This window comes from Mus caroli, unplaced genomic scaffold (genome assembly GCF_978045245.1).
Source record: "Mus caroli unplaced genomic scaffold, Mus_caroli_1 scaffold_16, whole genome shotgun sequence".
Taxonomy (NCBI): domain Eukaryota; kingdom Metazoa; phylum Chordata; class Mammalia; order Rodentia; family Muridae; genus Mus; species Mus caroli.
This window is the reverse complement of record NW_028227271.1, coordinates 21,509,799-21,581,620: the sequence shown is the minus strand read 5'-3', so window position 1 is coordinate 21,581,620 and position 71,822 is coordinate 21,509,799. Positions and strand designations below refer to the sequence as shown.

Sequence of the window (71,822 nt, the reverse complement as noted above, 5' to 3'; positions counted from 1 at the left end):
AGTATCCTTTCTTCCCAATGGTGGCCAAAAACTTGGCCCGTTACTCAGTTATCACGTTCTTTGCAAGGTTTAGGTTATCAGTCCTGTCCCACTATTAGTTCCCGTTCTTTGAGCTGGACAGCTCCTGAAGGTCAAACAGGACGATTCACTCCCTATGTTTTACCACTCCCAGTAAATCTCTGGGGGAGAGACATCTTACAGGCACTAGGATTGACCTTGACTAATGAATACTCGCCACAAGCTGTTCAAATAATGAAGAAAATGGGCTATAAAGAAGGAAGGGGATTAGGGAAAGGAGAGCAGGGTAAACTTGAACCTATCCCTCAAAAAGGTAATAATGGGAGACAAGGTTTGGGTTTTTTCTAGGGGCCGTTGAGGGCTCCATGCCCATACCATGGCTTACAGAGGAAGTTGTATGGGTTCCTCAATGGCCTCTCTCCTCTGAAAAGTTAGAAGCAGCTACAAAACTAATTTCTGAACAGCTACGCTTGGGTCATTTAGAGCCCTCTACCTCACCCTGGAATACACCTATTTTCGTAATTAAGAAAAAATCTGGCAAATGGCGCTTATTACATGATCTTAGAGCTATTAATGCACAAATGCGTCTATTTGGACCAGTTCAGCGAGGGCTACCATTGCTTTCTGCCTTACCCAAAAATTGGGAAATTATAATTATAGATATTAAAGATTGCTTTTTCTCTATACCTTTATGCCCTCAAGATAGGCAAAGATTTGCATTTACCATCCCAGCCATTAATCATTTAGAACCGGATCAAAGATACCAATGGAAGGTCCTACCTCAGGGGATGGCGAATAGTCCCACCATGTGTCAACTGTATGTGCAATTGGCACTTAAGTCAGTTAGAGAGCATTTTCCATCATTACAGGTGATAATTTATATGGATGACATTCTGATTTGCCATAAAAATTCACAGTTATTGCAAGATGCATACCCTATATTAATAAAAACGTTAGGGCAATGGGGATTGCAGGTGGCCACTGAAAAGGTGCAAGTTGCTCGAATGGGAGCCTTCCTAGGGTCACTCATTTATCCTGACAAAATTGTTCCTCAAAAATTAGAGATTTGCAAAGATCAACTACATACCTTGAATGATTTCCAAAAATTGCGAGGAGATATTAATTGGCTAAGACCATTTTTGAAAATTCCATCAGCAGAATTAAAGCCCTTATTTGACATATTAGAGGGAGATACCCACATCTCCTCCCACAGAGCACTTACCCCAGCTGCATGTCAAGCTTTACAAACGATAGAAAAGGCCTTACAAGATGCTCAATTACAACGCATTGAGGAGTCAAAATCATTTGAATTGTGCATATTAAAAACTGCACAGTTACCAACAGCAGTCTTATGGCAAAAAGGACCCTTATTGTGGGTCCATCCTAATGCTTCCCCTGCAAAAATCATTGAGTGGTATCCTAATGCAATTGCTCAACTTGCACTTAGGGGGATAAAAGCAGCTATTACTTATTTTGGGAAAGAACCTCATATGCTAATCGTACCTTATACTTCTGCTCAAGTTCAAACCCTGGCAGCAACAACTAACGATTGGGCAGTCTTGGTTGCCTCTTATTCAGGACAAATTGATAATCATTATCCAAAACATCCAATTTTACAATTTGCCTTAAGCCAAGCCATAGTGTTTCCAGTAATAACAGCCAAACACCCACTTCCGGATGGGGTAGTAGTGTATACAGATGGATCCAAATCTGGCATAGGTGCATATGTAGTAAATGGCCAAGTAACATCTAAACAATATAATGAGACATCACCCCAGATTGTAGAGTGTTTGGTAGTTCTAGAAGTCCTTGAAACTTTTCCGGGACCGCTCAATATTGTATCTGACTCTTCATATGTGGTCAATGCAGTTAATATGCTTGAAGTTGCTGGCTTAATTAGACCCTCTAGCAAGCTTGCTCACATTTTTCAGCAAATTCAGTCAGCCTTGTTACATAGAAGACATCTTGTGTATATTACTCATGTTAGGGCTCATTCTGGTCTTCCTGGCCCCATGTCTCATGGAAATGACTTGGCAGACAAAGCTACTAGAATCATGGCTGCTGCTCTGTCCTCACAGTCAGAGGCTGCAAGGGAGTTTCATAAACGCTTCCACGTGACGGCTGAAACATTACGCCGCCGTTTCACTTTAACTAGGAAAGAAGCTCGTGACATTGTCACCCAATGTCAAAACTGTTGTCAATTTCTGCCTACTCCTCATGTAGGGGTAAACCCCCGAGGCATCAGACCATTACAGGTCTGGCAAATGGATGTCACTCATATTTCCTCCTTTGGAAGAAATCAATATTTACATGTTTCCATTGACACCTGCTCTGGTGTTATGTTTGCTACACCTTTAACCGGTGAGAAAGCCTCTCATGTTATACAGCACTGTTTAGAAGCATGGAGTGCTTGGGGCAAGCCCACAATTCTTAAAACTGATAATGGGCCAGCATATACCTCTACTAAATTTCAGCAATTTTGTCATCAAATGGATGTCACTCACTTGACTGGCCTTCCTTATAATCCTCAAGGACAAGGCATTGTGGAACATGCTCACCATACACTTAAGTCTTTTCTTATAAAACAAAAAAGGGGGAGTTGATGAGACTCTGCCCTCAGTGCCAAGAGTAGCTGTATCTATGGCACTCTTTACACTCAATTTTTTGAATCTTGACGAGCAAGGTCGCTCTGCAGCTGATCGACATAGCTCAGACCCTGATAGACCAAAAGAAATGGTCAAATGGAAGGATGTCTTAACTGGTCTGTGGAAAGGCCCGGATCCTATTTTGATAAGATCCAGGGGAGCTGTTTGTGTTTTTCCACAGAGTGAAGACAACCCATTTTGGCTGCCGGAACGACTCACCCGCAAGATATTCATCAAGGATGGTGCAGAAGGTGCTGACCTCCCGAGGACTGCTCCTGATCCTGACAATGCTGAACTTGTCTCAGGTTCCTAGTATGAGGGGCGAACAGAGATGGGCCATTCTCTTGACTTTCCCTAAACCAATGCCAGTTCGCCATAATGCTATAGTTTTTCCAAAATTCTTTACTACTAATAAAACATTAGATTTGCCATATCTACCCTATGATCCCACCCGAGCACCATTAGGGGAAAATCGCTCTTTATTAGAACAGGGTTCTTTATGTTTTCAAATTAATGGACCAGGAAAATGTATCAACCTCACAGCTCGAGCTTTGGGGAAGTTTAATGAGCACCGAGGAGGTTGGGTAAGCACAACCCAAGATACTTCCAATGCAGATGTAACATTTACAAATCGGACCTTTTGGCAGGAGGCAATTTGGGTTAATGGTACATTTCTACCACCTAACTTTTCAGACAAAGAACGTCCCCACCAACCAAAAATAGCCCCTCATTGTAGCTTGGAAGATGAAGGGCTGATATTGCCTTGGTCTGATTGTCAATCCTCCATCACTCGTTGGGCAGATCAGAGTAAAACCTTTTCCTTTTCTCCCAACATGATAGATGACCCAGAGAAGGAATTTGTTATGAAAGAGGGACTTTTCATACAGGACTTTAGAATGCATCCCTTTCACAAGTGGGTGCTTTGTGGAGTCAATGGCAGTTGTACAGAACTCAATCCTTTGATCTTTATCCAGGGAGGAACAGTTGGAAAGGCTTCTTTTAATGGCATCTCAAGATTTGCTCAGTATTGGGGAATACATGCTGCCTCCCAGGATTCTTATGGATATACTAATACCAGTGTAGAGATCACTGGGTTCAATAAAACTTTGGTAAACCAGATTAATTATCCATCTACCCCAGTCTGTGTTTACCCCCCTTTCTTGTTTATTCTTTCAAATGATTCATTTGAAGTCTGTTCCAATGATTCTTGTTGGATTTCTCAATGTTGGGACATAACAAAGAACACCCGTGCCATGGTAGCACGGATCCCACGTTGGATCCCGGTTCCGGTGGAAACACCCTCCACCTTATCTCTGTTTCGACAAAAAAGAGATTTTGGAATTACTGCTGCCATGATCATAGCAATTTCAGCCAGTGCAGCTGCTGCTACAGCTGCAGGGTATGCTATGGTTAGTACGGTTCAATCAGGCACAAAATTAAATCAGCTTTCAGCAGATCTGGCTGATGCCATCACTGTCCAAACTTCTGCTAGTACCAAGTTAAAGGGAGGGCTGATGATATTGAATCAGCGCCTTGACTTGGCAGAAGAACAGATAGGAGTTCTATACCAGATGGCCCAGTTGGGTTGTGAAAGAAAACTGGAAGCTCTGTGTATTACCAGTGTCCAATATGAAAATTTTACTTATGCAGCTAATCTGTCTAGACAGCTTTCCTTGTATCTTGCAGGAAATTGGTCCAAGGGATTCGATGAGACTCTTGAGGCCCTGAGGGTGGCAGTTTTAAAGATCAACTCAACGCGAGTGGACCTGTCATTGACAGAGGGTCTCTCCTCCTGGATTTCATCTGCATTTTCTTATTTTAAGGAATGGGTGGGGGTGGGTTTATTTGGCGTTGCCACCTGCTGTGGACTTGTGTTCATGCTCTGGTTGGTTTGCAAGCTCAGAACCCAACAAACACGTGACAAGGTTGTGATAGCTCAAGCACTTGCTGCCATTGAGCAAGGTGCCTCCCCCGAAATCTGGCTATCTATGCTCAAAATTTAGTTGACATTGGTGGCTGGCCTCTTTTGTAGAGTTCGCCCTAGGTCATTTAGTAGTTACTGTCACATAGCACTGCGGTATCCAGGGACGGGCAACTTTCCTCATGCACAGATCATCCTAAGACACAGGGCCCAGTGGCGATAGGGTTACCCTATGACAGGAAAGGCTGTGACATTGGAGGAACGACCTAAGACAGGAGCCACAGCGGATGGGCATAATTACACAGACCTAGTCCAGCCTCAATTTAATAAAATAAAAAGGGGGAGATGTGGAAAGCCGTGCAGCGTGCAGCGTGCAGCGAGCAATCGCTGTGGAGAGCCGTGCGCGTGCCGCGAGCAATCACCATTATAAGATGGCGCTGGCCTCCGCTGTGACAAACTAGTAAACAAGCCTTGTGCACAAGTGCGAGAGTGAACTCACTCCTAGTCACTGCCCATTCTCAGGGTGTAATAGTGGTGTGATGAGCGAGCAACGAATCAAGAGCTGTCACGCCACATCAGGTGCTGAAACGTCATGGCTGAGTGCTATATAAGGGACTCCATTTTCTGGGGTCGAGATCTTCCAGAGAAGTAAGCAATAAAGCTTTGCTGCAGAAGATTCCGGTTGTCCTGAGTGTGTTCTTGCCGGCGGGGACAAAAGCTCGGGATATCTGTCCATTGATGAAAGTGGTGTGTTGAAGTCTCCCACTATTATTGTGTGAGATGCAATGTTTGCTTTTAGCTTTACTAGAGTTTCTTTAATGAATGTGGATGCCCTTGCATTTGGAGCATAGATATTCAGAATTGAGAGTTCATCTTGGAAGATTTTACCTTTGATTAGTATTAAATGCCCCTCCTTGTCTTTTTTGATAACTTTGGGTTGGAAGTCAATTTTATTCAATATTAGAATGGCTACTCCAGCTTGTTTCTTCAGACCATTTGCTTGGAAAATTTTTTTCCAGCCTTTTACTCTGAGGTAGTGTCTGTCTTTGTCCCTGAGGTGGGTTTCCTGTAAGCAGCAAAATGTTGGGTCCTGTTTGTGTAGCCAGTCTGTTAGTCTATGTCTTTTTATTGGGGAATTGAGTCTATTAATATTAAGAGATATTAAGGAAAAGTAATTGTTACTTCCTGTAATTTTTGTTGTTATAGTTGGGATTCGGTTCTTGCGGCTATCTTCTTTTAAGTTTGTTGAAGAATTACTTTCTTGGTTTTACCAGGGCATAATTTTCCTCCTTATGTTGGAGTTTTCCCTTTATTATCCTTTGAAGGGCTGGATTTATGAAAAGATATTGTGTGAATTTGGTTTTGTCATGGAACACTTTGGTTTCTCCATCAATGGTAATTGAGAGTTTTACTGGGTATAGTAGCCTGGGCTGGCAATTGTGGTCTCTTAGGGTCTTTATAACATCTGTCCAGGATCTTCTGGCTTTCATAGTCTCTGGTGAGAAGTCTGGTGTAATTCTAATAGGTTTGCCTTTATATATTACTTCACCTTTTTCCCTTACTGCTTTTAATATTCTATCTTTATTTAGTGCATTTGTTGTTCTGATTATTATGTGTCAGGAGGAATTTCTTTTCTGGTCTAGTCTATTTGGAGTTCTGTAGGCTTCTTGTATTCATGGGCATCTTTCTCTTTAGGTTAGGGAAGTTTTCTTCTATAATTTTGTTGAAGATATTTACTGGCCCTTTAAGTTGAAAGTCTTCATTCTCATCTATGCCTATTATCCTCAGGTTTGGTCTTCTCATTGTGTCCTGGATTTCCTGGATGTTTTGAGTTAGGATCTTTTTACATTTTGCGTTTTCTTTGATTGTTGTGCCCATGCTTTCTATGGAATCTTCTGTACCTGAGTTTCTCTCTTCCATCTCTTGTATTCTGTTGCTGATGCTTGTATCTATGGTCCCTGATTTCTTTCCTAGGATCTCTATCTCCAGAGTTGTCTCCCTTTGTGATTTCTTTATTGTTTCTACTTCCATTTTTAGGTCCTGCATGGTTTTTTTTTCAATTCTTTCACCTGTTTGGTAGTGTTTTCCTGTAACTCTTTAAGAGATTTTTGTGTTTCCTCTTTAAGGGTTTCTAGCTGTTTACCTATGCTCTCCTGTATTTCTTTAAGGGAGTTATTTATTTCCTTCTTAAAGTCCTCCATCATCATTATGAGAAGTGACTTTAGATCCATATCTTGCTATTCTGGTGTGATGGTGTATCCAGGACTTGCTGTGGTGGGAGAGTTTGGTTCTGATGATGCCAAGTAACCTTGGTTTCTGTTGCTTCTGTTCTTAAGCTTGCCTCCTGCCATCTGATTATCTCAAGTGCTTGCTGCCCTCAATATATCTGATTGGAGCCTGTCCTTCCTATAATCCTGATTGATTCAGGACTCCTCAGAGTCCAGCTTTCTCTGTGATCCTATGATCCCGGAATCCTATGAATCTGAGATTCTGGGTGTGTCAGAGTTCTTAGCAGTCAAGCTTCCTCTGAGACCCCGAGATCCTGGTGTGACCAAGCTCCTGGTATCCTGAAATCCTAAGATCCTGGGCATCTTACAGAGCCTGGAAATGGTGTCTCATCTGGGGATCGTGGGGCTGTCTGGTGTGTTCGAAACCAAGACACCAATCAGAAGGAACCCAAGCCGCTGGTCAAGCAGGGCTCCTATGTCCTTGCTCCTGCTGTCACAGGCCTGTCATGATTGGTTTGGAACAGATGTTGTGTTCCACTCACCAATTATCCTAAGATCCTGGGAGTGCTAGGACACCCGCAGCATGGAGAGTCCTCTGGGGACCTTAGGACTGTCCTCCAAGTTCGTGCCCAAGGTAGCCCAGAACTGGTGCCAACCAGAAGGTCCATCCTTGGATTTCTATTGCTGTGATTCAACACAACAGTGGGAGGAAGGGTTCATTTCATCTTAGAGTTTACGATGCCATCTTTTAGGGGTGTCAGGGCTGGGACCCAAGGCAGGAACCAATGCAGAGATCATGGAGGACTGTTGCTTACTGGCTTGTCATCCTTCTTTCTTATATCATTCAGGACTACCTGCTCAGGAGTGGCATCACCCACAGGACTCTGGGCCCTCCCACAATACCCATCAATCAAGAAAATGCACCACAGGCCAGTCTTCTAGGAGCATGTCCAATCTAGGCCCTCTCTACCCAGAGGACTTGAGCTTGTGTCCATCTGACAGGACTGCACATGTGGAGATAGCAGAGGTGGACTTATGACACTTAACAAGGGTGTTATAAAAGTGATCTGGGAGGAGTTGGGGGAGCAAAGGAATAGTCAAAATATATTGGATGGAAAAACTTTTTTTAGCCAGGTACTGGTGGTGCATGCCTTTACTTTCAGCACTTGGGAGGCAGAGGCTGGTGGATATTTGAGTTCGTGGCCAGCTTGGTCTAAAGAGTAAGATAGCCATGGCTACACAGAGAAATTCTGTTTCAAAAAAACCAAACAAATAATAAGAACAGAATCTTGGAGACCACCACATCATATCTCCAGGCAGGAGCTATGCTGACTCTGAGCCAAGGTGTTACATCTGTGCCAGAGACCCATGGAGATGTGGCTTGTGCCTGCAGTTTGTCATCAAGATGGTCACCACTGATTGGTCTTTATGGATGTCATTTGGTCAGCTGTCAGTCCTGAACAACTGTGCCTTCCGTCCTTTCTTTTCTTTCTATCTCTCTTTCCCTCCTGCTCTTGCTTAGTTTTTTTTTTCTTTTCCTCCCTGCCTTTGTTTGTGCTCATGAAACAGTGTCCCCTCATTATGTGTACTCCAGCAATCTGAAACCATGCTTTAGAGTCCACAACTTGCCACTCTCTACTCTCGGGTTCTCAAGTGCTGAAACTGGAGGCTGTACCTCTGTACCAGGCTAAGGTTACCTGCCACGGACCACCCCAGTTGGGTATGGGGGTCCGTGGAATGAGGGTCCTTGAAGTCTAGGTAGGGAAGGATTTGGCGGTGACAAACAAACACGGTTTGAATCTGGGTGTATTTTGCAGCTCTCAAGCAGGGGTTTTTATACATTAAAAAAAACAAATATTACAACTCTTAGAAGATGTGTTCAGTGAAGCAATCACAAATACCATCATTATCACTTGGCACAGTAAAGCACAAAAATCAAGCAAACATTACAACTATCAAAAGATGTACTCAGAGCCAGGCGTGGTGACACACGCCTTTAATCCCAGCACTTGGAAGGCAGAGACAGGAAGATTTCTGAGTTTGAGGCCAGCCTGGTCTACAAAGTGAGTTCCAGGACAGCCAGGGCTATACAGAGAAACCCTGTCCTGAAAAACAAAACAAAACAAAACAAAAAAACAAAAAACAAACAAAAAAAAAGGTGTACTGGGTGAATCACAAGCAGAAGAGGTAAGATCATGATTAATAGAAATCATCTAAGTAAAACGACTCTGAAAGGATATAATCGGTGGGGCAGCCATCCAAGGCTAGTGGCATATTTCCTAGAGCAGGTTAATAAATCTTTATAGTTAATTATTGTTTAATACCTAATGACTATTTTTAAATCAATCTTCAACGTGTAAATTTAAACTATTTTAATTCTTCTTATTTAAGGCTTTATTCACCATATACCAAAGCCCACCTTTGATGACATATGTGCAGCCATATGAAATTTTATTGTTAGGAAAGTTTTTACCTATCATAGCACTATTATGTAATTTTGTAAATGATTTATAAAGTAATGTGTTATTTTCCCCAGAGATAAGGTCATGTTAGTGACCCCATCTCAAGGGATGGTTTCTTACACATTAATCTCACTTAAGACCTTGGACTAGGCTACCAGGAACATGTCATAAATAAGAAAAGGAATAAAAGAAAATAAAACAGATAAATCGCCATGAGAACTACAGCTCAATATTTTGCTCTGGCCAAGAGTTCTATAACTAGTTCCAGGAGGCCTCCTCCTTTTGCAGTTTTTGCCTAAGTCTGTGGAACTTATCACACAGATTCTATTGGGACTGGTGTGGCAGTTACCCCTTTCTCTTAATACTCAAGATATCCATTAACGAAGGTTCAGGCAAGAGTGTGGTCGAGGACTGTTCTCTGAGGACTGAACACAGACAGGAATGAGATTTGAATGAGAAAAGAAGTGGCAGCCACAAAACTGGTTTATTGTGTGTTTGACTCTAAGCTAGTTTCTGGACTAGAATTTGTTGCCTGCTAACGTGTGAATGCACAGAGCTGATAGGGGGAGGGGCTAACCAGAAATGTAAAGATGCCATAGTCACTGGGCTGGGGCTGTCCAGCGGGCACTGAGAAGCTAAAGCGCTGCAGGAGGCAGGTGAAGAAGAGGAAGAGCTCCATGCGGGCCAGGGGCTCCCCCAGGCATGCTCTGCGGCCTGTGGGTCAGAAAGAGCTCAGTCAATCTGGGACCTGATTGGTGCTTTGTGGGACTGTGAAAGGCAGCCTGTTTTCTGGTCAGGTGAGACTTACTATGGAGACTCAGTAGAAACTCTACAAAGGACAGAACAGTGAGCCATTCTCCCAGACATAGGTGCCTGACACCATGGAGCCTCCAGCTCCATAATCCTGTGACTACCAGTCACTCCCCAAACTCCTTGTATTCTGGCTAGACCCCAACCCCACAGTATATAGCTATACTATATAGCTAACACAGCTATAGCCAGGTATGTTTCTTACCACAGCTACCCTGCAACTGCAAGATAGCCCAGCCCACTATAAAAGGGGCTGCTTGGCCCCTCCTCGTTCTCTTAAACTCCCACAGTCTCTTAATCTTATCTCTAGCTCTCCTTCAGCCCCTCCCTTCCAGTCTCTCTCCACTTGGCTATAGCTGGCCTCTCTCTTTCTACCTTCTCTCTTTCTCCCTGTTTTTCTACAATAAAGCTCTAAAACCATTGACCACCTCTGCTCATTGAGACTCACTGTGTTGGGGAAACAGAGTAGGCTTTCCTCTAAAGAGCCACATCTAACCTCCCACTGGAAGGCCTTCCTGCACTCCAGCCATGGCCGCCAGTCAACCCAAGGCGCCCACCAAGCTAGCAGCCTGAGCTAGTCAGGTCCTCTCATCCCTGCAGTAAACTGCCAAGGCTCTCCCCTTACCCTCCCTCTGACCCCCGGGCCAGAGTCCATCTGAGGGCCTGTTCTCAGCTCTTACACGACATACAGTGACATCTGGAATGTCTGAGACTGAGAACCTGTCGTCTCTGGCCTCCATGAGGCCCAGAGACCTTGGACTACTTCCTCTCTGCCCCCCTTGAACTGAGGTTCATAGCTTCCCACAGCCAGACGCTCACCCAGGCAGCATAGAGAGTGTAAGGCAGTCCCCCATGTCCAGTTCGGGTTCTCTCCCACCCCCTTTATTTCCCCAGGCCTGATGCCCGACAGTGCTCCACCCTCCAAGGCACCCTGGGGAGAGACAGAGAGCCAGGCACCCCAGAGGCACCTGCTGAGAATGGCATGAAGGCCTCAGGCTTCACAAAGTGGCCCTGGGCGTCCAGGAAGTGTTCAGGATGGAAGCGAAGGGGCTTCTCCCAGACAGTCTCATCCTTCAGCACGGAGGACAGGTTGGGGATGAGGGTCGTACCCTGGCAGAAGGCACATGGTGTGAGGTTGGACTGGGGTAGGGTTGTCTAGACTCTGATTACCAAGCTCACATGCATGGTCTCTACCTCACAGACTGGATCCTTTCATATAACCCTAGCCCTAGAGGCTTCTTACCTGTCATTAATCCTATGACATGGATATGTGATAAGTGACAGACATACACACCGTCACCTGTATTTGTAGGCAGTGGCTGTTACCACTTGACTTTTACCTTGCTCCATTTTCTAGCTGGGGATTCCAGTATATAGTTCCTGCTACTGTTTGTCTTCCCATACTTACCCAGGGGAAGTTGGTTCTGTGGCATGGAGAACTGGGTAGCCTAAATTCCCGTCCTATCTTAAGTGGACAGCTCAGACATTAGAGAGCTAGCAGCACTGACTAGAAATTGGAGGGTCCCAGGCCTACCTTAGGGATAAGGAAGCCCTGTACTTCAATATCATGAGAAGTCTTGTGTGGCAAGTTCATTGGGACAATGTCCCCAAAGCGCTGCACCTCATGAATGACAGCATTGGTGTAGGGCATGCGGGCCTGGTCTGCCATCTCTGGACGCCGCACCTGCCCTATGACCTCGTCGATTTCCTCTTGCACTCGGCCTGGAAAGACAACAACCACTTAGAAAAAGGAACACCAGAGGGGTGTCCTTTGTCCCTCTACTACCACTCTGTTAAGGGCTGAGCCCATGGGAGAAAGGTGGTCATCACCCTTGCTGGGTCTGGGTTAAACCAGTGCTGGGAGCCACAAGAGTCCCAAGTAAGCTTAAGGACGGTGCCTCTACCCTCCTCCTCCTCTCTTCCTAGCCCCATCAGTCTCACGCTGCACATCTGGATGCAGGATCATGAGCAGCAGGGCCCAGGTCAGAGTGATTGAAGTGGTCACAATCCCAGCACCAAACAGGTCAAGGACAACCAGATGTAGATTTGCTTCATTGAAGCTACTCTTAGGGTTCCCTTTTGCCTAGGACACAGAAAAGCAGTAGACTCAGTGGAGAGACTGGAAGGCCCCATAACACCCTCGTGATGACTCTAGGTGGTGACACTTCAGTGTCACTGGGTTATTCACAGCACAATGAACACCAGATCTCAGAGTCTCTCACTTTCTCCATTTCAGCCAGAAAGGCATCAGTCAGGTCACGAGGTGGCTGGTCAGGGTCCCAGGTCCTCTTGTTCTCAGTCACCAGCTTATTTACCAGGGTGAGAAATGTCTTTTTCCCAGGGAAGACTTTGTCAGCCAACCCTGGGATGTGCAGGATAATTGGGAATGTGTTCACAACCTGTAACAACCATAGAATATGGTAGGTTTTCCTGCTGCCTTTAATTTAATGAGTCTAGTAAATAATTAGTTATAATAATAATAATAATAATAATAATAACAATAACAATAAGTAAAAACTAACTTCAGTAATAATAGTTATTATTTCAATGTGTTTCCATGTGCAAATGATGTGAGCAATGCTATTGACACAACAAAGATGTTGAGGTCCGGGAAAACCATAGAGAGTCAGTTGCGTGGCTTCCAGGATTGTAACTCAAGCACCCTGCATGCCTGGCAAGCTCCTTTACCCTCTGACCATCTCTCTGGCTCCTGGGTACATAAGCTTAGTGTTGATCTCAGCCAGTCTTAGTTTCCAGCCTCTTCTATGATGGACACAGGCCCTATGTGTTCCCACCCATCACCTGACTCCTTCTTAGTCCCTGCCTTCAGCCTCTAGCAGCACCTTGGTGGAAATCCCATAGGCTTTGGTGACTTCCCTGTGAGCAGAAGCCCAGCTTCTCACCTTCTAGAGGGCCTAACCTTGGTCCCCTTCTCCCCTCCCATTGTTGCATGCTTGTCAAGCTTCAGGCTCCTATTCCTGTGGATGACACTTCTAGAGGTCTCCTTTCCAAATCTCCTGTCTACAGCCTCCTCTTGGAAGATGGAGAGCAGGGAAGTTGATCTGAAGGCTGCCCTGAGTTTCCTACCTCTGGAAACAAGCCAGTATTCTCTCCCATGTTTTCTTTCAATATTTTTAGCATCTTGATGAAGTCAGGGTCTCCATACTCAAAGCGACGGGCATAAATGAGAGACGCAATCACATTGCACACAGCTTTGTTCAGGAGTGTGTAAGGATCGAGGGGAGCCCCTGGGAGTGGAGATGCAAGTAAAATTCAGGATATTGTTGCTGTCTCCCTGTCCCCACTTGCAGTCCACACTCATCACCCACCAGCCTGGGCGGTGAAGGCATCACAGAGGTGGCCAGCTTCCTCCGTCACCCACTGCTCCAGCGATTTCTTGCCCAGGCCCAAGTTGCGCAGGGTCGACACAGAGAATCGCCTCTGTTCTTGCCATTCAGGCCCGTAAGGTGCAAAGACCACACCTGAAGGTGCATATGTGTGTAACCAAGGATACCTGTCTGTGTTGTCCTCTCCCCATTTCATTTTTCTTCTCCTCTTGGATCAGTGTCCCCCATAACCTCACCCTTCCCCCAATACATATCTCTACCACCCTCCAGCATGCTTAGGAGGCTCCACAATGGATTTCAGGGATTTTGTTTTTGAATTTCTTAACTTCAATACCACCTGAATCATGCCCTAATCTTCTTCTCAGTGTCCCCCAAATTGGCTCTGATGCCATCTCTGCCCCCACATTGCATTTTGCCTTTAGCTTTTTCCCCATAGCCTAGGTGTTGAAAGATGGGCATTTCAGGGCGGTCAGCTGTGTCCTCTCCACAGGTCACCAGCACTTCCCGCACGGCCTTCAGTCCGCTGATCACAACCACGGGCTTCCAGGCCTTCTGAAGGCTGAACACATCACCATAGCGGTTTTGAAGCTGAAGTAGAGGGACAGAAAACATAGGTCTCCAGAGAGCATGTAGCCAGGCTCACTTGCAAACATGGGCAAGGTGTTGAGTATGCATATGCAGGTTCCAGTGTGTATCTGTGTGTGAGCATGTATGTGGGCACACACATGCAAGTGTGGGCACATGTGTGTGAGCATGTTGATGTGCAACCACATGCATGTGTGTGAACATATATGTTCGAGTGCCAGAGCACATGTGTGTGCGTACTCACATTTGTGTGTGTGTGTTTCTTGCTTGGTATTGAACCCTGGTCCTCATGTATTCTGGGAAACTGCTTCCCAATGAGCTCCATCCCCAGCCTGATGATTCCTATCACTGTGACAGAAAACTGTCATGGGGTCCCTTAGAATCTCAACACACATGAATAAACTGGTTCCTCGAGATGGGCAGAAGGGTCAGAGAGCACATAGCAGCCAGAGATTCAGGCAGCCACAGCCTCTCTTTCCACTCATGTCCTGACTGATATGCTGGATTAGACCTTGCACTACAGCAAGACCTTGTCTTTGACAGGATCATAAGGGACTTGGGACCTCTATAACTGCTGTCCTGTCCAACCAGACTGAATCCTGTTGTCACATCCTGCTTTACCTCCTGGACTTTGATTCCCATAACTTTTGCCCTAGAATGTCCCAGTGGATGTCACCAAAAGTTTGCAAGCTTTTCCTGCTTCAAGGTCCAGATCCCATGGCTCGATCCCCCACTATGTGCTGCTAGGGACACCACAACCTGAGTTTCCATCCACCACTAAGTCACCCACCTTGTACAAGCTGTATGGCATGTTATCCAGGTCCACCTGCAGTAGGTTACCCAGCACAGGCCATGGCACAGGGCCTGGTGGGTAGCGAGAAGTCCAGCGCTGGCGCCGGTGCATCAGGTCCACCAATAATATGAAGATGACTGTGAATATGGCCACAGGCCACAGGCCAGTCCCAGTCAGCAGCTCCATGGCTGCCCCACTTCTGCTCAGGCTTCCCAGAGACCAATGACCAACACTCAATACAACACCTAGGATTAGGAAGCCCCAAGCTTGGGCCCTGCCACCTTATAAAGGAGTGCCAGGGTTGCCCTTTGCTCTCTGCCTCCATTACCGTTCCTGTGTTTTGTTTGGCTAAGTGTAGGGAGGGGCCAGAGATGTTCAGTCCCTCCCAAGAGTTGGGTATGATGGTTCTACTGGGCTGAGATTGGTAGGAAGCTGTCCAGTGGATCCCTGTTTCAAGACAGATGATCTGATCGTTGCATACAAAAGAAAAACCTTGTATGCCACACATGGTAAGGTTTAGGAGTTGAGAACATTGTCTCAGAGAGGAATGAGACTGCCAAGATCTGCATGGAGCACTTTGTTGGGAGAACATGAGGGGTGATTGGCATTCAGTCAATGGCTTCCGTGGGTCTGGGAGCAGTGGGAGGCTGTCTCCTGCAGTTGAGGGAAAGAGGCTGGAGCTCCTATGGGCGAGGGAAGGGCACTGGGGAAGGGGAGTGGAGAAGCATAGCTGGAGTACTTGCAATCTTTAGTACAGGTATGTAGTCATTCAGTTGATTAGGAATCAAGACATACTACACAGCATTTCTCAGACCCAAACTGAGGATGTGGAGATATGGTCTGAGAATCTTGGGGGGCCATTAAGTAGGTTCAGGAAATTGTCACATGCTGGAGTCTATCTCTTATTCACCCCTTGTTTCTTGGTGGGTCATTCTGTCTTGGCAACAGTCTTCCAAATGGACATTGGTAAGTCAGTTTGCTCTTCATGCCAGAGACCTGGGGTCAGGGTGGGCAGCCTTGAGGAAAACAGGAAGATGACTCCTGAGCCTTCAAACTAATGACACTTGTATGCTGGGCACTGCTGGACATACTACACATGGCAACTCTCCACTCACTAGGGTCAGCAGAGGTTTAGTCCCTGTCTTTGCTCCGGATCCAGACCTCTAAAGATCACAGGTTCAAAAGTCCCTGTGGAATCCAGGCAGGCTGTCTCTGCTGCACCTTCAATGTGCCAGAAGGGAGGCTGGAGCTGAGCTGAGCCCACACCATGCAGCCCCACAGCAATGACTACACATGGACCTCCTCCTCTCTGAGGTGGATGCCACCCCTGTACTGACCACCTGTGTGTCACTGGAGCCTGTGGGTGAGTCCATGCTTATTGTTTGCCTGGAGCCTTTAAGCCTGTTTCCTTTTCCTGTCCATGATTCTTGGCCCTGCCCAACTCAGTTGCATAGACTTGCACCATAGGTTGGGGCAGAGAAAAGTGTTGCCCTTTTGGGGCCCCAAGTTGGCCTGAAAGAAGACCTTGAAAGGAGACCTGAAAGGGAGTCAGGACACCATCATGGATCATGGTCAGAAAGGGGATTAGGGAGACAACTTGCTGAGGGCACTGCCAGGCTCAGGTTGCTGGGTTCCTCCTGGTTTGCTCCAGGGCACTTCCAGGGTATGTTCTGGTGCCTGATGCTTACACCTGCACGTCAGTGCTGGGATGACACCTTCAGCCTCTCCTTTCTACCTGAATGTGTCACAAATGGTATTATCAAAGAGACACAGCAGTGCTGACTGGGTGCTGGTCCCAGTAGGGGATGGGCTGACTCAGGCTGGGTTTTCCTACATCAGTAAATGAGTCCTTGTGAGGTAAGTGCACAGACAGGGGAGGGATGTTGCACACTGTGCTCTGTCATGGGTTTCCTCTCTCTTTCCTGCTCTTGGGAGAGGATCTGGATGTTCTGCTAACCATCTGTCTGCTTCACAGTTTGTTTCCCTTCATCCTCAGTCCATGTTCTTTCAGTCAGGTGAACAACTGTGGTCTGTCAGGATCATGTGAGTTTAGGTGTATTGGGGCCTGGATATTCATGTCAGCAGCACAGGTGCAGCATGTCCAAAATAGGATGCTGGGTTCTGGGCAGCAGGGCAGCAGGACTCCCAGATTTGTTTTCTCTGCAGTCATGTGTACATATAATTGATTGCTGTCCTTTGGACTCCCTGGAAGAGGACAGATGGAACCTGGGCACATCTCTCCTGGACTCTGTCCTGTGCACTCTTTCCCTTCCTTGCCTTTGATTTGTCTCGTTTCACTGAAATGATGATCAACAGTGAGTCTCAGAGTCATCTCTAGGTCTTTTTCTTTTCATGAGCATTCTGAAAAGTGGGGTGTGACTCATGAGGATGATTGTGACTATTGAAGGAAGACTTGGGAAAGCTTAGTTTGGGCAAAGAATGGCTGAGGTTGGTGACACTTTCATCCCTGAATGGATACTGTATCCCTCATGGTTCAAGGTCATAGTAGGATTGTGGTCTATTACCATGGTCCATTACCTATGAAATCCCAAACCACAGAATTAACACTTTAGATGATTCACTTGGAATGCAATTAAATGTAAAGTGTTGAGAATCAAACTCTATAATTCCCAGAGGAGTATTTTGTGTATTCTTAAAATGCACACAAAGGGGACTGCTGAGCAAGATCATGACACTGACGAACCTCCATTTCCACCTCTAAGCTGAAGAAGTAGCTGGGGCTTGTAAAACTGTTCTCATATCCAAATTAACTTCCTGTCACAAAGAACATAGCACAAGCATCAGAGAATTAGAGCCAAACTGTGTTTTTGTAATAGTTAAATACATCCAGGCCTGGCTGTTGGTTTGGTGGGTAAACATCTGCCATGCAGTCCAACAGTCTGAGTTCAAGCTTTTGGAGCCACAGAGTGGAAGGAGTATTTTAACTCTTTATGGATGAACCAGCTCCCTATTACCCACCCCCCCAAATAAACATGTGGTACACACACCCACATCTAAATAATAAATAAATAAATAAATCCAACTGTTCTTTAACAAGGTCACCGTTAAAAGGGAGGAAGAGATACAAACCATGGGAGGAAGAGAGTAATGGCAACCCAGAGGTCTGACAAGACAGTAAGAGTCAGCCGGGCTGACTGATGCACTCGGGAGGCAGAGGCAGGTGGATTTCTGAGTTTGAGGCCAGCCTGGTCTACAAAGTGAGTTCCAGGACATCCAGGGCTATACAGAGAAACCCTGACTCAAAAAAAAATTTCAGAAATAAAATCCTGTATCAGATATCTGTAGGAAGTATGAGCCAAAGACTTGCAAATACATCTGTGCAAAGTGAGCAGACAAGCAGCCAACAATCACATAAACAATGCCCACTGTCACTTATTATTAGGACAATGAGGCCAAAGCCACATTTTGTGGTTCTATCAAAACAGCCCTGGAAACACAGGCTTCCAGGGGGCAGAGCTTGCAGAGCCTTGTGTGTTCTTCAGAGAATATCAATCATTACTGAGGACAACTGTACAGAAATTACTCAACAAAACTACAAGGATACTATCAATCAGGAATTCCCCTTTGAGAATGCATATTGAAGGCAATAGATTTTCCTCCCAGAAGGGTCATTGAACAATCATGCCGACAGTTACATGGTTCATAAATGTCCAATGACAGACAGACAAACAGAAAAAGGGACAGGAGTGGTTCCCCTTTTCCATGGTACCAAGATCCAAGATGGTTGATAGAACTGAAGTACAGAACATACTGTGGCTTTTCCTATGGAGCTGAAGGGAGTGCACATGTGTCTTAGTTAGGGTTATACTGCTGTGAAGAGACACCATGACCAAGGCAACTCTTATAAAGAACCACATTTAATTGGGGCTGGCTTACAGGTTCAGAGGTTTAGTCCAGTATCATCAAGACAGGAGCATGGCAGTGTCTGGGCAGGCATGGTGCAGGCAGATATGAGAGTTGTACATCTTCATCTGAAGGCTATTAGCAGAATGCTAGCTTTCAATCAGCTATGATGAGGGTGTTAATTCCCAAAACCACAGTGACACACCTTCTCCAACACCTTCTGTACTGCCACTCCCTGGGCCAATCATACACAAACCATAGCATTTTATTCCCTGGCCCATCTAAGCTTGTTCAAACATGAGTCTATGGGGACCATACCTAAACATAGCATAATGCAAATTATATTTAGTCCAACTTCAAAGGTCCCATAGTCTATAGCAGTCTCAATAAAGTTAAAATTCCAAAGTTCAAGGTCTCTTCTGAGGTTCCTCTAGTCACTTAACTGTAATCCCCAAAGCAATACAGGAAACCAGCTGGGTAAACTCCCAACTCTGCATCTCTATGTGTGATGTCAAAGCAGTCTTCAGATCTTCAACTTCTTTTTCATCTTTGTTGTCTGCAACAAATTTCCTTCTCCTAAACTGGTTCCATTTCCTGTTAATAGCCTTTCTCAGCAGATAGCCCATGGCTTTGGCATCTCAAACATCTTGGGATCTTCAATGATATATAGCTTCTTGTTTCTTTGACTGAGATGTACACATGATCTTCTGGGATCCTCCAAAGGGCTGGTGTCTCTTCTCCAGCTCTGCCCTCTGTAGCACTCTAAGCTCAGGCTGATCCACTCCACTGCTGCTGCTGGTTTTGGTGATCATCACATGGTACTGGCATCTTCAAAATGCTGGGGTTATTCTGCTGCAAGTAGGCTTTATTAATAGCTCCCATAAACTCTCTTTATGGTGCCACGTCTCAAAGCCACATGACCCTTTCACCTCTGGACTGTCAATTGCAACTGAGGCTGCACCTTCACAAATGGCCTTCTGTGGCTTCTCACAGTGAGAAGCCTCAGCTACTCTTCATGACCCCTTCCTGCCTTCAAACTGCTACCACCTGTGTGACTCTTACACGTTACCAATACAACTGTTTCAGGAGGTACAACCTTGGCTATTTCTCTTCCAACTCTTTCCCTGTGTAAACTTGGCTGACCTGGAAGTTGCTCTGTAGACTGACTTTGAACAAACCTTTAGTCCTAAACAGTAGGACTAAAGGTTTGATCTACCAAGCCTGGATTTAAGGTTTTCTTTGTCCAGAACTTGCTCTGTTCTAGGCTGGTATTGAACTCAAAGATCTTATTGTCTTGGCCTCCTGGGATTAAAGGCTTGTACTTCCATGTCTAGGTCTAAATTTAGATGGGTGGGATCTTGCCCTAAGGTCAAAAACTCCCTTAATTCAATTTAATATATTGAACACAGGACTCATCTCCATTTCACTTCCAGGTGCCTCTTTAATACTTGAATCATATATTTTATATTTTTCTTTCTTAGGTTGCTATGCTTGTTTAAAATTCTCATAATGCAGCTTAATAAGAGGATGGGCATCTCTTAAACTCCCATTGTCAATGCAATTAATCTGAGTCTCTTTAACTTAGCCTCAGGCAGACTCTTCAGAGAAAAGCAAAACATGGTCACATTCATCACCAAAATACCACAAAACAGTCTTTAGACCACATATTAAAATCCTCCATTGAGTCCTCTTGCTCCAGGTCCCAATAATTCAAATCACTCTCAGTAACAAAGTCTTCCATATTCCTACTAGCATAGCCTATTAAGCCCCACTAGAACATTCCATCACTTTTCCAAACCCAAAGTTCCCAAATCCACATTCTTCCAAACAAAAGCATGCTCAGATCTTTCACAGCAATACCCCAGTCCCTGGTACCAACTTCTGCTTTAGTTAGGGTTTTACTGCTGTGAACAAACACCGTGACCAAGGCAACTCTTATAAAGACAACATTCAATTGGGGCTGGCTTACAAGCTCAGAGTTCAGTCCATTATCATCTAGGTGGGAACACAGCAGCATCCAGGTTGGCATGGTGCAGGAGTTGCTGAGAGAGCTACATCTTCATCTGAAGGCTGCTAGCAGAATTCTGGGTTCCAGGCAACTAGGATGAGAGTATTTAAGCCCACACCCACAGAGACAAATCTAATTCAACAAGGGCACACCTCTTATTATTCCACTCCATGGGCTGAGCATACACAAACCGTCACAATGACACATGCGCACTTGCATTATGGACATAACCATGGATACCTGGGAGTTCTGTGGTCTGCTATCCATATTCCTTCACTCGTGTGGCTACCTCTGTGTCTGGTTCTCCCCATGAATTCTCCAAAACGTTGCTGCCACACACCAGCACATTTCCTTCATGTTCTACCTTGAAATCAGCGACTTTCCCTTGATGACCTGATCACATAGCACCACCACTGGCCACTACCTGCTGCTTCCTAAGTCCCATGACCATCACTGACCAACTCTACCCACATGGCCTCTTAACATCAGAGCTGAGCATGAAGCCTGGGAGGTCATCTAAGGACACTGACAGATGGTTTGCACGAGTGTCATCTGCAGAAACCTCTATCCATTAATCAGAACATACACATTAAAGGCCACCTGTAATGGGTCACGTTTCTGAACTGTTATAGCAAATAAGGCCACTGGCCAGAACACCCATCTGACTTCAAGGATCAGGTTCAGCACACAAGACTCCATGTCTTGTCTCATCACACAAGGCTCCTTTTCTTGTGTGTGTTGGTACTTATTGTATCCAGGCCCTCCCGTGTGTTGGGCAAATGCTCTATCACTGATCTACATTCATAGTCTGAGATCTGGACCTTGTGGCTAGGAATGTCACATCTTCTAGGTCATCTCAGATATGACCACCCAGGTTTGACTCTGAGCACCTATGGGATGATTTACAACTAATGGAAACTCTAGTCTCTGGGAATCTTATACTCTATTCTGTCCTGTGTGCACACTGCATGAATGTAGGCAAATACCCATGGATATACAATAATATGAAAGGGGGTTTGAATAGGAAGGAAGAGGAGTTTTGGTAAAAAGATATGATTATTTCTGTATGCACAAGGAGGGGTTTTGTGAAGTAGACTTTCCTCAGCAGTGTGAGTGTTTTGTCCTGTACGTTCAAATGAACAAGTATATGCCAAATTATGAGCAGTGGGAGGAGTGCCCTTAATATTCCTATTGAAATAGAGTCCATGGGAGAACAATTTCTTTTTCACAAAAGCAAAATCAAACTCGGTATCTGCATACATGTGTGTTGCAAGCCTGGTCATATAGTTCAGGGTCTTGAGATGCTTTGGTCTGGTCTCAGACTATATGGAGTCTAAAATGAGCCTTGTTAATTGTCACATGCCCCTAGAACAGTCCTCCTTGGCTCCATCAAACGAGCACACTTTCAAGACTCCAAAATACTTGAACTTTCCTAGTGAGAAGCATTTAGTACATTTTTCACACATGGTTGTGGGAAGGACTCTTCTCAGTCTTGACAGGTGTTCCCAGACAGAACAGTGGCATCCTACCCATCTTCCTGGAGTCTGACCTGTCCCCTGTTTCTTCAGCAGATTTCTTCTACATCCTTTGACTCCAGGAAGCCTGAGTGAAAAGACAACATCTTTTCTAGTTTTGAGATAGGCCTTAACCATCATTTGTGGTTCTTCAGGGTCTTGGAGACCGATGCCAACATTGTCACCAGAACAAGAATTATGCTGATTTCCAGCATAAACCATGCACATTCTCCTCAAAGTAACCCTTGGGTCTGACTAGTGTGTAACCAACCTAGTGGCCATTGGTAGGTCTTTTTTTGTGTGATATAGGGTCAAGCAGTGAACATCAGCACAACTGCCTTTTCTCCTATCTGGATATCTCTGTCTGGATGCATCTTTCTCTCCTCTCTTTTATTCCCTTCTAATTCCTCCCTTCAGCACTCCCTGATAACTAACCATGCCTCCCCTTTTCTGAGAAATTGTCTCATTAAATAATCCAGGCTATATAGCCAAGCTGGTCCTGAACTTGCCATCATCTTACTTCATCCTCCCATGTGCTTTGCTAAAGGCCACTGCTCCTGGAGTGATTAACTCTATTCTCACCACATTAAAGTTGTTGATAGGTTGGACTGAGACAGAATGTCAAGGATTGTAGCCTGTTGTCTTGGGGCACAATTGACACAAGTGTGGAGTTTGGACCAAGAATCTGAGTTGCAGACACAGAACTTGTTTATTGGATATCAATAAACCTGAACTTGGGATAAGGATAGAGCCACTGCCCCTGCTAGCAATCCACTGCACAGAGCTGGTAGGGCTCTGGAGAAACTGGCATTGTGTAGATGCCATAATCACTAAGAAGGGGTTGTCCAGCTGGCACAGAGAAACTAAAGCGCTGCAGGAAGCAGGTGAAGAACAGGAAGGGCTCCATGTGGGCCAGGGGTTCCCGGAGGCATGCTTGGCAGCCTGTGGGTGGGAGAGGGCTTAGTCAGTCTGGGACCTGATAGGTGCTCTACCTTCCAAGGCACCCTGGTGAGAGTCAGGCAGCCAGGCACCCCAGAGGCACTTGCTGAGAATGGCATGAAGGCCTCATGCTTCACAAAGTTGCCCTGGGCATCCAGGAAGTGATCTGGAAGGAAGCAGAGTGGCTTCTCCCAGACAGTCTCATCCTTCAGCGCAGAGTGTTAGCATCCTGCATAAACTCCATCCCACAGTTATCTTACAATAGTCGGGTATGCTTCACCCCACAGTTACTTGGCAGCAGCTGGGCAGACCTGACCCACTGTAAAAGGGGCTGCTTTGCACACTCCTCCCTCTCCTTTTCTCTTGCACTCTTGTCCTCTTGCTCTTGCCTTCTTGTTCCCTTTCTGTCCCCTTTCTTCTTCCCCCTTCATCCTCCCCTACTTGGTCATGGTCAACCTCTACTTTCTCCTCCTCTCTCCTCTCCCCTCCCCCCTCTCCCCTCCCCCCTCCCCCCTCCCCCCTCTCCCCTCCCCCCTTTCCCCTCTCCCCTCCTCCCTCCCCCCCCCCTCTCTCTCTCTCTCTCCTTTCTGTGCCTCTACTACCCTCTTAACTGCCCTCCACATGCCCTGAATAAAACCTATTCTATACTGTCATGTGGATGGTCCCTCAGGGGAAAGGGTTGCCAAGCAGGGGAAAGGGTTGCCTTGGCTTGGGCCCACAAAGACATTCCCTTCCCTCATCCTTCACCATACCCCACAGAACATAGTCACTCTCTCTTTTTATAAACACATCAGACAGGACAGGTTGAGAATGATTGTTGTCCCCTAGCACGAGGCAGATGGTTTGTACACAGATAGGGGTGAAGCTGCCTAGACCCTAGTCACCAAGTTCACAGACACAGCCTCTAATTCACACCCTGGATGCTATCATGTAAACTCAGTCCTAGGAGCTTCACACATCTCATAAATGCAGGAATATATGATAATTGACAGATGTGCACACACTATCACCTATAGTGGCTGTTACAACCACTCCTGCCATATTTTACCTTGCTTGCCTTTCTAGATGGGGTTCCTAGTGTACAGTTCTTGCTCTTGTTTCTATTCCCATACCTACCCAGGGGAAGTTGGTACTTTGGAGTTGAGAACTGTGTTGTCTAAATTTCAGTCCTCCTTAACTCGGCAGCTCATGCCTCTAGCTAGCCAGCAACCCTGAGTAGAATTTGGAGGGTCCCAGGCCTACCTTAGTGATAAGGAAGTCCTGCATTTCAACATCACTAGAAGTCCCGACATTGGGATAATGTCGTCATAGCACGGAACCTCATGTATGACAACATTGGTGTAGGGCATAGGGACTAGTCTACCATCTCTGGTCACCACACATGCCCTATGACCTTGTTGATTTCCTGTTGTACTCTGCCTGGAAAGACAGCATGACTTCAGTTAAGGTGCCCCGGCGGGCTTCCCTTGTCTCTCCACTACCTCTCTATTAAGGGCTGAGTCCATGGGTGAAAGATATCCATCGTCCTTATAGAAGGCTGGGTTAAACCATTGCTGGGAGCCACAAGTGTTCCAAGTAACCTTACAGAGTGTGCCTCTACCCTCCTCCTTCTTTCAGCCCCAGTAAGGCTTATTCTGCACATCCAGATGCAGGATTGTGAGCAGAAGGCCCCAGGTCAGAGTGACTGAACTCGTCACAATTCCAGCACCCAACAGGTCAAGGACAACCAGACATAGATTTGCATCATTGAAGCTACTCTCAGGGCTCCCCTTTGCCTAGGACACAACAGCACAGCAGACTCAGTGTAGAGACTGGAGTGCCCCATAATACCCTCCAGATGTCTCCAGGTGGTTACACTTCGGTGTCACTGGGTTATTCACAGCACAATGGACACCAGATCCCATAGTCTCACCTTCTCCATCTCAGCCAGAAAAGCACCAGTCAGGTCACGAGGTGGCTGATAAAGGTCCCAGATCCTCTTGTGCTCAATCACCAGCTTATCCATTATGGTGAGAAATGTCTTTTTCCCAGGGAAGACTTTGTCAGCCAACCCTGGGATGTGCAGGAGAATTGGGAATGTGTTCAGAACCTGTAACAGCCATAGAATATGCTAGGCCTACCTGCTGTCTTTAATGAGTTGAGTAAATAAGATTTCTAGTAATAATATTTACTATTATTGCAATGTGTGTTGGTGTATACATGATGTGAGGTGAGCTGCTTACCCAACAAGGATGGTGAGGTCTGGGATAAACATACAGAGTCAGTTCTTACCTTACTACATGGGTTGAGACATGAAACTCAAGCAACCTGCTTGCCAGGCAAGCTCCTTTACCCTCTGACCTCCTTTACCCTCTGACCTCCTTTACCCTCTGACCTCCTTTACCCTCTGACCTCCTTTACCCTTTGGCGCCTATGTACATAGGCTTAATGTTGATCTCAGCCAGTCTTAGTTTCCATCCTCTTCCATGATGGTCACAGGCCCTATTTGTTCTCACCTGATTCCTTCTTAGTATCTGCCTTCAACCTTTAGCAGTGCCTTGGTAGAAATCTTATAGGTTTGGGTGACTTCCATATGGGCCGAGGCCCTGGTTCTCAGCTTCTAGAAGGTCTGACTTTTGTCCACTTCTCCCCTCCCATTGCTGCTGGCTTTTCAAGCTTCAGGCTCCTATTCCTACGGATGACACTTCTAGATGTCTCCTTTCCAAATCTTCTGTCTACCACTTCCTCTTAGAAGATGGACAGCACAGAAGTCACTCTGCAGGTTGCCCTTGAGGCTCCTACTTCAGGGATCAAGCCAATTTTCCCTCCCATGTTGTCTTTCAACACTTTTAGCACCTTGATAATGTCAGGGCCTCCCTACTTGAAGCAATGGGCATAAATGAGAGACACAATCACATTGCACAAGGCTTTGTCCAGAAGGGTGTATGGTTTGAGGGGACTCCCTGGGAGTCGAGATGCAAGCAAAATTTAGGATATTGTTGCTGTCTCTCTGTCCCCACTTGCAGTCCACACGCATCACCCTCCAGCCTGGGCTGTGAAGGTGTCACAGATGTGGCCAGCCTCATCTGTCACTGACTGCTCCAGAAATTTCTTACCCTGGCTGAAGTTGCACAGGATGGACACAGAGAATTGCCTCTGCTCTTACCACTCAGGCCCATAAGGTGCAAGCAAGGACCACACCTGCAGCTTTATCTGTGTGTAACCAAATATACATGGCTATGATGCCCTCTTGCCCCATCATTTCTCTTGTCCTCTGAGATCAGCATCTCCCATAACTTCACCTTTCCTCCCAAACACATCTCTAACCAACCTTGAGCATGCAAGGAGGCTCCAGAATGGATTTCAGTGACTTTTTTTTTTTTTTTTTTTTTTTTTTGCATCTCCGTTACCACTTACATCTGCACCATTCCACATCTCTGGCTATGATCCCATCTCTGTTTTCATACAACATTTTGCCTTTTGCTTTCGGCCCACAGCCTATGTGATGAAAGATGGGTACTTCAGGGCAGTCAACAGTGTCCCCTCCACAGGTCACCAGCACATCCTGCACCGACTTCAGTCCCTTGATCAAGACGACGGCTTCCAGTCCATCTGCAGGCTGAACATATGTCACCTTAGCAGTTTTGAAGCTGAAGTACAGGGACAGAGAAATAGGAAATGGAGGTACCAAAGATCATGCAACCTGGCTCACTGAGCAAACATGGGCAAGGTGTGGAGTGTGCACATGTGGGTTCCAGTGTGTGTGTGTGTGTGTGTGTGTGTGTGTGAGTGAATATACCGGTGTGTATCCGCATGCATGTTTGTGAAGGTAGGTGTGCAAATGTGTGTGTATGTGTGTCTGGGTGTCCTGGTTGTTATTGTTGTTCTCATATATCTTGGGAAAATGCTCTTCACAAGCTAAATCCCCAGCCTGGGGATGCCTACCACTGTGGCATCTTATGTTTTAAGTTCAGCAAAGGAATCACAGTAGATGTGACATCCCAGCTGTGACCTTGCAAGAGCCAGAAAACTGTCTTGGGGCTCCTTAGCATTTCATCACACATGAAAAAACCCTGGTTCCTGGAGATAGGCAGTGCGGCCAGAGAGGACACAGCAGCAAGAGATTCAGGCAGCCTCAGCCCCTCTCTCATGATGTCTCACTGACATGGTGCACTGGATTTGCACCATGGTAAGACCTTGTCTTTGACGGCATCATAAGGAGCTTGGGACATCTATGGCTGCTGCCCTGTTGATCCAGCCTGAGCTGTGGTCACATCCTGCATCACCTCCTAGACTGTGATCCCTAAATCTTTTCTCTAGAAAGTCCCAGTGGATGTCACTAAAAATTGCTATGCTTGTCTCTCTTGGGGGCCCAGTCCCATTTCTGACCTATGAATTGACCCCCCACAATGTGCTGCTATGGACACCATAACCTCAGTTACCTTATACCATTAAGTCACTCACTTGTACAAGCTGTCCACCTACAGCAGGTTACCCAGCACAGGACATGGCACAGGTCCTGGTGGGTAGCAAGAAGTCCAGCACTGGCATAGCTGAATCAGGTCTACCAGTAATATGAATATGACTGTGAATATGGCCACAGGCCAGTCCCAGTCAGCAGCCATATCACAGACCCACTGCTGCCCAATAACCAATGACAAACACTCAATACAACAAAAGACCAACACTCAATACAACTCCTGGTATCACGAAGCCCCAAGCTTGGAGCCTGTCACATATAAAAGTGCCATGGTTGCTCTCTGTCTTCTGAGTTCATCCCCAATCCTATGTTTTGTTTGACCAAGTGTTGGGGGGATCCGTGATGTTCAGTTTCTCCGGGAAGCTGAGCATGCTTGGCTGAGCATGATAGGTATATGCCTAGTAGACCTCTCCTTCAAGATCGATTATCTTTTCATTGTGTGCAAACAAACATCTTGTATGCCAAAACTTTCAAAGCTTTGGGGGGGGTGCTTAGAACATTGCCCCTAAAGAGACCTCCTAGTCCTTCATGGAGAACTTTGCTGGCAGGATATGAGGGATGACTGGTATCCAATCAATGGCTTCTGTGGATGTGTGAGCAGGAGGAGACTGTTTCCTGCAGTTGAGGGAAAGAAGCTGGAGCCACTATGGTGAGGGAATTGCAATAGGGAAAGACAGCTCAAGTCATGGTGGGTAAGTGAAGGCCAATGGGGGGAGGCAGCTGGAGCATGTGTCATCTTCATTACAAGTCTGTGCTCATTCAGTTGATCAGGAAGGATGTAATACAACACGAAATTTCTCTCACCCAATCTATGGAAGCTAAAAAATGGTCTGAGAATCTTAGGGTGCCACTAATTGGTTCAGGGAATTGTCAAATGCTGGCCTAGCTCTCTTATTCACCCTTTGTTTATTGGTCATTCAATCTCTCCTGTCAATAGTCTTCCACATGGGCATAGGTAAGGCAGATTTCTCTTCAGGCCAGAGGCCTGTGGTCAGGATGGGTTGCATTGAGGAAAACAGAAAGATGATTCCTGAGTCTTTTATCAAATGGTGTTTGTGTGCTGTGCCACAACACATGCCAGCTCACCATTCACTAGGGTCAACGTAGGCTCAGTCCCTATCCTTGATGGATCCAGACCTCTGAATATCAAAGGCTCAGAAGTCTTAGTGGAATCCAAGCAGGCTCTCTCTGCTGCACCTTCGGTGTGGCAGAAGGGAGGCAGGGGCAGAGCAGAGACCACACCATGTAGCCCCACAACAAGGACTAGACACGGGTCTCCTCCTCTCTGCTGACCATGCTGCCCCTGCACTGACCACCTCTGGGTCACTGGAGCCAGTGGGTGATTCCATGCTTATTGCTGGCCTGAAACTTCTAATCCTGCTTGCTCTTCCTGTCCATGATTCTTGGTCCTCCCCAAACCAGCTCCCTAGAATGGCACCATAGGTTGAGACAAAGACAAGGAAGGGTCTTTCTTGAGCCCCAACAACATCCTGAAAGGATGCCATGAGAGGCAGGACACCAGCATGGATTATAATAAGGGTATTTGGGAGACAACTTGCTTAGGTCACTGACAGACTCAGGTTGCTGGGTTCCTCCTGGTTTGCTCTAGGACACTTACAGTGTATCTTATGGTGCCTGATACTTACACCTGCATGTCAGTGCTGGGATGACACATTCAGCCTCTCACCTCTACCTGTCTGTGTCATACATGACATTATCAAAGAGAAGCAGCAGTGCTAACTGGGTGCTGGTCCCAGTGGGGTAACAGCTGACTAAGACTGAATTTTTCTACATCAAGGAAGTGAGATAAGTGCACAGAGAGGCAAGGGATGTCACACAATCTATGCTGTAATGGGTTTCCTGTCTGTCTCCAGCTCTTGGGAGAGGAACTGGATGCTCTTTTAACCCTCTGTCTGTTGGCATTGTTCATTTTCCTTCATCCTCAGTCCATGTCCTCTCAGCCATGTGAACAACTGTGGTCTGTTAGGATCATGTGACTTTAGAAATACTGGGGTCTGGATACTCATGTCAGCAGCACAGGTGTGTCATGTCCACAACAGGATGCTGAGTTCTGGGCATCAGGAGCAGCTGGCCTCCCAGATTTGTTATTCTCTGCAGTCATGTGTACAGATAATTGATTGCTGTCCTTTGGACTCTCTGGAAGAGGACAGATGGAACATGGGAACATCTTTCCTGGACTCTATCCTGTATTCTGTTTATTTCCCTTTCTTGCTTTTGATATGTCTTGTTTCAGTGATATTATGATTGAGGTGATTTTAAGAGACATCTTTTTAAAAATTTTTATTAGATATTTTCTTCATTTACATTTCAAATGCTATCCTGAAAGTCCCCTATACCCTCCCCACCACCCTGCTCCCCAACCCACCCACTAACACTTCCTCACCGTGGCATTCCCCTGTACTGGGGCATATAAAGTTTGAAATACCAAGGGGCCTCTCTTCCCAATGATGGCCATCTTCTGCTACATATGCAGCTAGAGACACAAGCTCTGGGGGATAGTGGTTAGTTCATATTGTTGTTCCACCTATCGATCGGGTTGCAGACTCCCTCAGCTCCTTGGGTACTTTCTCTGGCGCCTCCACCGGGGGCCCTGTATTCCATCCAATATGTGACTGTGAGCATCCACTTTTGTATTTGCCATGCACTGCATAGCTTCACAAGAGACAGCTATATCAGGGTCCTTTCAGCAAAATTTTGCTGGCATATGCAATAGTGTCTGTGTTTGGTGGCTGATTATGGGATGGATCCCTGGGTGGGGCAGTCTCTGGATGGTTCACCCTTTCATCTCAGCACAAAACTTTGTCTCTGTAACTCCTTCCGTGGGATTTTGTTCCCTATTCTAAGGAGGAATGAAGTATCCACACGTTGGTCTTCCTTCTTGTTTTTCCTGTGTTTTGCAAATTGTATCGTGGGCATTCTAAGTTTCTGGGCTAATATTCGCTTATCAGTGAGTGCATATCAAGTGAGTTCTTTTGTGATTGGGTTAACTCACTCAGGATGATATCCTCCAGATGCATCCGTTTGCCTAAGAACTTCATGAATTCATTGTTTTTAATTGCTGAGTAGTACTCCATTATGTAAATGTACCACATTTTCTGTATCCATTCCTCTGTTGAGGGACATCTGGGTTCTTTCCAGCTTCTGGCTATTATAAACAAGACTGTTATGAATATAGTGGAGCATGTGTCCTTATTACAAGTTGGAACATCTTCTAGGTATACACCCAGGAGAGGAATTGCTGGATCTTCCGGTAGTACTATGTCCAATTTTCTGAGGAACCTCCAAACTGATTTCCAGAGTGGTTGTACCAACTTGCAATCCCACCAACAATGGAGGAGTGCCCACATTCTTGGCAGCATCTGCTGTCACCTGAATTTTTGATCTAAACCATTCTGAGTGTTGTAAGGTAGAATCTCAGAATTGTTTTTATTTGCATTTCCCTGATGATTAAGGATGTTGTACATTTTTTTCAGGTGCTTCTCAGCCATTCGGTATTCCTCAGTTGAGGAATGTGTGACATTCATTTTATCTTGGTCATCCTGATAAGAACCTAGAGACAATGACCAGGGAGTTTTGTTTATTGCCTTGTTTGACCTCTTTGTTTATTACTTTGTTTGATTACTTTGTCTTTGATCTAAGAACCGACCCTATTCTCTTCAAGTATCAAAAATTATATAAAAGCTTACCTAGCAACAATAAACCTGCTTGAGCCACAGCACTGGCTGGAGTCATGTTATAATGTTGTCTAATTGTCTTTTTCTTTTCAGTTCTCACTCTGTCCCTTGAGACTCTGTTGACTCACTGAGCTGGCTAAGTCAAATGTCACCTTAATGTTGAAGCTCAGTAAACTGGAAACAATGAAGGAAACAGTGGGAAAGAAAGTGATTGAGAATGCAGCAAAGGCAAAGGAAAATGAAGAAGATTTGGGCTAGTGGTGAATAAACCTTGTAATGGTAGAATGCTCTTAGTGTACATGTTTAGAAATATGCTAAAATGTAGAGGACTGAAGATAATTCTCATAGATTCTTTTAGTCCTTGGACACTGAGTAGAGATAGTCTAGACACTAGACATGAGGGAGAGAATGAATTTTAGAAAAGCATTCTTTCCCCTGTCTAGGATGCTTTGGTCAAAGAGAAGGAAAATGAACATAAGCTGGTCCAGAACTCTCCTAGGGAGAGGAGATCAGGAGACATCCTGATTCTCCTCTGGCTCCTACTGGAAAAATGCTTATATATGCTTCTGGTTCCCTTAGTTAGGATATCTGGATCCATTTGGTGGCACATCTAGTTCTTTTCCCTCTCTGTCTATTGTCTGCCATTGGTGTGCCAATCTGCCCATGCCTGTCAGTTGATGTCTGTGTTTTCATTTGATTGCTTGATTGCTGCTCTGTGTTTCATATTCAAAAGAGAAAATGGTTAAAACTTTATCTGTTGGCCCTCTACCCCTTGATTTAGTTTTAACTTGTTTCAAAAACAAAACAAACAAACAAAAAAATCAATCTCAATTTGCACAACAAAAACTGGTAAGCTGACCTGCACTTGTAGCTAGGAGTCTAGCACACCTGGGAATGCCCTGGCAGGGGCTGATTGTCTATACAAGTCACTCATAAAGGGGCCAGCAGCTTTTCAACTTCTATGGTCAGACAACTGATGGTTGTTTCTCCTAGGAAAATCTTTGTGACTGTAATTACTGTTTTCAACATGTAAAAAAGTGCTTCTCTCTTGAAATCACAGCTAGAAAAATTAAGAAATTTTTTTCTAGTCTAAATATGTAAGATGTGTGTGGCCACTCACTTCAAGTTTGTTTCTGACTGGTCTTCAATGTATAAATATGTTATGTATGTCTTTGTTATAGATGATTGGTTTATAAATTATTGAGTATGATTAAAAATTTATAAGATTGATAACAGAAAGTTGTCTTAAAACCGGTAACTCAGTGGGAGTCATTTTAGATAACAACATATGCAATGAGTCTACCTAGGAAAACAGGTCTCTAAAGATATCCCTTAATTGGGATAATATTTTATGTAATTCTTATCCTAGAAACCAGACTTATATAGTTAGGATTTAAAATAATGAGGCATTAGAAGCTGCACCATCATGGATTCATATATAAGAACTGGCACCCAAACTTTGTAACATGACAGTTATGAACTCGGTATTGATTTTAGAGAGATCAGACACTGTTAGTAATTGCTTTTGCTTTCCAAAATTATGCTTATGCTCTGATATTGCAATAGAAACATAAAAATTATAGTTAACTTGTAATGAACCATTAGCTCAAGCTTACAATTTAATCACAAGTTCAAGACTTTCACTCACTCACTTTTGTAAATGAAATCAAGAAAAAAAATCAAGGAAGTGGAGATTATTGCAAGATTTACAAACGATTAATGAAACTATGGAACCGCAGTTGCCATTCCAAAAAATAGGTATACAATTATTGTAGATTTAAAAGATTATTTTTATACTATTCCTTTGCATCTTAAAGATTGTAAAAGGTTTGTATTTAGAGTACTTGTAATTGTAAGTGACCCATGAAGCAATACATATTATTGGAAAATTTTTACCTCAAGGAATGACTATGAGTCCTATATTAGGTTAAAAATTTTGTGCTGCTTCATTACAAGAAGTTAGGACTTTGTATCCTTCTGTGTATATTATTCCTTATATGGATGATATTTTGTTAGCTGGTTTTCTGAAGGATTTCTCCATGATTTTGCTCTTATACAACAAGCTTTAAAATCTTGGGGATTAGTTGTTGCTACAGAAAAGATTCAAAAGCAATATCCATTTCAATATTTGGGACATTAGCTATATCCTAAATGTTTGTATTTTTCCTCAGAATGCTGAAGGAGCATGAGAACTGCCTGAGTGATTGTTGAGACATGCTGATGCTGGGAAAAAGAATGATGCTGACTGTGTGTGAGCTTGCCAAATCCCCTGACAATGGTGATAGGGAAGCTGTATTAGACGTATATTCCTGACCCACCTTTATCTGCCCATATCCATGCCTGGACAACTTGCCTCAAGCTTTCAGACCTTTTGGACAGAATGCATGAGACTGTAGAAACTGCCTTCAAAAAATTAATCAAATACAGAAGTTATAATAACCCCTTCTCTTTCCTTTAATATGACCAGTTATTCTGACTCAATCACGGCCTAGTCTGGAAATCAATTCCATATTTGGGGACAAAAAAGTAACAATCTTCATTTGGAAGGCTTTTTCTGGTCATTTTCAAAGACATATTTGAAAATTGACAGCTGCCTTGTTTGAAGTGACATTTGCAGTAGATAAAATTGGGACATTATCTTGAATTTGAGCAAATATTACTGGGTGTGTTAAGGCTCCTAATTATTTTTTTGGTTAGTCATGTTAAAATTACTTTAGTTTCTTCTATGGTAGTTAATGTAAGTTGCATTTAATGTACACTTTCTAATTGTGTTAGTGTATTGAAATCTAGTGTTGCTGTCATGGTGGTCTCTCAATGAGCCTCTGTTCTATTTCCTATAAGTATGACAAGACTTGGTATTCTTAAAAAAAAAAAATCTTACAGATACTGGAAGAAGAAGTCAGGCTTTACGCAGAAGCAAGAGTTTAGTGGACTTGATTGTTGCCAGTATAACAGTTTTGATTATATTGATAGCTAGCATCATTACTTCTGCAATCACTTTGACACAAGAAGTGAAGACAGCTAATTTTTTTAAATGATTTAGCAAAGCATGTTACTAATGCTCTGAGTATTCAAGAAGATTTAGATAGACCTTTGGAACAATGGATTGATGCTCCTTTTAATCCTACTCAAACTGTTGGAAAAGAGGATCAAAGTTTAAGAGTAAGAAGCCATCTCATGTGTCATGGTAAATTCCAATGGATTTCTGTCACTTCTCAACTTTACAATGAGAGTCACAATAATTGGGAGAAAATTCAAAGACACTTATAAGCTATTTGGCACAATTCTAACACCTCTCTGGACATTTTAAGTTTGCATCTGCAGATTTTGAATTTAAGGAATGCTGCTCTGCTGAGTTTTGATCCTGTGGAGTTGGCTGATAAAATTATTCATGGCTTAAGGTCAGTATTTCCATCTTTTTAAGCTTCCAGAATGCTGTATATAGCTTGATCATGCTATTCTTTTTATAATGCTATCTAATTGTCTTTTTCTTTTCAATTCTCATTCTGTCCCTAGAGACCCTGTTGACTCACTGAACTCCTTTAGTCACTCCTTTAACATAATTCAATATTCTTGAACTCAGGATTCAGCTCCATTTTACACCCTGGTTCCCCTTTAATACTTGAACCATATATGGTATATATCTTTTCTCTGATCTCTATGCTTGTTTAAATGCTCTATATGTGATTCAAACAGAGAACAAAGTTTCTGCTGGGCTTATTTGAGATTTACTTTGTCAGTGTAATTAATATAAATCTCTTACCTTAGTCTCAGTTAGACTCTTTAGACAAGGACAGAGAGCAGTCACATTTTTCACAAAGATACCAGAAAAAAAGACTCTAGGACGCATACTGAAATTTATCTCCACTAAACCATCTTGGGCCAACACTACACAGTTCAAAGCAATCTCAGTCACAAAGTCTTTCATATTCCTACTAGGAGAGCCCATTAAGCCCCACTTAAAACTTTCCACTGCTTTCCAAATCCACAGTCTCTGAATCCGCATTCTTCTAGACAAAAGCATGGTCAAACCTATCACAGCAATATACCACTCCTGGTACCAAGTTCTGTCTTAGCATTTTACTGTTGTGAACAGACACCATGACCAATGCAACTCTCATACAGAAAAACATTTAATAGGGACTTTATACACTTTCAGAAGTTTAGTCCATTATCATCAAGGTGGGATCATGGCATTGTCTGGGCAGGCATGAGGCAGGCAAGGCTGAGATTTTGTTTTTCTTTTTATTTTCTTTTATTCTTTAATCTTTACTTTACAATCCAGTCTTCATCTCCCTCTTAGTCCATTTCTGATTGTTCCCTGTCTCCAAGAGGATGTCCCCTCCCCTCAAACCCTGACTGCAACAAACCTCCTCACTCTCTGGGGCCTCAAGCCTTGTGAGGGTTAAATGAATCTTCTCTCACTGAGGCCAGACAAGGCAGTCTTCTGCTGTATATATGGGGGGAGGGCTCATATATGTTGTATGCTTTCTGGTTGGTGACTCCATGTCTGAGCAATCTCTGGAGTTCAGGTTAGTTCATACTAATTGCTTTCTATAGGGTTTCTCTCCTCCTCAGCTTCTCCCAGCATTTCCCTAATTCAACCTCAAGGGTCACTAACTTCTCTCCATTGCCTGAGTGCAAATATCCGCATCTGACTCTTTCAGCTGCTTGTTGGGCTTTTAGGGGACAGCCATGCTACACTCATGTTTGTAAGCACACCATAGCATCAGTAATAGTGTCAGGCCTTGGGGCCTCCCCTTGAGCTGGCTCCCAATTTGGGCCTATCATTGGACCTCCTTTCTCTCAGGCTCTTCTCAGTTTTCATCCCTGAAGTTCTTTCAGACAGGAAAAATCCTGGCTCAGAGTTTTTGACTGTGGGATGACAAACTCCACCCTCTACTTTATGCCCTGTTTTTCTACTAGAGGTGAACTTTAAAAGTTCCCTTTCATCAATGTAGGGGATTTCATTTAAGGTCCCTCCCTTTGCACCCTGAGATTCTCTCACCTCCCAGGTCTTTAGGACATTCTAGAGGGTATACCCACCTCCTACCTCCGGAGGATGCCTGTTTCCATTCTTTCTGCTGGCCCTCAGAGCTTCTGTCCTGTCCCCCACCCAATACATAATCAGGTTCCTGTCCTCCTTGCACTGTCCCCTTCCCCACTCTGGTTCCTCCCTCTCTTCGCCCTCCTGAGACTGCTTACTTCTCCCTCCCTAGAGGGATTGAGGCATCCTCACTTGGGGCTTTCCCCTTGTTAACCCTCTTGAGTTCTGTGTATTGTATCCTGGGTATACTGTACATTTTTGGCTAATATCCATTTATTAGTGAGTAAAAATTATGCATGTCCTTTTGGGTCAAAATTCCTCACTCAGCATGATGTTTTCTTTTTTTTTCTTTTTTCTTTTTGGTTCCTGGTGTTTAATGGAGACAGGCTGGGTAAGTTGATGACAGTTCAGGTGGCTTTGAGGGGCAATCAAGGCCATCTCTCCAGAGGCATCGTGGGGATCCCAGACTGGGGGGAGCCCTCCATGACCTGGCAGGCAGGCACCAGGAAGCTTTAAGCCCAGCAACTGGAGCACTGCTGACCCCTGGTGGCCACTTCAGCCCACTGGGAACTTCTCATAGGCCTGGACCTGGCTCAGTTTCCCCATGGGTAGGTACCATCTACTCCAGGGCCTTCACTAGGGCTTCATTGGCCTCAATACGGATCTGGATCTCGGCCCGTGCTGCCTCATCCGCCGCACCTGACAGTTCTGACTGCGCCTTCTCCAGGTTGGCCCGGGCTGCCCCCAGGTCCAGCATGTCCAGCGTCACAGCTTCTTCAGCTAGTAACTGCACAGAGGAGTCAGCATTCACAGTGACGGAGCCGCTGCTCACAAAGTACATAGTTGTGGTGCCGTCTTCTGCGTGAACCACTACCAGCCCAGGCCGTAGGACCTGTAGTGTGGGGACATGGGATGCCAAGATGCCAAAGGCTCCAGTCAGCGTAGGCACGTCCACTTGCTTGACATTGGCACCGTCAAAGAACACCTGCGTCGGGGAGGCAAAGGTGAAGGACATCTGTCCCGGCCCGGCGGCGGGGGCAGGTGCAGCGGCAGCCTCGGCGTACGTACGCGCCTGAAGCATCAGGTGGCGCAGGCCCGGGTGACAAAGCAGTGAGGCGGGCAGCATGGTGGCAGAAACATCAGCGGACTCTAGCTTCGCGGGCGGCCGACACACCAGCATGATGTTTTCTAGATCTATTCATTTGCCTGCAAAACACATTGTCAGGAGCCATAATGGCACAAGCTAATAGCTAGTAGGTGATCATCCTGAAGTGGCCTGCATCAGATGATTATATAATCTGTAACAGGTGAGCCCTCATTAAGCAAGACTGTGAGGGACTCATTTTAGGAAAGATTTCTGCTATTAATATGCTTTTCCTATGATTATTACATGTAAATAACTATCACTAAGTAGTAGTACGTTCTTTGGAGCAGATTCACGAAGATGTACTATCTTGTTATGATGCTATATAGACAAATAGATGACTTAAGTCTTAATGATGATCCTATAAGAATTCCTAAAATTATATCTATGATTATTAAACTCTTTTATAATGGGACTACTATTAGTTTCTTTTCTGATAATCAAAGCTGCAATGAGAACTCTGCCATTCCTTGAGTGTTACCAGTTAATTGCTCTTAGATAATAACCAGATTTTCTCCTACTCAGAGCACATCCCAGGAGGTTGTAAAACAATTAACCAAAGGTCATAAAAATGGATTTATTATAGGTGCAGATAAAATAAATAAATTATTGACTGAGTTTATCTACAGAAAACATGACTAATAACTTAGTTACAGTTTTAAACCTTCAGTGAACCTGTGCAGCTGTGACAGGTGATAGATCTTTATCCAGGTAATCACTCCTAACGGATATGCATGTAAACATTCTCTGTTGTAAACTTCTATTGCAATTTATGATTTGATTTTCAGTGTGAAATTTTGATGAACTTTTTAACGTGTGATCATATATTCTGAATGATGTTTAGGGGCTGAGGACAAAGAGAAGAGTCAGAACTGAGGGACTGGGGTGAGAGGAATGGAGGTGAGAAGAACTGAGCTGAGGAGAAGTGTTTAGACAGAAAACTTTCTAGATTAGGAGACTGCAGAGTGGAATAATTTAGAAATTATAGGTAACATAAAATAATAAGAGAGCAATGTGCAGAATGCAGAGGGAAAGAGGAAAAAGGATGTTGCGGAAAGCAGAAGGAGGAAGCAGGCTTCTCCTTACCATGGGACAGAACATGTCCCATGGTAAGGACAAGGCTGGTTTAGTCTTATTAAAAGAAACAGTTTTTTTTTTCTTACAAACATGGGTTTGATTCATTGAGCCTTAAAAGGGTGGAAGCCTTTTATTTCTTTATGTAATAAATATTGGAGCGCACTTTTCATCCAGAATGAGTGAGTTCAAGCCAGATGTGGTGGTGCACACCTTTAATCCTAGCACTTGGGAGGCAGAGGCAGGCAGATTTCTGAGTTCGAGGCCAACCTGGTCTACAAAGTGAGTTCCAGGACAGCCAGAGCTATACAGAGAAACCCTGTCTCAAAAAACTAAAACCAAAACCAACCAAACAAACAAAAACCAGAATGAGTGAGTTCTTTCTGCACCAGTGCTTGGTCATTTGCTCTATATGCATATGTAAGTATGGATGTGTGTGTGTGTGTGTGTGTGTGTGTGTGTGTGTAGGTATGTAATTGTGAGAATGTATGCATATGTGTGTGTAAGTATGTAATTGTGAGAATGCATGCAAGCTGGACCCAGCTGGGTTTGAATAAAAATGAATGGGCATGAATGAAGCTGAATATGAACTTATGTGAGGTTATGCATATTTGCTTATGTAAAATTTTTCCTTCTTTGAGTGTTATTTTCTTCTCCTGGTTCAATAGAAGTTGTTGTTCCAAACCTCCCCCTAGCCAGACAAGCAAGAGGCATCTGGACAATAGGGAAAAGACTCTAGCAATTAATCCTTTACTTAATCTCCTGCTGTTTTAGGACAAGGTGCTATGTGCCAGAGACTGCAGTTTCTGACCTCAGAGGATCACAGAAGGCAGATCAGCTACAATATCATAGTGACTTTGACTTAGATAACTAAACTTTTTATTATACAGCAACCTTAAATTTCTCATAAGACAAAGTCTTATCCCAGAAACATGTAAAACAAAGTCTTACCCCAGAATCTCATAAGACAAAGTCTTCCCCTCCACCTACACTCTTCCCCCTCTGCTGCCTCAAGAAGAATAGACAAGAGAGAAGAAACACCCACGCTGGGTCTATCCCCTCCCTCCTGCCCCAGCAACACATGATGTCCTTGTTCTTAATACCTGAGTAATATTGCATTGTGTAAATGAAAAATATATTCTGCATGCATTCTTCTGTTGTGAGAATCTGGGTTGTTTTCAGCTTCTGGCTCTCAAAAACAAGGTCACTCTGATCATAGTGAACCACCTGCCCCTGTGGCATGGTGGAGCATCTTTTGGGTATATGTCATAGCTGGCATATTCAGATAGATCTATTTCCAATTTACTGAGGGACCTCCAGAATGATTTCCAGTTTTCAATCCCATCAGCAATGGAGAAATGTTCCTCTTTCTCCACATCCTTGCCAACATGTACTGTCACCTGAGGTTTTAATCTTAGTCTTTCTTAAGGTGGAATCTCTGTGTCATTTTGACTTGCATTTTCCCAATCAAAAGGATTTGAACATTTCTTGAAGTGCTTCTCCGTGACTTGAGATTCCTTTGTTGTGAATTCTATGTTTACTTCCATGCCCTATTTTTTTGAATCGGTTATTAGGGTTCTTGGTGGTTAGCTTCTTGAGTTCTTCATATATTTTGGGTATTAGTCCTCTCTGAGATGTGGGGTTGGTGAAGTTTTTTTCCCAATCTCTACATTGCTGGTAAGGCCCATACCTAAACATAATAAGAGCAATTTACAGCAAACCAACAGCCAATGTCAAATTAAATGGAGAGAGACTTGAAGCAATCTCATTAAAATCACGAACAAGGCAAGGATGCCCAAGCTTTCCATATCTATTCAATATAGTACTCCAAGTTCTAGCTACAGCAATACAACAACAAAAGGAGATCAAGGGGATATAAATTGGCAAAGAAGTCATGGTATCACTCTTTGCAGATGATATGATAGTATACATAAGTGACCCCCAAAATTCTACTAGAGAACTTCTCTAGCTGACAAACAACTTTCTCAAAGTGGCTAGATATAAAATTAACTCAAATAAATCAGTAGCTTTCCTTTGTACAAACGCTAAATGAGCAGGGACAGAAATTAAAGAGACAACACCCTTCACAATACTCCCAAATAATATAAAATATCTTGGGGGTAACTCTAACCAAACAAGTGAAAGAGCTGTATGACAATAACTTCAATTCATTCAAGAAAGAAGTTGAAGATCTCTGAAAATGGAGACATCTCCCATTCTCATGGAATGGGAGAACTAACATGGTAAAAGCAGCCATCTGACCAAAAGCAGTCTACACACTCAACATCCAAACACAATTCCTCAAAGACATGGAAAAAGCAATTCTCAAATTCATCTGGAAAAGCAAAAACCTAGAATCATGAAAACAATTCTTAACAAGAAAAGAACTTTTGGGGGAATCACCATCCCTGGCTTTGAGATATACTACAGAGCAATAGTGATAAAAAAAAATTGCATGGTTTTGGTACAGAGACAGACACATTGATCAATGGAATAAAATAGAAGAGTCAAAAATAAAACCACACACTTATGGACACTTTATCTTAGACAAAGAAGCCAAAACTATACAATAGAAAAAGAAAGCATCTTCAATCAATGGTGCTGTTGTAACTGGTAATCTGAATGTAGAAAAGTGAAAATGGATCCATATTTATTACCTGGTACAAAGCTCAAGTACAGGTTGGTCATAAACCTCAACATAAAACAAGATACACTGCATCTAATAGAAGAGAAACTGGGGAAGAAAGAGCCTTGAACCCATTGGCACAGGTGGAAATTTCCCCAACAAAACTCTGATGGCTCAGGCTCTTAATCAATAATTGAAAAATGGGACCTCGTGAAACTGGAAAACTTCTGTAAGGCAAAAGACATAGAGTTGAGATGTCTACATCTTCATCTGAAGGCTGGTAGCCAAATGCAGGCTCTCAGGCAGCTAGAATGAGGGTTTTAAAACCCACACCCACTGTGACACACCTACTCCAAGAGGGCCACATCTTCTAATATTTCCACTCCCTGGTCCAAGCATATTCAAACCACAACTACACCTTATGATGACAAGATATTGTGCCTCTATTCTTGCCCACATCTGGAACCTTTCCACACATCTTAAAGGTCAGTTAGTGAAGTTGGCAAGAGACAGGAAGACACTGGACTGATTCCTCAGTCACCTAGTGCTGTGGTGATTTCTTGGATGGTCATGGGTGGATAATGTCACCACTGCTCTCACCTTTAAAGCCCATAATGTGGGAAGACAACACATGCACACTCACACACTGGATGTAACCAAGGAGACAGTTGTTCTGTCCTATGTTACCCACATTCCTCCATTTGTGTGGGGTCCTCTGTGTGCTGTTCGCCCCAGAGTTCTCCAAAATGCTGCTGCCACGCAACAGCACATGTCCCTTATGTTCTACCTTGAAACTAGTGACTTCCCCTTGATTACCTGTCATGTAGCACCACCACTGGGCACTGTCCTGTTGCTTCTTAAGTACCATGCCCACATCTGACCAACTCTGCCCACATGACCTACTGACTTCTGAGGTAGGCATGAAGCCTGGGTGGTCAACTGTGGATACTGACAGATGGTTTGTACCAGTGTCTTCTGCCGGACTCTCTGTGCAGTGATCAGAACCTCCACATTAATGGTCAATTGCAAGATAGACACATCTCTGAAGTGTTGTAGCAAATAAGAACAAGGGACAGAACACCTCCAAAGGAGAGCCCCATCAGACTTCAAGAACCAGGCTAAGCACACAAGGCTCCATGGTTGTGTTTTTGATACGTATTGCACCCAGGCTATCATGGGTGTTGGGCAAATGCTCTACTACTGATCTACACTGCCAGCCCGAGATCTGGAACTTGTGGATAGGAATGTCACATATTCTAGGTACTCTCAAATATGACCATTCAGCTGTGACCTTAGCAGACTCTGGAAACTGCCTTAGGGCCTCTTAGCTCCCTACCCTGTATAAATAAAGTCAGGTGTCTTGAGGAACCCAGTGAGGTCCAAGAACACAACACCTTTTCCCCTTTGATTTTTTTGTCTAATATCCTGCATTAAGCCCTGATCTTTCTTCCATACCCTCAAGACCCCATCCATTAGAGAAAGCAGAAGAAACTTGAGTCTTCTATGTCTTCTGTCCTGTGCAACCATAGGCCATGTCAGCTGTCAGTTCCTGCCCCATTTCCTAGTCTTTCTGTCCACAATTTGCAATGAGAAAGAGCAAGATGTCCTTTAGTCCCTGCAGTGACTGTCACAAGGAAACTGCTAAACTTGCTACTTGGGGGCACAGCTCCCTGTCTGTCCTTGGCCTCAGTACAGTTTTGTGTTGCTACAGGTGCTGTGTTTTCTGTTGCCCTTCATTCCCTCCACTCTCTGTCCTCTAGGAAGTTTTGCCTCCTAATTTCCCTTCACTTCTCCCTCCTTCCCTGCCCTGTGCTGATTCTCTGGAGGGCATCAGATATAGTACTGAGTCCACAGGAAGTATGTAAAGTGGTTAATTCAAGATGACACTGTGAACATTGAGCATAAGTGTTCAGTGAACCTCTGATCCAAGGGGCATGATCATGAGCCACTCATCTGCCAGGCCACACTCACAGGTTTTAGGGGCTAAAGGACATTACCTCAGACTAGTGTAAGACTTTCCAGTACCATTGAAAATGGAGGAGAGGTGCGTTGTAGAGATCATTCAGCAGTGAAAAGCACTGGCTTCTGTTCCAGTGAACCCAGGCTTCGCTCCCAGCACCCACAGGATGACTTACAACTAACAGAAACTCAAGTCCTTGGGAATATTATTATACTCTATTCGGTCCTGTGTGCACACTGTATACATGCAGGCAAATACCTATGGATTTATGATAACAATAAAGGAGAGAGGTAGGACGAAGAAGAGTGTGTGGTAAGTAAATGTTATTGTTTCTGTAGGAACAAGGAGGGGTTCAGTGAAGTATACTTTCCCCAGCATGGTGAGGTTTTGGTCCTGTTCATTCCATAAACCAGTGTGTAACAAGTGATGAGCTGTACACGGAGCATCCTTAATATTCCTATTTTAATAGAGCCCGTGGCAGGACATTTTCTTTTTCACAAAATCAAAATCAAAATCAGTGTCTGCATATAATTGTGATTCGAGGCAGGCAATACAGGTTAGGGTCTTGGGATGCTGTAGTCTGGTCTTAGATTATATGGAATCTAAAATGAGCCTTTTTGAGTATCACATGCTCTAGAAATGTACTCTCTGGCCCAACCAAACCCACACACTTTCATGACTCCAAAATACTTGAAGTTTTCCTAGTGAGTAGCATCCAGTACAGTTGTCAAACAGTTGCAGGGAGGACTCTTTCCCAGTCTGGACCAGTGTTCCCAGACAAAACAGTGGGAAGTGGGATCCTGCCCATTTTCCTGGAGTCTGACCTGTCCCCTTTTGCTAAAGATGATTTCTTTGACTCCAGTAATCCTGAGTTTGAAGAAGTCAGCTATTTTAGTTGTGAGAGTGGTCTTATCCATCATTTGTGACTCTGTATGTAAACATTTCCTCCAGAACAAGTATTGTGCTGATTTACAGCACAAGCTATCCACACTCTCCTCACAGTAACCCTTGATAATGCCTTCTGTGTGTAGTGTGTGACAAACTCAGCAGCTAATTGTATGTATTTATGTGTGATGTAGGGTCAACCAGGGAACATCAGCACAACTACCTCTCCTCCTACTTTATCTGAATGCTTCCCTCTCTCCTCCCTTTCATTCCCTCCCCCTTTCTACCTTCAGGACTCCGAGATGTCTACCCATTCCTCCCCTTTATGAGAAGAGTCTTATTAAGTAGTGCCATCTATATAGCACATGCTGGGCTTGAATTTGCCATCTTCTTGCCTCATCCTGACTATGTCAGGATGCTTTACTGGAGGCCACTGCTACTGGAAAAACAAATTCTATTTTCACAGCATTAAAGTTGTTGATAGGACTGTGACAGAGTTTCAAGAAGGATTGTAGACTGTTGTCTTGGGACACAATTGAGACAAGGGTGGGGAATGGACCAGGAATCTGAGTTGCAGATACAGAACTTGTTTATTGGACATCAATAAGACCCAACTGGGGAGAAGGACAGAGCCACTGCCCCTACTACTAATCCACTAAACAGAACTGACAGGGTTCTGGAGTAACTGGCATTGCATAGATGCCATAATCACTGTGAAGGGGTTATCCAGCTGGCACTGAGAAGCTAAAGCGCTGCAAGATGCAGGTGAAGAAGGGGAAGAGCTCCATGCCGGCCAGAGGATCCCCCAGGCATGCTTGGCAGCCTGTATGTGGAAAAGGACTCAGTCAGACTGGGACCTGATTGGTGCTCCACCCTCCAAGGACCCCTGGGAAGAGACAGGAAGCCAGGTATCCCAGAGGTACCTGATGAGAATGACATGAAGGCCTTATGCTTCACAAAGTGGCCCTGGGCATCCAGGAATTGTTCAGGATGGAAGTGGAGGGGTTTCTCCCAGACAGTCTCATTCTTCAACACAGAGGACAGGTTGGGGATGAGGTTCATCCCCTGTCAGGATGAACATAATGTGAACATGGACATGGTGAGACTTACTAGACCCTAGTCACCAAGTTCACAGGCACAGCCTCTACCACACACACTGGATGCTGTCATATAAACTCACCACAGAAGCTTTCCAGCTTTCATTAATACTATGACATGGATATGTGATAAGTGACAGATGTACACCCTGTCACCGGTATTGTCAGTAGTGGCTGTTACAACAACTCCTGCCATATTTTACCATGTTTGCCTTCCTAGATTGGGATTTTTTTTAGTGTAATTTTTTTAAATTAGGTACTTTCTGCATTCACATCTCCAGTACTATCCCAAAAGTCCCCTACACACTCCCCCACCCACCAATTCCCACTTCCCAGTCCTAGCATTCCCCTGCACTGAGGCATATAAAGTCTGAATAACCAATGGGCCTCTCTTTCCACTGATGGCCGACCAGGCCATCCTCTGATACATATGCAGCTAGAGACACGAGCTCCGGGGGACACTGGTTAGTTCATATTGTTGTTCCACCCATAGGGTTGCAGATCCCCTCACCTCCTTGGGTACTCTTTCTAGCTCTTCAATTAGGGGTCCTATGATCCATCCAATAGCTGACTGTGAGTATCCATTTCTGTGTTTGCCAGGCCTCAGCATAGTCTCACAAGAGACAGCTATATCAGGGTCCTTTCAGCAAAATCCCGCTAGTGTATGCAATGGTGTCAGCGTTTGGAAGCTGATTATGTGATGGAACCCAGGATATGGCAGTCTCTAGATGGTCCACCCCTTCGTCTCAGCTCCAAACTTCGTCTCTGCAACTCCCTCCATGGGCATCCCGCTCCCAATTCTAAGAAGGGGCAAAGTGTCCACACCCTGGTCTTCGTTCCTCCTGAGTCTCATGTGCTTTGCAAATTGTATCCTATATCTTGGGTATTCTAAGTTTCTGGGCTAATATCCACTTATCAGTGAGTACATACCATGTGAGTTCTTTTGTGATTAGGTTACCTTCACTCAGGATGATACTCTCCAGGTCCATCCATTTGCCTAGCAGCAAAATGTTGGGTCCTGTTTGTGTAACCAGTTTGTTAGTCTATGTCTTTTTATTGGGGAATTGAGTTCATTGATATTAAGAGATATTAAGGAGAAGTAATTGTTGCTTCCTATTATTTTTGTTGTTAGAGTTGGCATTCTGTTCGTGTGGCTGTCTACTTTTAGGTTTGTTGAAGGATTACTTTCTTGCTTTTTCTAAGGCGTGGTTTCTGTCCTTTTATTGTTTTTTTTTTTCTGTTATTATCCTTTGAAGGGCTGGATTCGTGGAAAGATAATGTGTGAATTTGGTTTTGTGATGGAATACTTTCGTTTCTCCATCTATGGTAATTGAAAGTTTGGCTGGTTATAGTAGCCTGGGCTGGCATTTGTGTTCTCTTAGTGTCTGTATAACATCTGTTCAGGATCTTCTGGCTTTCATAGTCTCTGGTGTAATTCTGATAGGCCTGCCTTTATATGTTACTTGACCTTTTTCCCTTACTGCTTTTAATATTCTATCTTTGTTTAGTGTATTTGTTGTTCTGATTATTATGTGTCAGGAGGAATTTCTTTTCTGGTCCAGTCTATTTGGAGTTCTATAAGCTTCTTGTATGTTCATGGGCATCTCTTTCTTTAGGTTTGGGAAGTTTTCTTCTATAATTTTGTTGAAGATATTTGCTGGCCCTTTCAGGTGAAAATCTTCATTCTCATCTACTCTTATTATTCGTAGTTTTGGTCTTCTCATTGTGTCCTGGATTTCCTGGATGTTTTGAGTTAGGATCTTTTTGCATTTTGCATTTTCTTTGATTGTTGTGCTGATGTTCTCTATGTAATCTTCTGCACCTGAGATTCTCTCTTCCATCTCTTGTATTCTGTTGCTGATGCTCGCATCTATGGTTCCAGATTTCTTTCCTAGGGTTTCTATCTACAGCGTTGCCTCACTTTGGGTTTTCTTTATTGTGTCTACTTCCCTTTTTAGGTCTAGTATTGTTTTGTTCATTTCCATCACCTGTTTGGATGTGCTTTCCTGTTCTTCTTTAAGGACTTCTGCCTATTTGGTTGCGTTTTCCTGTTTTTCTTTAAGGACTTGTAACTCTTTAGCAGTGTTCTCCTGTATTTCTTTAAGTGAGTTATTAAAGTCCTTCTTGATGTCCTCTACCATCTTCATGAGATATGCTTTTAAATTCAGGTCTAGGTTTTCGGGTGTGTTGGGGTGCCCAGGACTGGGTGAGGTGGGAGTGCTGCATTCTGATGATGGTGAGTGGTCTTGGTTTCTGTTAGTAAGATTCTTACATTTGCCTTTCGCCATCTGGTGATCTCTGGAGTTAGTTGTTATAGTTGTCTCTGGTTAGAGCTTGTTCCTCTCGTGATTCTGTTAGCCTCTATCAGCAGACCTGGGAGACTAGCTCTCTCCTGAGTTTCAGTGGTCTGAGCACTCTGCAGGCAAGCTCTCCTCTTGCAGGGAAGGTGCACAGATATCTGGTGTTCGGACCTGCCTCCTGGCAGAAGATGAAGGCCTGAAACAGGGCCTGTCCCAGAAGCTGTTAGCTTCTTTAGTCCACATTCTCACCTATGCAGACTAGTCTCAAAGGGATCCGGGAACCAAGATGGCTTCCCCAGGTGCTCTGGCATAGCCCTCCCGGACGGGGAGGACACCTGTCCTCAGGGAAGGTGCCTGGATGTCTGGAGCCCGAAACGGGGTCTGCCTCAGAAGCTGTCCTCTAGGGACCTTGGGGGTGTCCTCCAACTCCTTGCCCAGGTGACCTGGTGCTGGCGCCGACCGGAAGGGACTTGTGACTCTGGTCAGGCCGGGTTTACTGCTTCCCTAATACTGTCTCAGGTCCCGCGTGATTGGAATGGAACAGAAGTTGTGTTCCACTCACTGGTGGTCCTAAGATCGCATGGAGAGTCCTCTTGGGACCTTGGGGGTGTCTGCCAACTCCATGCCCAAAGTTAGATTGGGATTCTAAAGTACAGTTATTGCTCTTGTTTCTATTCCCATATTTACCCAGAAGTTGGTTCTGTTTAGTTGCGAATTGTGTTGCCTAAACTTCAGTATTCCATAATTGGGCAGATCAGGTCAGCAGGTAGCCTACAACACTGACTAGAAATTGGAGGGACCCTGGCTTACCTTAGGAATAAGAGAACCCAGCACTTTGATGTCAGGGGAAGTCCTGTGTGTCAAAGGTATTGCAATGATGTCTGCAAAGTGCTGCACCTCATGAATGACAACATTGGTGAAGGGCATGAGGACCTGGTCTGCCATCCCTGGATGCCACACCTGTGCTATGACCTTGTCGATATCCTGTTCCACTCAGCCTGGGAAGACAGCATCCCCTCAGTTAAGGAGACCCATTGTGGTGCCCCTTGTCCCTCCACTATGGCTATGTTAAGGGGTGGGTTCATGGGAGAAATATGGCCATCATCCTTACAGGAGTTTGGGTTAAGCCATTGCTGGGAGCCACACAAGTCCCAAGTAATCTTAAGAAATGTGCCTCTACCCTGCTCCTCTTTTTATTACAGCCCCAGTCAGGCTGACTCTGCACATGTGGATGCAGGATCATGAGCAGCAGGACCTAGGTCAGAGTGATTGAAGTGGTCATAATCCTAGCACCCTACTGGTCAAGGACAACCAGGTGTAGATTTGTTTCATTGAAGCTACTCTCAGGGTTCCCCTTTGCCTAGGACACAGCAGGACAGCAGACTCAGTGTAGAGACTGGAATGTCCCATAACACCCTCCTGATGACTCCAGGTGGTTACACTTTGGTGTCACTGGGCTATTCACAGCAAAATGGACACCAGATCCCATAGTCTTACTTTCTTCATCTTAGCCAGATAGGCATCAGTCAGGTCTCAAGGTGGCTTGTCAGGGTCCTAGGTCCTTTTGTGCTCAGTCAACATCTTATCCACTATGGTGAGAAATGTCTTTTGCACAGGGAAGGCTTTGTCAGCCAACCCTCGGATGTGCAGGAGAATTGAGAATGTGTTCAGAACCTGTAACAGCCATAGAATATACTAGGCCTTCTTGCTGCCTTTAACAAGTTGCATAAGTAAGAATTCTAGTAATAATATTCATTGTCAATCTCCTGGCTCCTATTCTTGTGGTTGACACTTCTAGAGATCTCCTTCCCAAATCTCCTGTCTATACCCTCCAGTGGGAAGATGATCAGCACAGAATTTGCTCTGCAGGCTGCCCTTGAGCCACCTACCTCAGGGATGAAGCCAATTTTCTTTTTCATGCTTTCTTTCAATACAGTTAGCATCTTGATTAAGTCAGGTTCTCCTTACTTGAAGCAATGGGCATAAATGAGAGCGGCAATCACATTGAACCCAGCTTTGTCCAGGAGGGGGAAAGGATTGAGGGGACTACCTGGGAGTGGAAATGCAAGTAAAAGTTAGGATATTGTTTCCATCTCCCTGTCCCCACTTGCCTTCCACACCCATCACCCAACAACCTGGGTGGCCAGCCTCCTCCATCACCCACTGCTTCAGTGATTTTTTGCCCAGGCCAAAGTTGCACAGGGTTGACACAGAGAATCACTTCTGCTCTTGCCACTCAAGCCCATAAGGTACAGGGACCACAACTGCAGGTACATCTGTAAGCAAGGATACCTGGCTGTGCCACCCTCTTCTCTCTTTATTTCTCTTCTCCTCTGGGATCAATGCTTCCTATAACCTCACTCTTCCCCCAAACACATCTCTTCTACCCTCCAGCATGCTAATGAGGCTCCACAATGGATTTCAGGGACTTTTTAAAATTTTTTATCTCCATTACCACCTTTATCATGCCATGTTCTTCCTTTGCTCATTGTCTCTCATGTGTAACTTTGATGCCATCTCTGCCCCCACCCTGTATTTTGCCTTTAGCTTTGGGTCCACAGCCTATGTGTTGAAAGATGGGTATTTCAGGTCAGTCAGTGGTGTCCTCTCCTGCCACGGACTAGACTCAGTCAATCCCTCAACCCGTGGGAGAATCAGGGTTCTGGTACTCAAGTGGACAAGGAGTCAGCAGCGAGTGACAAACAGACATGAACACAAGAGAGTTTTGATCTGAATGTAATTTCTCAAAGAGAGCATCAGACTTATAATACCGAAGAAAATAAGGAAGTTAGGTGACACATCAGCCAAGGCACATTGAGGTTACCCAATCCTTAATGACTCTTTACACAAATCAAAAGAATGCATATGTAAAGACTGGCAGGAACTAGGCAATGAAACAACTGAGACAAAGTCAGCTCTATCTAAGGTCAGCTATATTCTTAGAAGCCAGGTGTGAGGTCGTTATGCTCCTAGGGCAAGGGCTTTTGTGCCCAAGCCATAGTTCTAATTCTGATTTATTGTTTAACCCACCCCCATCCAGCTCTTAGTAAATACTTAACTATGCTATTCCTCTGGGCTAGTGAAAGTATGTGCTAGGGAGTTCCACTCTAGCTAACCTTCTCATGAATAATGCAATACCCTAGTTCCTCCTAAAACCACAGCCGGATCTTCTTCCTATACCATTGTAAATTCCTACATAAGGGAGTGACTTGGCTGTTATTCTAAGTGATTTTGTGGGGAGCTTTCTTCTATTAAGTAATGTAGTCTTCCATACATAACTATAAGAAGGATTCTAAATTTACTTTGTTAAGCTTTCCCTGAAATTTCTAACTCTATGTAGTAGATAGTAATGCCTGATTTATTTCACTATCTCTCTTTCAATACTGGAGGCAATTCGTCTGAATAGGTAACATTCTTACTAAATTCCAAACCCAGGGTCAGTTCAAGGACTGCCTAGGACATTGGTGAAGGCCAGGAAGCAAAGTTCAACCTCATTTAGGTATTTGTCAAATCATTCCTTGGAGGCACCTATAATAAAACTATACTGAAAGAAAGCACACAGGACCATTCACCAACTATTGCAAGGACAAATCTGAAATACATCTGTTTATGGGGCACCATAAACTTTCCAGGAGACAAGTTTCTGTGAACCTTTATGTCTCAGGACTGTGGCCAGGCTTTTGGGCCTGCTACACAGTTTTTACTGGAGTGGATTTCACACTCTCCACAGGTCACCAGCACATCCTACAGTGCCTTTAGTCCATTGATCACAACCATGGACTTCTAGCCCATGTGGAGGCTGAACATGTTACCATAGTGATTTTGAAACTAAAGTAGAGCGACAGAGAACATAGGAAGTGGAGGTTGCCAAAGATCATGCAACTAAGCAAACATGTGCAAGATGTTGAGTGTTCACATGCGGGATCCAGTGTGTGTTTGTGTGTGTATATTAAAACAGGTTGGTCTGCATCCACATTCATGTGTGTGAATGTGTGTGTGTGTGTGTGTGTGTGTGTGTGTGTGTGTGTGTTCCTTGTTTGAACCTTGGTTCTCATATGTCCTGGAAAGATGCTCTTGACTGAGCTCCATCCACAGCCTGAGGATGCCTACCACTGTGGTACTTATGTTTTAAGTTCAGCAAATGAACACAGTAGATGTCACATCCCAAGTGTGACCTTGCAAGAGCCAGAAAACTGTCCTGAGGCCCCTTAGTATTTCATTACTCATGAAGAATCTCTGGTTCTTTGAGATGGGCAGTGAGGCCAGAGAGGACACAGCAGCAAGTGATTCAGGCAGGCATAGCCCCTCTCTCCACTCAGTGTCCTGACTGACATCCTACACTAAACCTCACACCATGGTAAGACTTAATCTTTGGCAAGACCATAAGGCACTTCTGACCTCTATGGCCACTGCTCTATCAAATCAACCTGAACTCTATTGTAGCATCCTGCTTCACCTCCTGGACTTTGACCTCCCAAATTATTGCCTTAAAAAGTTCCATTGGATGCCACAAAAAAACTTCATAAGTCTATCTCCTCTTGCAGGCCCAGATCGCTGTCTGACATATGGCTCAAGCCCCACTATATACTGATATGGACACCATAACCTTAGTTACCATCTACCACTAAGTCACTCACCTTGTACAAGCTGTATGGCATATTATCTAGGTCCACCTGTAGCAGGTTACCCAGAACAGGCCATGGTACAGGGCCTGGTGTGTAGAAAGAAGTCTAGCGCTGGCATAGGTGCATCAGGTCCACCAATAATATGAAGATGACTGTGAATATGGCCACAGACCACAGGCCAGTCTCAGTTAGCAGCTCCATCACAGCCCCACTGCTGCCCATGCTTCTTATAGATCAATAACCAACACACAATAAAACACCTAGGATCAGGAAGCCCCAAGCTTAGACCTTAACCTACCACCTTATAAAATAGTGCCAGGGTTGCCCTATGTCCTCTGCCTCTAGCCCCAATCCTGTGTTTTCTTTGGCTAAGGATAGGGTGGGGGCAGAGATGCTCAGTCCCTTCCGGGAGCTGAGCATGCTCATCTAAGCATGGTAGGAACATGGCCAGTAGACCTCTCCTTCAAGATTGATAATTTGATCGTTGTGTGCAAACAAACATCTTAAATGCCATGCTTGCAAAGCTTTGGGGGTTTGAGAACATTGTCTCAGAGAGGAATAAGATATCCTAGTTCTTCATGGAGCATTTTGTTGGGAGGACATGAGAGTTGACTGGCATCCAGTCAATGGCTTCTGTGGGTTTTTGAGCAGTGGTAGGCTGTCTCCTGAAGTTGAGGGAAAGAGGATAGAGCCCCTGGGGGCAAGAGAATGGCAACGAGGGAAGACATATAGATTCCCTGGGGGTAAATGAGGGTCATTGGCAGAAGGAAACTGGAGCATGTGCCATCTTCAGTACAGCTCTGTGGTCATCTAATTGATCAGGCAGCAAGACATATAACAAGGGATTTCTCAGATCCAGTCTGAGGGAGCTGAGAAATGACCTGATAATCTTGGGGGCCACTAAGTTGGGACAGGAACTTTCATATGCAGGCCTTTGTCTCTTATTCACCCTCTGTTTCTTGGTGGGTCAATCTCTCCTGGCAACAGTCTTCCACATGAATAGGTAGGGCAGCTTTCTCCTCATATGAGAGGCCTATGGTCAGAGCATGCAGCAAAGAGGAAAACAGAAAGATGACTCTGAGCCTTCTAAAAAAAAGACATTTGTGTGCTGGGCACTGCAGGGCACACCACACATGGCAGCTCACCATTCACTAGGGTCAGTGAAACCTCGGTCCCTGTCCTTGCTGGATCCAGACCTCTGAAGAGCAAAGGCTCAGAAGTCTCAGTGGAATCCACTCAGGCTTTGTCTGCTGCACATTCTGAGTGGCAGAAGTGAGGCAGGGGCTGAGCGGTGACCAACCATGTAGCACCACAGCAAGGACTACATATGGGTCTCCTCGTCTTTGCTGACCATGCCACCCCTGCTCTGACCACCTGTGTGTCACTGGAGCCTGGACGTGAGTCCATGCTTATTGCTAAACTGACCCCCCCCCATGTCTGCTTCCTCTTCCTGCCCATACTTCTTAGCTCTACCCAACCCAGTTCCTAAGAATGGTACCATAGATTGGATCAGAAACAAGGGACTTCTCAAGTCTCAAGTTGGCCTGAAAGGAGACCTGCATGGGAGTCAGGACACCAGAATGGATCATGGTCATTGGGGATTAGGGAGACAATTTGCTCAGGTCACTGATAGACTCAGGCTACTGAATTCCTCCTGCTTTGGTCCAGGATCCTTCCAGGGTAACTTCTAGTGCATGATGTTTAAACTTGTATGTCAGTGCTGGGACAACACATTTGGCCTCTCATCTCTATGTGTCTGTGTCATACATCACATTATCAAAGAAAAGCAGTGGTGCTGACAGTGTTCTGTCCCCAGTGGGGCATGGGCTGACTCAGTCTGGATTTTCCTGCATCAAGTAAGTGAGCCCTAATGAGATAATTTCACAGTCAGGTGAGGGATGTCACACTCTGTGTGCTGTAAGAGGTTTCTTCTCTGTCTCCACCCCTTGGGAGAGAACCTGGATGCTCTGCTAACCCTCTGCCTGCTGGCACTCTCTACTTCCCTTCATCCTCAGTCCATGTGCTCTCAGCCATGGTAACAACTGTGGTCTGTCAGGGTCAAGTGACATTAGAAAGACTGGGTTCTGGATATTCATGTCAGCAGCACAGGTGTGCCATGTCCACAACAGGAAGCTGGGACTGAGTCCGTGGCCTTCATTGGGCAGCAGTGCTCCCATGTTTTCAATTCTTTCCACACATGTCTACAGACAATTGATCTCTGTCCTTTGGATTCCACTGGAGGAGAACAGTTGGATCCTGGGCACATCTGCCATGTTTCCTTGAAATGATGATCAGCAGTGAGTTTCAGGGCCATTTCTATGTCTTCATACTCTCCCTAAGCATTCTGGGAAGTGTGATGTGACTCACTTGGATGATTGTGACTCTTGAGTGTTTCCTTAGGAAAGCTTAGTTTGAGCAAAGGGTGGCCAAGGTTAGTTAGGGTTGTTGATGCTTTCATCCTAGGATGGTTAATGTACTCCTCATGGTGTGAGAACAAAGGGAACTGTGATCCATTACCATGAGCTGGTACCTACGAAAACTCAAACCACAGAAACAACATTTGTAATGGTAAGCTTAGTATGTAATAAAATGTGAAGTATTGAGAATTAACCACATAGATAGTTCCTGGGCAAGCATTTTGTGAATTCCTAAAATGCACAAAAGGGGACTGCTAAGCAGGATCATGACATTGAACCATCCTCCATTTCCTCCTCCCATGCTGAAGAAGTAGTTGGGGTTTGTAGAACTGTTCTCAGATCCAAATAGACTTCTGTTTGCAAAGAAAATAGTTTGGTGGCCCAACCATCAAAGAACTAAAGCCAAACTGGGTTTTTATAATAGTTAAAAACATCCAAGTCAGAGGTCACTCTTTGGCTGCTGAGACGATTTGGTGGGTAAACACATGCCTCCCAGTCCAATAGTCTGATTTCTCAATCTTGGAGCCACATAGTTCTTCCACTCCTTCTGGTTGACCCCTCCTACATCAGAATACATGGGTAGCACACAACCCTACATACACCTCAGTATAAAATAAATAAATAAATAAATAACAAATAAATAAAACCCCAAACTTTTTTAACATGGTCACTGTTAAATGGGAGGAAGAGAAACAAATCATGGGAGGAAGATACTAATGGCACCCCAGAAGTCTGACAAGACAGTAAGAATCAGAAATTAAATTGTGTATCATATATGTGAAGCAAGCATGAGCCAAAGGTTTGCAAAGGCATTTGTGCCAAGTGAACAGACAAGCAGCCAACAATCACATAAACAATGCCCAGTGTCATTTATTATTAGGACAATGAAGCCACAACCACACTTTGTGGTTCTATCACAACAGCCCTGGAAACACAGAATTTCAGGAGCCTTGTGCATTCTTCATAGGATGTCAAACATGACTGAAAACTGTACAGGAATTCCTCAACAAAACTACTAAGGAGGCAATGACCCAGGAGTTCCCCTTTGAAAATACATACAGAGTCAAAGGACTCTCCGTGAAGTGTTATTCGACATCCATGTCCTAAGCTACATGGTTCACAAATGTCCAATGACAGAGAGACAAACAAAAAAAGGGACAGTAGTTGTCCCCCTTTTCCATGGTAGTAAACTCCAAGACCATTCCAAGATGGCTGATAGCACTGAACTACAAAACATACTGTGGCTTTTCCTGTGTGGCTTAAAGGAGTGGACATGTGTCTTAGTTAGGATTTTACTACTGTGAAGAGACACCATGAGCAAGGCAACTCTTATAAAGAACCACATTCAATTGGGGTTGCCTTACAGGTTCAGAGGTTTAGTCCATTATCATGAAGTTGGGAGCATAGTCGTGTCTGGGCAGGCATGGTGCAGGCAGAGCTGAGAGTTCTGCATCTTCATCTGAAGGCTCCTAGAAGAATACTGGATCCCAGTCAGCTAGGATGAGGGTCTTGATGCCCACTCTCACAGTAACACATGTACTCCAACAGGGACACACCTTTTAATAGTGCCACTCCCTGGGCCAAGCAAGTATATAACATTCTACTCCCTGTCCCCCATAGGCTTGTTCAAACATATGTCTATCAGGGCCATACCTCCAATAGCATAATGCAAAGTATAGTTAGTTCAACTTCAAGGGACCCATAGTCTATAGCAGTCCCAACAATGTTAAAAGTCCAAAATTCAAGGTCTCTTCTGAAATTCCTCCAATCACTTAACTGTAATACCCAAAGCAATACAAGAAACAAGCCAGTTAAAGTCCAAACACTGCATCTCCATGTCTGCTGTCAAAGCAGCCTTCAGATATTCAACTTCTTTTTCATCTTTGTTGACAGCAAAAAACTTCTTTTACCTACACTGGTTCCATTCCCTGTTAACAGCCTTTCTCAGCAGATAGCCCATGGCTCTGTCATTTCAAACATCTTGGGGTCTCCAAGGCAACTTCAATGCTATAACTTCTTGTTTCAGTGTCTGGATCCAGACATGATCTTCTGGGCTTCCCTAAAGAGCTGGTGTCACTTCTCCAGCTCTACCCTCTGTAGCACTCTAAGCACGGATTGATCCACTCCACTGCTGCTGCTGTTCTTGGTGATCAGCCCATGGTACTGGCATCTCCAATATGCTGAGGTATTCTGCAGCAAGTAAGCTTTATCAACAGCTCCCATAGATTCTCTTCATGGTGCCTAACCTCAAATCTGCATGACCCCTTCACTCCTAAACTGTTAACTGCAACTGAGGCTGCACCTACACTAATAGCCTTCTATGGCTTCTCACAGTACCAATACTCAGCTGCTCTTCATGACCCCTTCCTGCCTTCAAAACTGGTACCACTTTGGTGAGTCTTACACCTTATCAAGTATAGCTGCCAGTAGTAGTAGTAATAGTAGTAGGAACAATTGTGGCTGTTTAGCTGGAGCTAACAAATTATTGGTGAATAAGAAGAGAGAAGCATCAGTGAGATTAAATCTTGTAGGAATTGTTTTCTGAGAGCACAAAGAAGCTATGTTCCACAGATTGTGTGTGTGGACATCAGTCAGAACAATCTGTGATGATGGCTGGAGCCACTGCCCCTGCTAGTGAACCACTGCACAGAGCTGGTAGGGTGCTGGAGTAACTGGCATTGTATAGATGCCATAATCACTGGGAAGGGGCTGTCCATCAGGCACTGAGAAGCTAAAGCGCTGTAGGAGGCAGGTGAAGAAGAGGAAGAGCTCCATGCGGGCCAGGGGATTCCCCCAGGCATGATCTACACCCTGTGTGTAGAAGAGGGCTCAGTTAGTCTGGGACCTGATTGGTGATCCACCCTCCAATGCACCCTGGGGAAAGACAAGCAGGAAGGCACCCTAGATGCACCTGCTGAGAATGGCATGAAGGCCTCATGCTTCACAAAGTGGCCTTGGGCATCCAGGAAGTGTTCAAGATGAAAGCAGAGGGGCTTCTCCCAGACAGTCTCATCCTTCAGCAGGGAGGACAGGTTGGAGATGAGAGTCATCCTCTGGCATAAAGCACATTGTGTGAACATGAACAGGGTGAGTTTTACTAGACCCTTACTAGTCACGACATTCACAGGCACAGCCTGTTACCACACACGCTGGATGCTGTCATATAAACTCACCACAGAAGCTTCACAGCTTTCATTAATACTGTGACATGGAAATGTGATGGGACAGATGTACACACTGTGACCTGTATTTGTAGGTAGTGACTGTTACAACCACTCCTGCCATATTTTACCTTGCCTGCATTTCTAGCTAGGGATTCTAAAGTACAGTTATTGTTCTTGTTTCTATTCCCATACTTACCCAGGGGAAGTTGGTTCCCTTGAGTTGAGAATTGGAATGCCTATAATCTAGTCCTTCTTAACTGGGCAGATCAAGTCATCGGGTAGCTGGCAACAGTGACTAGACACTGGAGGGACCCAGACCTACCTTAGGGATAAGAAAGCCCCTCACTTCAATGTCACAAGAAGTCCTGTGTGGCAAAGTCATTGGGATGATATCTGCAAAGCGCTGCACCTCATGAATGACAGCATTGGTGAAGGGCATGCGGACCTGGTCTGCCATCTCTGGAAGCCACACATGCCCAATGACCTCATCAATTTCCTGTTGTACTTGGCCTGGAAGGACATTATCCCATCAGTTAAGATGCTTCAGGGGGTGCCCCTTGTCCATCCACTACCTCTCTGTTAAGGGCTGGATCCATGGGAGAAATAAGGCAACCATACTTACTACAGTCTGGGTTAACTCAATGCTGGGATCTACAAGTGTCCCAAGTAAGTTTAAGGAGTTTACCTCTACCCTCCTCCTCCTTTCTTGACAGCCCCAGCCAGGCTCACACTGCACATCCGGATGCAGGATCATAAGCAGCAGAGCCCAGGACAGTGTGATTGAGGTGGTCACAGTTGCAGCACCCAACAGGCCAAGGACAACCAGATGTAGATTTGCACCATAGAAGCTACTCTCAGGGTTTCCCTTTGCCTAGGACAGAGCAGGACAACAGAATCAGTGTAGAGGCTAGAGTGCCCCAATAATACCTACCCAATGACTTCAGGTGGTTACAATTTGGTTTCACTGGGTTAGTCAGTGCAATGGACACCAGATCTCACACTCTCTCACCTTCTCCACCTCAGCCAGAAAGGCATCAGTCAGGTCTTGAGGTGGCTGGTCCGGGTTCCAGGTCCTCTTGTGCTCAGTCACCAGCTTATCCACTATTGTGAGAAATGTCTTTTGCCCAGGGAAGACTTTGTCAGCCAACCCTGGGATGTGTAGGAGAATTGGGAATGTGTTCAGAACCTGTAACAGCCATAGAATGTTCTAGAACTTCCTCCCACCTTTAGTTTAAAGAGTTGAGTAAATAAGATTTCTAATAATAATAATAATAGTAGTTATTATTATTATTACTATTATTATTTCAATGTATGCACGATTTGATGAGTGCTATTGCAACAGCAAAGATGTTGTGGTCTGGGATAAACATACAGAGTCAGTTCTTACCTAACCACATGACTTTCATGAAAGTCAAACATCCTACTTGCCTGGCAAGCTCCTTTACCCTCTGACCATCTCTCTGGCTCCTGGGTACATGGGCTTAGTGTTGATCTCAGCCAGTCTTAGTTTCCAGCCTCTTCCATGATAGACACAGGCCCATTTTTTCCCACCCATCACCTGAGTCCTCCTTAGTTCTAGCCTTCAGGCTCTATCTACTGCATGGTGGACAAAAAAGTTTACTACCTGGAAAATCTCACAGATGTTCTATGTGGGCAGAGGGCCAGGGTCTCAGCTTGTAGAAGCCCTGACCTTGGTCAACTTCTCACTTCCTTTTGCTGTATGTCAATCTCCAGGCTCCTATTACTGTGGTGGACACTTCTAGATGTGTCCTTTCCAAATCTCTTGTCTACAGCCTTCTCTGGGAAAATGAACAGCATAGAAATTCTATAGAGGCTGCCCTTGAGGCTCCTACCTCTGGAAACAAGCCAATATTTTCTCCCATGTTCTCTTTCAATACTTTTAGCATCTTGATGAAGTCAGGGTCTCCATACTCTAAGCGATGAGCATAAATGAGAGACACAATCACATTGCACACGGCTTTGTCCAAGAGAGGGTAAGGATTGAGGGGACTCCCTGGGTGTGGAGATGCAAGGAAATTTCAGGATATTGGTGATATCTCCCTGCCCCCACTTGAACTACACACCCATCACTCACCAGCATGGGCAGTGAAGACATCACAGAGGTGTCCAACCTCTTCCATCACCCACTGCTCCAGTGATTTCTTGCCCAGGCTGAAGTTGCACAGGGTCGACGCAGAGAATCGCCTCTGCTCTCTTCACTCAGGCCCATAAGGAGCAAGGACCACACCTGCAGATACATCTGTGTAAAACCAAGGACACCAGGCTTTGGTGCCCTCTCCCACCTTCATTTCTCTTCTTCTTTGTCGGTGGACCCCATACCCCTTCCTCCAGTACATGTCTCTACCACCCTCCACCATGCTCAGGAGGCTCCACAATGGATTTCTGTTGCAAAGCTTAACTACATTAACACCTGCATCATGATCTGGCCTTCCTTTGCTCACTGTCCCCCTTGTCTGGCTTTGATGCCATCTCTGCCCCCACACAGCCTTTTGCCTTTAGCTTTTTGTCCATAGCCTAGGTGTGGAAAGATGGGCATTTCAGGGTGGTCAGCAATGTTTTCTCCACAGGTCACCAGTGCTTCCTGTACTGCCTTCAGTCTGTTGATCTCGAACATGTGGTTCCAGCCTATCTGCAGGCTGAACACATCACCATAGCGGTTGTGAAGCAGAAGTAGAGGGACAGAGCACATAGGAAGTAGTCGTCCCCACGTATCATAGAACCTGGCTCACTATGCAAACATGGGCAAGGTGTTGAACATGCACATATGGGTTCCAGTTTGTGTGTGTGTGTGTGTGTGTGTGTGTGTGTGTGTGTGTGAATGTTTGTGTGCATGCACATGGATGTGTGTGTGTAAACCTTCTTCCTCATATATCCAAGAAAAATGTTCATTCTTAAGCTCCATCCCCAGCCTGAGGATGCCTACCACTGTCTTATCTTTTAAGTTCAGCAAAGGAATCACAGTAGATGTGACCACCCAGTTGTTACATTGCCAGAGCCACAAAATTGTCCTGGGGACCCTTAGCATTTCATCACACATGAAGAAAATCTGTTTCCTCCAGATGGGCAATGTGGCCAGAGAGCACATAGTGGCAAGATCTTCAGCAGTAACATCTTCTCTCTCCACTCAGTGTTCTGGCTGACGTGGTGCATTAGACCTCCCAGCAGGCCAAGACCTCGGCTTTGACAGGATCATAAGGGACTTGGCACCTCTATGCCTGCTGTCCTCCCCAACTAGACTGAACCTTGTTGTCACATCCTGCTTCACCTCCTGGACCATAACCTCCAAAACTTTTGCCCGAGAAAGTCCCAGTGGCTGCCACCAAAAAATTGATAAGCCTGTTTCTTCTTGGGGGCCCAGATCCCTGTATGACTTGTTGCTTAACCCCCACTATGTGCTGCTAAGGACACCATAACATCAGTTACCATACTCCCCTACTATATTCACCTTGTACAAGCTGTATGGCATGTTATGTAGGTCCACCTGCAGCAGGTTACCCAGCACAGGCCATGGCACAGGGCCTGGTGGGTAGCGAGAAGTCCAGCGCTGGCGTCGGTGCATCAGGACCACTAGTAATATGAAGATGACTGTGAATATGGCCACAGGCCACAAGCCAGTCCCAGTCAGCAGCTCCATGACTGCCCCACTGCTGCCCAGGCTTCCCAGAGGCCAATGGACAACACTCAATACAACACCTAGGATCAAGAAGCCTTGAGCTTGCATCCTGAAACTATACAAGGAGTGCCAGGGTTGCCCTTTGTCCTCTGCCTCCAGCCCTAATCCTGTGTTTTGTTTGTCCAAGTGTAGGGAGGGGCCAGAGAGGATCAGTCCCTCTTTCGAGCTGAGCAAGTTGATTCTGCTCAGCTGAGCATGGTAGGTAAATGTCCAGTGGACCTCTGCTTCAAGGTGGATGATCTGATCATTGTGTGCAGAAAAATCATCTGGTATGGTACACATTCAAAGCTTTGGTGGCTTGATGACATGCCTAACAGAGAGATAAGACCTTCTAGTACTTTGTAGAGCAGGGTTTTTGTTTGTTTGTTTGTTTTTTGGCAGGACATGGGGGTTGACTGGCATTCAGTCAATGGCTTCTCTGGGTGTGTGAGCTGTCAGAGCTGTCTCCTGCATTAGCGGAAATGAGGCTGGAACCCCTATGGGTAAGGGAAGGGCATGGGGGAGAGCAGCTGGATTCCCTGTGGGTGAGTGAGGGCCACTGGGGGAAGGGAACTAGAGTATTTACAATCTTCACTACAGGTCTGTAGTCACTCAGTTGATCAGACAGGAAGATATAAAATGCCACATCTCTGAGATCCAGTCTGAGGAAGCTGAGAAATGGTCTGGGAATCTTGGTGGGCCTCTAAGTTGGTTCAGGTACTTGTCATATGCTGGCATCTGTCTCTTATTCACTCTCTGTTCCTTGGTGTGTCAATCTCTCCTGGCAACAGTCTTCCACATTAACATAGATAAGGCAGACTTCTCTTCAGGCCAAAGGCTATGGTCAGGATGGGTTGCATTGAAGAAAACAGAAAGATGGCTCCTGAGTCTTCCAACAAATGGTACTTGTGTGCTGGGCACTGCTGTGCCACAGCACATGCCAGCTCACCATTCACTAGGGTCAGCATAGGCTCAGTCCCTGTCCTTGTTGGATCCACACCTCTGAAGATCAAAGGCTCAGAAGTCCCAGTAGAATCTAGGTAGGATATCTCTGCTGCACCTTCTGTGTGGCAGAAGGGAGGCAGGGGCTGAATAGAGACCACACCATGCAACCCTACAGAAAGGACTACACACCACTCTCCTCCTCTCAGCTGTCCATACCTCCCCTGCACTGACCATGTCTGTATCACTGGAGCCTGTGGGTGACTCCATGTTTATTGCTGGCTTGAATACTCTAAGCCTGCTCTCTCTTCCTATCCATGATTCTTGGCCCTGCCCAATCAAGATTCATGTTTTGATAGAATGGCACCATATTTTGTGGCAGAGACAAGGGACTTTCCTGAGCCCCAATTTGTCTTGAAAGGAGACCTACATGTTAGACAGGACACTAGCCTGGATCATGATCAGACAGGGGACTAGGGAGACAACTTCCTCAGGTTACTGACAGACTCCGGCTGTTGGGTTCCTCCAGGTTGGCTCCAGGACCCTAGTAGAATAACTTCTGGTGCCAGATGATTAAACCTGCATGTCGGTCTGGGACAACACATTGGACTTCTCATCTCTTCCTGTCTGTGTCATACATGACATTATCTAAGATGAGCAGAGGTGCTGACTGTGTGCCATGTCCACAACAGGAAACTGGGACTGAGAACCTGGACATCAGTGGGCAGTAGGTCTCCCATGTTTCCAATTCTCTGCAGTCATGTGTACAGATAATTGATTGCTGTCCTTTGGACTCTCTGGAAGTGGACAGATGGAACATGGGAACATCTCTCCTGGACTCTGTCTTGTGCACTGTTTATTTCCCTTTTTTGCCTTTCAGTGAAATAATAACCAATGTGAGTTTAAGAGCCATCTCTAGGTATTTTTTCTTTTCATAAGCATTCTCAGAAGGGGGAGTTTACTCAGGATGATTCTGACTCTTGAGGGCTGTCTTGAGAAACCTGTGTTTGGACAATTGATGGCTGAGGTTGGCTAGCATTGGTTACACTTTCATCCCTGGACGTTCATTGTACCTCTCATGGTGTGAGGCCCCAGTGAGACTATGGTCCATTACCATGGTCAATTACTTAGGAAATTTCAAAGCACAGAATCAATGCCTCAGATTATTCACTTGGCATGAAATGCAATGCAAAGCATTGAGAATCAACCTCATAGATAATTCCTGGAGGAGTATTTTGTGTATTTCTAAAATGCACAGAAAGGGGACTGATGAGCAGGATCATGACACTGCACCAACCTCCATTCTAAATAAGTAGATGGGGTTTGTAAAACTGTTCTGCAATCCAAATAGACTTCCGGTCACAAAGAACATAGCCCAAGCATCCAAGAACTAAAGCCAAACTGGGTTTTCGTAATAGTTAAAGACATCCATGACACAGGTCACTGCCTGGCTGATGAAATGGCTTGGTGGGTAAACATTAGCCACCCATCCAAACAGTCTGAGTTTGAGCTTTTGGAGCCACACAGTAGAAGGTGTGTTTTAACTCCTTATGGTAGAAACAACTCCCTCTGCATACACACATGGCACACCCATCCACCTACACATATATAATAAATAAACAAATTAAACCAAATGTTCTTTAACAAGTTCGCTGTTAAAAGGGAAGAAGAGAAGCAATCCATGAGAGGAAGAACTAATGTCACTCCAAACATCTGACTAGACAGTAAAAGTCAGAAACAAAATTGTATATCAGACATCTGTAGGAAGTATGAGCCTAAGGCTTGCACAGACATTTCTGCAAAGTGAGCAGACAAGCAGCCAACAATCACATAAACAATGCCCACTGTCACTTATTATTAGGACAATGAGGCCACAACCTCACTTTGTGGTTTTATCAAAACAGCCCTGGAAGCACAGGCTTCCAGGGGGCAGATCCTGCAGAGCCTTGTGCATTCTTCAGAGAGTGTAAACCAGCACCAAGAACAACTGTACAGGAATTACTCAACAAAACTACTAATGATGATATCACCCAGGATTTCCATCTGAGAAAACATACACAAGGCAAATGAGGCTCCACAAAGGGTCATTGGACATTCATGCCAATAGCTACATGGTCCAGAATTGTCCAATGACAGATAAACAAACAAAAAGAGGGACTAGTGGTCCCCTAATTACATGGTACTAAGCTCCAAGACCATTCTAAGATGGGCAATAGAACTGAACTATAAACCATCCAGTGGCTTTTTTATGGTGCTGAAGGGAGTAGACTTGTGTCTCAGTTAGGGTTTTTCTGTTGTGAGCAGACACCATGACCAAGGCAACTCTTATAAAGAACCACATTTAATTGAGGCTGGCTTACAGCTTCAGAGGTTTAGTCTATTATCATCAAGGCAGGACTATGGCAGTGTCTGGGCAGGCATGGTGCAGGCAAAGCTGAGAGTTCCACATCTTCATCTGAAGGTTTCTAGAATACTGGCTCCCAGTAAGCTAGGATGAGGTCTTAAAGCCCACACTCACAGTGACACACCTACTCCAACAGGGCCACACCTTCTAATAGTGCCAGTCCCTTGGCCAAGTATATAAAACCATACCATCCCACTCCCTGGACCCCATAGGCTTTTTCAAACAAATGAGTCTTTCAGGGCCACACCTATATAAAAAAAACCATAATGCAAAATATATTAGGCCTACTTCAAAGGTCCCCAGAGTCTAAAGCAGTCTCAACAATGTAAGAAGTCCAAAGTTCAAAGTCTCTTCTGAGATTCATCCAATCACTTAACTGTAATCCCCAAGGCTAGACAGGAAAGTAGCTGGGCAAACTCCCAACATCTCCATGTCTCATGTCCAAGTGGTCTTCAGATCTCCAACTCCTTTTTCATCTTTGTTGACTGCAACAAACTTCTTTCTCCTTAGCTACTTCTACTCCGTGTTAGCAGCTCTACTCAGTAGATGGGCCATGGCTCTGGCATCTCGAACATCATGGGGTCTCCAAGGCAACTACAATGTTACAGCTTCTAGTTTTAGTGTCTGGGATTAACACATGATATTCTGGGCTTTTCCAATGGTTGACCATCCTTTTTCCAGCTGTGCTATCTGTAGTACTCTAGGCTCAGGTTGATCTATTCTACTGCTATTGCTGTTCTTGGTGATCATTCCATGGTACTGGTATCTCCAATATGCTGGGGTCTTCTGGGCAAGTACACTTCACCAATAGCCTCTCATAGTCTTTCTTTATGGTGCTGATGTGCACTGGCAGCTTGCCTCTGCACTTTCTCACAGAAGTTCCCTTCCCCTCTCCTTGCTCCTTCTTGCAGCAAGCTCAAGGCTTCCTTCCCCTTCCTGGTCATTCAAAGGGGACTTGGTCTGATGCCAGAATGTTGCTATCTCTGTTTCCATAAAGACACCCCTTAATGAAGCCCCTCTGAGGAGCCCCAAATTCCAGCTTGAGAATAAACAAACAACAACCTCCCTTACCTCCTTTCTGCCAAGGCTGGCACTCTCACTAATAAATGGCTAAGGACTTCCCAGGTGCAGCTGGCGCCTGTCCTTGGGGAAGAGACAAAACCCAAACATCCTTGGGGAGATTAGGGTCCCTTGTTTGGGTCATAAAATTCGGGTAATCAGGGGTCACAGGTAACTGTGACTAGTCATAAAAACATACTAGTTCCTAATAGTACCATAAAGTTACTCCCCAGGTCAGAAGCATTCCCCCTCCCAGTCGAGAGATCCCACCTTGATGCCTGAACAAATGATATCGTGTTTGGAAAATGACTTGCCTTGTCACCTTCCCCATCACCCTAAAATTCAAAGAATCCAAGCACTCTAAGCTCAGGGTCACACTCCTGTCCTACACAGTGGGAAGTTTTGCAATCTGATTCTGGCTCAAATTAATAAAAACTCTTTTGTTTCTTTGCATCCGGCTCAGTGGTTCTTAAAGTTCTCCTGGGGGACCCTTAGAATTTTGTACACAACATTTGGGTGCTTGTCCGGAATTCCCCAGCAGATCCCTGGAAACTGCAGTCTGGAGAGTCTAAGTTGGCCAGCAAGTGTGGTAAGTGTCAGTGTTTTTGTATTGTTCATTGTTCCTGTCTGTTCTCTCTGGCCATATTTTGGCATGAGGAAAAGCCTCAAGGTAACAGTGTAAGTGGCAAGAAGTGGCTAAAGTGGACTTGCTGGGCAGTCACATCCATAAGGAGCAGGAAGACATTCCTGACCTCCAGGTCCAGGGTGGACAAGGTACCCACCCATTGGTTGGAAGTGCTCAAGGAGAGACCTCTGCACAGTCTGCTTCTGTATCTGCCTTGCTTCTGCTTTCCAGGGTGGGAGTCTGTGAGTCCTAGTGCTTGGATTTACCTTTGTTTCCAGTCAAGATGTGTGTGGTTCTGTCAGTAGTAGTTCTGGTAGTGTTTAGTCTCATGTTATACTGGATGATGACAGATGCAATGGCACAGGTTAACTCTTACTTTCTTCCCTCCCACACTCTTAACATTGTCTTAGCTCACTTTAGGGAAGTAAAGCCAGAGCTCACAATCTCTCTGTGGGCATGAGCAAGAATAAAATGCACACATTTTGCAGATCGGAGTGGCCTACCTTCAGAGTAGGATGGCCACCAGAGGGGACTTTCCATCTCCCCATGGTGCTAGCGATGGAAGACAAAGTGTTCCAGAAGGCATCCAGGGGCATCCAGAACAAGTCCCCTACATTGTAGTCTGAAAAGATTTGATTGCCAATCCACCACCTTGGGTGAAATATTTTCTATTGCCCCTAACCAAAACTACTTTGCCTCCAGGAATCATGCCCACTCTGAGGACAGAAGAACAAAAGCGGGAAGTCTCCCAAGTCTTCAAAGCCCCTCTATCCCATTTTCCCACCACCTTACGCTCAAGCATCAGCTCTGATGGAGGCAGTGACCCCTGCTTAAGTTGGGATCCTGCCTCCCCCTGTGCCCCTGCAGGGAGGACTGTGCAGTTGCTTCTGCCCCTGGTGGGACCCATGCAGGCATATCCATCCCTGGAGTTTCCACCTGTACCCTCCGCCCATGGGACCTGTGCACATGTTTCCTCCTCAGGAGATTTCCCTAGCAGAGCCAGAGGTCCCTGAACTGGCTCTACTCTCGCCCATGTATCCCCCAGAAGGAGTGCCCCAGGTTCCAGTAGTGTCCACCTCAGGAATGGAGGGAGGTCTGGCCCAGGGGACTAGAAGCAGGTGTGCTGCAGCACTGCCCCCAGGCTGTAGCACCAGAGGCAGATTCCACTTCCTTACCCCTGAGAGCAACAGGGCCAGTTGATGAACAGAGAAATCAGCCCCATCATTACTGGTCTTTCGCTATGGATGGTCTTTACAATTGGATAAGAGAGCATGATAGGTTCTCTGATAACCCTAAAGAGCTCATTGGTCTCTTAGACACCATCCTTTTTACTCATCAGCCTACTTGGGATGATTGTCAGCAATTATTGCAGATTCTCTTTACAACAGAGGAAAAGGAATGTATCATCCTGGAGGCCCGGAAGAATGTTCTAGGTGCCAATGGCACTCCAACTTAGAATCAAGCGGATATTGATGAGGGGTTCCCTCTCAGGAGCCCAGCTTAAGATTATAATATAGGGACAGGTACGAAGCATCTTCAAGTCTATCACCAGTCTCTAATGGCAGGTCTCAGGGCAGCTGCCAACTGGTCCACAAATTTGGCTAAAGTTTATGATGTCAGGCAGAAAGATAATGAAAACCCAACAGAGTTCTTTGAGAGGATTATGGATGCTTTCCACTGTTATACACACTTAGATTCCAAAGAAACGGAGACTTCTAACACAGTGGTGCTGACATTTATAAATCAGTCAGCACCAGACATTAGGAGGAAGTTACAGAAACTAGAAAGACTAAAGGAAAAGTTATTGAGAGATTTAGTGGAGGCTGGAGAGAAAGTGTTCCATAACAGGGAAACTAAAGACGAATAGAAAATTAAGACAGGGAAGATATTAAACAGAGATCTAGCCAAATTCCTGCTAGCCAATGGTAACCAGGACCAGAGAGAAAGGAGGTGCCAGGTCCAGAACATCACAGAGGGGAAAGAACCTAGAGAAGGCTGCTGGCCAGAGGCTGTAGAAAGCCGCTGACCAGCCTTAGGTCCAATGTGCCTATTGTAAATAGAAAGGACACTGGGCCAGAGAATACACAAAGAAAAAGCCCCAAAACAAGACTATGGTCATTGAGAAAGAGGAAGACTGAGGGAGTTGGGGCTTGAACCCACTCCCCTAGCCCAGGATAGCCCTTAGAGTGTGTGTGTAGGAGAGCCTCTAGACTTCCAAGTAGATTCTAGAGCCCAACATTCAGTGCTCATGAAAGCTGAAGGGCCATTGTCTAATAAGAAATCCTAGTTCCAGGGAGCCACAGAGGCCAAAAAATACCCATGGACTACCAAAAGGACAGTGGACTTGGGGATGGGATGAGTGTCTTACTCCTTCACAGTGATTCCTGGATGCCCATACCCCTTACTGGGGAGAGATCTATTAGCCAAAATGAGAGCCCAGATTCAATTTGACCCTGGGAAAAAACGGGTAATGGGCTAGAATGGCAATCCAAGTCAGGTGCTGACATTTGACCTGGCCTCTGAGACTGAGTATAGACTATATGAGTCACCAGCTACCCCCAAACAAGACCTGGATGCCTAGCTGGCAGAATTTCCCCAGGCATTGGTAGAGACTGGAGTCATGGGGCTGGCAAAACATTGACACCCTGTATTTGTAGAGCTCAAGCCAGGAGCTGACCCAGTACAGGTTCTCCAATATCCCATGTTCCAAGATGCACAGAAAGGGATGGTTCCCCGTATCTGAAAACTGTTGACCTTAGGAATCCTTAGGCCATGCCAGTCAGCCTGGAACATCCCATTATTGCCTGTGAAGAAGCCAAAGTCCAATGACAACTGCCTTGTCCAGCATCTATGGGAAGTTAATGGCAGGGTAATGGACATACACCAATGGTACCTAATCCTTATACCCTATTGACCTCTCTACCTCCATATTGGAAATGGTGTTCTGTTCTGGCCCTAAAGAATGCTTTATTCAGCTTACCCTTGGCTCCCAAAAGTCAGAAATAATTTGCCTTTGAGGGTCATGATCCTGAAAGAGGCATTAAAGGACAACTCACCTGGCCTTACCTGCCTTAAGGCTACAAGAATATTTTTGATGAAGTTTTGCATGAGGACCAGTGTGAGTACAGAGTCAACAACCCAGATATAACTCTTGTGCAGTATGTAGATGACCTGTTAATTGCAGCAGAAACCAAAAAAAAAAAAAAAAAAGGATGCAAGAAGGAGACCTAGACTATCCTACAGGCTAGAACTTGCCCCCCTTGTTTTATCACCTTATCACCAACTTTCTCTTCTCCAGCTCCTTTACAAATTAAGCTTGGCTGACTTAGAACTTGCTCTGTAGACTGTCTTTGAACTCAGAGATCTACATGACTGTCTCCTAAGCAGTGGGATTAAAGGCGTGGTCCACCAAACCTGGATGTAAATTTTTCTTCACGTAGAATTTATACTTTTATAGTCAGGCCTATCAATATCCTACTCCTGGCAGCAACTTCTGTCTGGGTTTTATTTCTGACACCATGACCAAAGCAACTCATATACAGAAAATCATTTAATTGGGACTTTCTTACATTTTGAAAAGTTTAGCCCATTATCAAGGCTGGAGCATGGCAGCATCTGGGTAGGCATGATGCAGGCAGAACTGAGATTTGCTATCCCCCACCACCCACTTTTTTTTCCTTTAACCTTTTTTTACACTCCAGTCTTCATCTCCCTCCCAGTTCACTTTCTGATTGTTCCTCATCCCATATGTCTTCTCCCTGTCTCCAAGAGGATGTCCCCATGCCACAATCCTCCACCATACCAGACCTCCCCACACACTGGGGCCTCAAGGCCCTTGAGATTTAGGTGCATCTTCTCTCACTGAGTCAAGAACAGACAGTCTTATGTTGTATATGTGTATCAGCTGCTGTATGCTGCCTTGTTGGTGTCTCAGTGTCTGAGCAGGGGTCCAGGGTAGGTGAGATTGCTGGTTATCTAGAGTAGATTGCTCCTCCTTAGCTTCTTCTAGTTTTTCCCCAATTCAACCACAGGGATTACCAGCTTCTGTCCATTCATTGGGTGTAAATATCTGCATGTTACTCTTTCTTGGGGCTTTAAGATGATAATAGGCTATGCTCCTGTTTGTAAGTGTGCCATAACATCAGTAAGTGTCAGGCCTTGGGGACTCCCCTTAAGCTGGCTCTCAATTTGGGCCTATCACTGGACCTCCTTTCCCTCGGGATCTTCTCCATTTTTGTCCCTGCAGTTCTTTCAGACAGGAACAATTCTGGCTCAGAGTTTTTGACTGTGGGATGACAAACTCATCCCTCCACTTGATTCCCTGTTTTTCTACTAGAGGTGGACTCTACAAGTTCCCTCTCATCACTGTAGGGGATTCTATCTAGGGTCCCTCCCTTTGAGTCCTGAGAGACTCTCACTTCCCAGGTCTTTGGTATATTCTAGAGGGTTCCCCCAACTTCTACCTTCTGAGGTTGCCTGTTTCCATAATTTATTCTGGCCCTTAGGGGTTCAGTCCTTTTCCACCACCAATACATAATCACCTTCCCCTATTCCACTCCCCATCTGCTTTCCCAACCCAGTCCCTCCCTTCCTGCCCCCCCACCCCCATGATTACTTTCTTCTCCCTTAAAAGTGGAATTGAGGCATCCTCACTTGGGCCTTTTGGTTTGTTAAACTTCTTGAGATCTGTGGATTATATCCTGAGTAGTCTGTATTTTATGGCAAATATCCACGTATTAGTGAATAAATATTGTGGATATCCTTTGTGGTCTTAGTTACCTCACTCAGGATGATATTTTTCTAGTTCCATTCATTTGCCTGCAATATTCATGGTGTCCCGGTTTTTAATAACTGAGTAGTGTTCCATTCTGTAAATGAACTACAAATTCTGTAGCCATTCTTCTGTTGTGAGGATCTGGGTTGTTCCCAGTTTCCAGCTATCACAAACAAGGCCACTATAAACATAGTGGGACACCTGCCCCTGTTGCATGGTGGGGCATCTTTTGGGTATATACCCAGAGTAATATAGCTGGTTCTGCAGTTAGATCTATTTCCAATTTACTGGGGAATCTCCAAATTGATTTCCACAGTGGGTGTACAAGTTTGCAATCCCATCAGCAATGGAGAAGTGTTCTTTCTCCACATTCTTGTCAACATGTTCTGTCACCTGAGGTTTTGATCTTAGCCATTCTGAGTGGTATAAGGTCGAATCTCTTAATACTTTGGTTTGCATTTCCCTACTCAATAAGTACTTTGAACATTTCTTGAAATGCTTCTCAGTGATTTGAGATTTTTTTGTTGTTGTTGTGAATTGTGTGTTTACTTTTATAACCAATTTTTTTATTCAGTTGTTTGGTTTCTTGGTGGCTAACTTCATCGCTTCTTCATATATTTTGGATATCATCCCTCTATTAGATGTGGGGTTAGTGAAATTTTATTCCCAATACATAAATGACACCAAAAATTCTACCAGAGAACTTCTTCAGCTGACA

The 71,822-nt window shown here is 44.9% G+C and overlaps 2 protein-coding genes and 3 pseudogenes across 2 annotated transcripts; all 5 read right to left on the bottom strand.

Annotated features, from left to right (window-relative positions):
* Nucleotides 1-9,739: 9,739 nt before the first annotated feature.
* Nucleotides 9,740-15,098, bottom strand: LOC110288999 (cytochrome P450 2D3). Its single transcript, XM_021155211.3, has 9 exons — nucleotides 14,807-15,098; nucleotides 13,848-14,019; nucleotides 13,414-13,566; nucleotides 13,172-13,332; nucleotides 12,307-12,483; nucleotides 12,026-12,167; nucleotides 11,619-11,806; nucleotides 11,053-11,194; nucleotides 9,740-9,988 (listed from the first exon to the last, which is right to left on the bottom strand). Exons 1-9 carry the CDS (start codon nucleotides 14,993-14,995, stop codon nucleotides 9,810-9,812), a joined length of 1,503 nt encoding a protein of 500 aa, XP_021010870.1. The 5' UTR covers nucleotides 14,996-15,098; the 3' UTR covers nucleotides 9,740-9,809.
* A 7,860-nt stretch (nucleotides 15,099-22,958) lies between these two features.
* On the bottom strand, nucleotides 22,959-28,942 carry LOC110288998 (cytochrome P450 2D3-like; annotated as a pseudogene).
* Nucleotides 28,943-36,716: 7,774 nt separating this feature from the next.
* Nucleotides 36,717-37,483, bottom strand: LOC110289002 (ATP synthase F(1) complex subunit delta, mitochondrial pseudogene; annotated as a pseudogene).
* Nucleotides 37,484-44,626: 7,143 nt separating this feature from the next.
* LOC110289001 (cytochrome P450 2D3-like) lies at nucleotides 44,627-55,213 on the bottom strand (annotated as a pseudogene).
* Nucleotides 55,214-55,308: 95 nt separating this feature from the next.
* On the bottom strand, nucleotides 55,309-70,884 carry LOC110289000 (cytochrome P450 2D3-like). Its single transcript, XM_085831716.1, is given in 10 exon segments — nucleotides 55,309-57,250; nucleotides 57,252-57,274; nucleotides 57,375-57,516; nucleotides 57,950-58,137; nucleotides 58,357-58,498; nucleotides 58,637-58,813; nucleotides 59,481-59,641; nucleotides 59,723-59,875; nucleotides 60,142-60,307; nucleotides 61,088-70,884. Coding segments are annotated over 10 exon segments (1,824 nt in total). The 5' UTR covers nucleotides 61,604-70,884; the 3' UTR covers nucleotides 55,309-57,094.
* Between the last annotated feature and the right edge of the window lie 938 nt (nucleotides 70,885-71,822).

Coding starts and splice junctions, on each gene's coding strand:
- LOC110288999 (XM_021155211.3), bottom strand. CDS start 14,995: ATGGAGCTGCTGACTGGGACTGGCCTGTGGCCTGTGGCCATATTCACA. Junction 14,020..14,806: donor TGCCATACAGCTTGTACAAG/GTGGGTGACTTA, acceptor CCTCTACTTCAG/CTTCAAAACCGCTATGGTGA. Junction 9,989..11,052: donor CTTCATGCCATTCTCAGCAG/GTGCCTCTGGGG, acceptor TCTGACCCACAG/GCCGCAGAGCATGCCTGGGG.